The 71,838-nt window shown below is 45.2% G+C and overlaps 2 protein-coding genes and 1 long non-coding RNA gene across 15 annotated transcripts in view; 1 reads left to right on the top strand and 2 right to left on the bottom strand.

Moving 5' to 3' along the window:
- Positions 1-26,078, top strand: part of RAP1GAP2 (RAP1 GTPase activating protein 2) — a 201,174-nt gene extending 175,096 nt beyond the window's left edge. For all 13 annotated transcript variants that reach the window (XM_081172968.1, XM_081172976.1, XM_081172974.1 and 10 more), the window contains 13 exons: positions 1,110-1,239; positions 1,599-1,754; positions 3,548-3,619; positions 5,500-5,586; positions 8,409-8,543; positions 14,442-14,579; positions 14,941-15,059; positions 16,146-16,259; positions 16,766-16,883; positions 17,485-17,611; positions 20,807-20,883; positions 21,944-21,984; positions 23,489-26,078. In XM_081172968.1, the coding sequence (XP_081029094.1) occupies positions 1,110-1,239; positions 1,599-1,754; positions 3,548-3,619; positions 5,500-5,586; positions 8,409-8,543; positions 14,442-14,579; positions 14,941-15,059; positions 16,146-16,259; positions 16,766-16,883; positions 17,485-17,611; positions 20,807-20,883; positions 21,944-21,952 (1,282 nt within the window). In that variant the 3' untranslated portion in view covers positions 21,953-21,984; positions 23,489-26,078. The remainder of the gene's footprint in view (positions 1-1,109; positions 1,240-1,598; positions 1,755-3,547; positions 3,620-5,499; positions 5,587-8,408; positions 8,544-14,441; positions 14,580-14,940; positions 15,060-16,145; positions 16,260-16,765; positions 16,884-17,484; positions 17,612-20,806; positions 20,884-21,943; positions 21,985-23,488) is intronic.
- On the bottom strand, positions 13,459-16,139 carry LOC308574938. The gene is made up of 2 exons (XR_014002650.1): positions 15,920-16,139; positions 13,459-14,343 (listed from the first exon to the last, which is right to left on the bottom strand). It is a non-coding gene; the product is annotated as an uncharacterized lncRNA (long non-coding RNA).
- Positions 26,079-29,293: 3,215 nt separating the features above from the next.
- EXO5 (exonuclease 5) lies at positions 29,294-37,426 on the bottom strand (the record flags this gene model as incomplete). The annotated part of the gene is made up of 5 exons (XM_081173112.1): positions 29,294-31,768; positions 32,830-33,002; positions 33,702-33,806; positions 34,550-34,818; positions 37,185-37,426. 5 exons carry the CDS (start codon positions 37,424-37,426, stop codon positions 31,307-31,309), a joined length of 1,251 nt encoding a protein of 416 aa, XP_081029238.1. The 3' UTR covers positions 29,294-31,306.
- Between the last annotated feature and the right edge of the window lie 34,412 nt (positions 37,427-71,838).

Genomic DNA, 71,838 nt, shown 5'->3' with positions numbered 1-71,838 from the left:
CATATATGAACACTCACACAATGGAGCACCTTGTTCCAGCCCAATCAAATTTTATATGAAACATATTGTTGAATTTTAATTTAAAAATGTTTCAGCTCCAGATTCATCTACACACGCACACATGTCTGTTCATTCACTGACAGATTCAAGATGGCAGTAACTGTACCGTCAACCCAATGGCAATGTGACAATTTAGAGGGGAAAGCTTCACTTAAATTAATTGGTGATTTGGCTTAACCCCACCTTAACATCCTTCAATTTCTGTCTGCCGCCCTAAACACACCTACTTGGGAATCAGCCCAACTGAACACACAGTGGGGTTTATTTCTGAGTAAACTCACATGGGTTAAAAAAAAAATGGGGAAACAGATAAGAAACAGGGAAATCCCTGAATCCTGACCTCTAACTCTATGCTTTTCCATTTAAAGGCTATTAGTAGTAGTTGTGTTTTTTGAGGGGAGGAGGGATTGGATTGTGGATATGGCATTGGGGAGGGACAGAGTTGCCAGCCCCCACTCTGCTTTTTCTTGGATCAAATTTGGATCCATTCTCAACTTCCCCCAGACAGCAGGAGATGCAGTCATGGATCTCAGATATTTCTTCATTTTTAGCTGTCAATGACCCGGGCATGCAAGATTGCACTAACACACACACACCCTGCCCCTGCCACCCCTCATTGATGAAATCAGTATTATTGTAAAAGGTAAATGATAAAGGGACCCCTGACCATTAGGTCCAGTCATGACCAACTCTGGGGTTGCGGCACTCATCTCGCTTTATTGGCCGACAGAGCCGGCGTACAGCTTCCGGGACATGTGGCCAGCATGACTAAGCTGCTTCTGGTGAACCAGAGCAGTGCACGGAAACACCATTTACCTTCCTGCTGGAGTGATACCTATTCATCTACTTGCACTTTGTGCTTTCGAACTGCTAGGTTGGCAGGAGCAGGGACCGAGCAACGGGAACTCACCCCGTCTCGGGGATTCAAACTGCTGACCTTCTGATCAGCAAGTCCTAGGCTCTGTGGTTTAACCCACAGCGCCACCCACTTCCCTTCAGTATTATTGTACTTGGTGTCAAAGGTCTGTTTTATTCTTACTTCTTTCCAGCTTTCGCGGTGGTCTCGATGTCACTCACGGCCAGACAGGCACGGAGTCTGTGTACACGGTGTTCAGGGACAGAGAGATTATGTTTCACGTCTCTACCAAACTCCCTTTCACTGAGGGAGACACGCAGCAGGTAACAGAGCCTTGTTTCTTTGGGTATAACATCAAGTGGTGCTAAAAGCCCCATGGCAGAACTTGTGTCTCTCTCTGTGTCTGTGAGAGAGACTTGGCCTTCATTAAGTGCCCCAGGGGTTCGAGAAAAGGTGAGAATTGCTTTCCACCAGGGTACCAATGGGCTGATTGGCCAACTTCGCACAAGTCTCGTGGAAGACCGAAGCAAGCTTGTTTTCTACAGGAGAAACCCAAGAAAGGAAAACAAGTGTTCCACAGAGTTGCAAAGGGGGGCTAGACCTAGATACACCATTTGAAAATCTTTCCATCCACTCCTAAGGACCCTCATGTACACCCTTCTCTTTTTGTAAATCTTTTCAGCTTCAGAGAAAGCGACACATTGGCAACGACATTGTGGCAATTATATTTCAAGAAGAAAACACTCCCTTTGTTCCAGACATGATTGCCTCGAATTTCCTCCATGCCTACATTGTTGTGCAGGCAGAAAACCCTGAAGCAGACAGTGCATCTTACAAAGTAAGAGGACTGGGTGGTTTCTCTTCTCTCTCTCTCTCTCTCTCTCTCTCTCTCTCTCTCTCTCTCTCTCTCTCTGCATCTGTTTTTAGATCTGACAAATAACTGCTTTGGGAGCTTGTGTAAAGTGTACCTGCTTGGCCAGAGATAAAGAGTTCCTGCTAAGCCTCTTCGAAAACGGTTATTTGTTCTCTGAGAGGCAGCTGGCGCTCACCACGTTGCCGCCGCTCCAGAGGGCGAAGCTATTAGCCTATCTGCGAGTTTGCAGCAAAATTCATTAAGCGCACCGAGTCTGCGTGCGTCTCTCGTGTCTGTCCTTGAAGCGCGGGCGGATTCAATCCGAGCAAAGGTGGCCGAGCAGGTGGCCGGCAGGACGCTCGCTTCCTTGCGCTCCCAGCTTTGGCCGTGTTAATATTTGCAGTCAGCAAGAGATCAATTCTGTCTTCCGTGGGTTATTTATGGCCCCCTGTGTTTGCCCGGTGGATTAAGATGGCCCTCTGTGGAACACCAAGGGCACTTTCACGAAGTGCCTAACTAAACTATGGCGCTCACTCCCATGGGAGGAAGGGATGGTGGCCGAATTGGATGGCCTTAAAAGAAGATGGGACAAATTCAGGCAGGAGAGGGCTATTGATGGCTACCAGCCACAATGGCTGTGCTGTGCCCCCACTCTCAGAGGCATTACAGTGGTACCTCGGGTTACAGACGCTTCAGGTTACATACACTTCAGGTTACAGACTCTGCTAACCCAGAAATAGTACCTTGGGTTAAGAACTTTGCTTCAGGATGAGAACAGACATCGCATTGTGGCAGTGCAGCAGCAGCGGGAGGCAGTGGTGTAGCGTGGGTTGTCAGCACCCGGGGCAAGGCAAGTAATTTGCGCCCCCTAACCCGTGGATTTGCGCCCCCTAACCCGTGGATTTGCGCACCCTAACCCTAACCCCCAGATGTTGCGCCCGGTGCGGCCGGCACCCCCTGCACCCCCCACGCTACGCCACTGGCGGGAGGCCCCATTAGCTAAAGTGGTACCTCAGGTTAAGAACAGTTTCAGGTTAAGAACGGACCTCCAGAACGAATTAAGTTCTTAACCGGAGGTACCACTGAAAACAGCAGGAGGGGAGAGTTCTCTCGCACCCATGTCCTGTTTGCAGGATTCCCATAGGGGCATCTGGCTGACAACTGTGAGGTCAGGAAGCTGGACTAGATGGGACATTGGCCTGATCCAGTAGCCTCTTCTTACTTTCTTTCTTTCCCCCCTGCCATTCAGCTTCATTTACCTCTTTATTCAGGTTTCGGGACATTGTACCTCCTCCTCCATTGCCCTGTGCTGCTGATTTGTTATTGTGACGTTGATTGTTTTTCTCTTTTTAAAAATTTCTACTTATTTTAATTCTTACATTTTCGTAGCACTCCTTTAAGCCACAAACAGCTGGGATAGCTCAGTCGGTAGAGCATGAGACTCTTAATCTCAGGGTTGTGGGTTCGAGCCCCACACTGGGAAAAAGATCCCTGCATTGCAGGGGGTTGGACTAGATGACCCTCGTGGTCCCTTCAAACTCTATGATTCCATATATATTTAAAGCACTCTTATTCCACTTCAAGGCCCCAGCTGAGGTTGGTGGGGCAGTGCCCTATTTGTTGCAATGGACCAGCCTCTGATGAAGGCAGTACTTCTGTTTGTGCATTCTGGGTGCTCAATTTTTCTCTATCCGACTTTGTGCATTTATTCCCTGTGCTTTCCTATCCCCCCACCCCCATATAGGCTTTCAAATGTGTTTTTGCTTCATCCCGGATAGGTGGCTGTAACTGCACGAGAAGATGTCCCTGCGTTCGGTCCTCCGCTGCCAAACCCTTCTGTATTTCAAAAAGTAAGGAACGTTTACTAGCTTGCGGGCTAAATAGACCTCCTGCTTGTTTTCCCTGCAGGGACAATTGATGGCGATGATTTAGAGAATTTGTTTCCTGCTCTTCAGCCAAAACGGCTCCCAGAGTGGCTTACTTAAAATCAATTAAAGCAAGACAGTCTCTGCTTGCAGGCTTGTAATCCCAAAAAAACAACAACAACCCATGACACACAAGGGGAAGGGACAGGCGGAGAAGAAAGGGGGAAATCAAACTCAGGTACAAGTTTTTAACCTGGTGCATCCCATAATGACCAGCTGGTGCCTGGTGGAGCTGGTCTTCCAGTAAAGCTGGTGGGAGGAGCTCTGCTTTCTACGTCTCCCACTGAGGCAGTCTGATGGAATGACTGCTCTCAGTTACTTATTTCCCATGAAAGTGGTAGGGGGACATTTTCAGTGACTTGGCGGAGGTGGGGTACACTGGGCAAAATCTATCTCTATTCCCCCCCCCCATTGTAAGATGGCAGAGACTTAACATCCCCGCCCCCTTTAAGCTTCTGACACTGATGTCAGAAGGCGAAGATTGGGAGGAGAGGTGGGATGCTGAAGAGGCAACGGGGTTTTGTGAGCAGGGAGAGCGGGTGACAGAGAGCAGTTCAGCCTCCGAGGCTGAAGCAGAGGAGGGCAGGGCTAGAGGCTGCTGAAGAATTTGAGGAGTCTCCTTCTCCTGCAGCGACAAGCTCTGCTCTTTCTCCTGGTCTCCAAGAACCCACAGAGTAATGTGGAGGGTGGAACAGAGGTCAGAGGTGGGCAGACACAGTTTGAGACTGTTTAGGAAACATCCGGGAGAAGAGGAGCCTTAGAGAGGGAGGAAGGCAGGGGCCCTCAGTCCTGGAAACTGCTTCACAGGGGCAAGACCTGCTGGGAAAGCTTGTTGAGTTGTACGTTGCTTCCTCGAATAAGAGCCAGATTCATGACAGTGGAGCCCTGCGTCTTTTGTGCTTGACTCCAGCCCTGACACTATGCAATGTTTCTAAGATTCACTGCCAATCTAGTGTGCTGCTGCATGAGGGATGGGGTGTGTGTGCTGTCTTGTCCTTTGCCTCGGGCAGCAAAATTCCATAGGCTGGCTCCAGGGGCCAATAATATTACTGCAGCGGTGAATCCTTGGCTTTGGGACTCCGGAAGTGTGGTGTAGTGATTAGAATGTTGGACCTGCGAGACCATTGTTCAGATATTCCCCGCTTGGCCATGAAGCTGACTGGGTGACCCTGGGCCGCACTCAATGTCTCTCTGCCTAACCTCTACCTCACAGGATTTGCTGTGAGCCTAATATGGAAGGAGGGAGCAAACATGTACACCACTTTGAGCACTTTGGAGAAACGTCAGGGTATAAATGCAATAAAAGGGAACCCTGACCATTAGGTCCAGTCGTGACTGACTCTGGGGTTGCGTGCTCATCTCGCTCTATAGGCCGAGGGAGCCGTCGTTTGTCCGCAGACAGCTTCTGGGTCATGTGGCCAGCATGACTAAGCTGCTTTTGGTGAACCAGAGCAGTGCACGGAAACACCGTTTACCTTCCCGCCGGAGCGGTACCTATTTATCTACTTGTACTTTGATGTGCTTTCAAACTGCTAGGTGGGCAGGAGCAGGGACCGAGCAACGGGAGCTCACCCCGTCACGGGGATTCGAACCGCCGACCTTCTGATCGGCAAGTCCTAGGCTCTGTGGTTTAACCCACAGCGCCACCCGCGTCCCATAAATGCAATAAGAAACACAAATAAATAAGGATTTGGAAACTGTAGCCATGATCACTGGAGATTGCATCCAAAGAATATGAAACGGGCGTGGAGTTTCCAGCTTTCTTTCTGAGCCGTTCCTCTACTCCTTTATTTTCTCTCCTCCAGAACTCAGAATTTCGAGAGTTTCTCCTCACCAAGCTGATCAACGCAGAGAACGCCTGTTGCAAATCAGACAAGTTTGCAAAGCTTGAGGTAAGTTGGGTTGACCTGGAGCAGATTAGCAGGTGGAGGACCTCTTCACCTCAAATACTTCTTGCTTTGGAAACTCAGGTCATATCTGTTTATGAGGTGGTTATATGACCACAAGTTCTGCATTCATCCTGATTCCCTTGCAGAACATCTTCCCATTAGTCTTTCCTTCTTCCCACACTTTTCAAAACATTTCCTTTTCACTTTGCAAACCACAACAAAGTCTGGTTCTTTTTAAAAAGTAGATTTGTTGCACCCACGTAACCCAGCCAGATGGGTGGGGTATAAATAATATATTATTATTATTATTATTATTATTATTATTATTATTATTATTATTAGTGTTATGTACTGAAGTTCTCACCCTGGGCCAGCAGGGGGGTATTGTAGATAGTTATGCAAATGAAGGATCGAAAGTGACATTCAGTGATTGGATAGTTTTAGAAAGTTGTTACAGTAACATGGTACTGGAGCTCTATATAAGCAGGCTGACTGAGCCCTTCAGTTCAGTTCTGTCCTGGCCTGCGAATAAACAAGAGCTGTTTGAAGAATTGCTGTGTCGTCTGATATGTTCACCCACAACTTAACAATTATTATTATTATTATTATTATTATTATTATTATTATTATTATACCCTTTCATTCACCTTAAAGGAGCCAAGCTAAAGTTTTAGTATGTATTTGAATCCCACCTGAAAAATACTGGCAGTCTGGAGGCACGTTTATACAGCCTGTTTTTCAAGTAAATACCTTTAAGTTCTTCAGATAATTTTTTTTGAAATATTGTTGAGCTTCTTGCCTTTTACCCTACCAGTCCCAATGGCCACCAGCAACCACTGGAAATATTAATAAATTCCCCATGTAGCCTATCATTATTAGGGCTGTCACTTGCTCAAATAATTCCTAGCATATTAGTTATATGAGCCTTAGAGTGCAATCTTCTCAGGGAAGTGTGTATAGGTTTCCACTTTGTGTGTGCGTATACCCACCAATTAAACTTTGCCCTCCCTGATTAAAATTACCTCCCACTGATTAATCCACAAAGCTTTAGTTGATTAATCTTGCTTCATCTGCAGATTAAAGCTTGCAGCTCTATTAATTACATACTTATCGCCAATTAGCGGCTGAGCTGCATACAGGAGGGCTCAGTTTCCTGAAACAAATCTGATGGTTTCTCTTCATTCTGAAACCCCATGAGCTCTTGCTTTTTCACTGCTCTCTAGTTGTCCCAGGTGAAATTTCCACCAGTGGGGCGCTGGGTCATTACAATGAATAATAATAATAATAATAATAATAATAATAATAATAATAATAATAATAATTTATTTATTTATACAAACTCTGGGTGGCTCCCAACAGAATACTAAAAACACGATAAAAGATCAAACATTAAAAACTTCCCTAAACAGGGCTGCCTTCAGATGTCTTCTGAAAGTCAGATAGTTGTTTACTTCCTTGACATCTGATGGGAGGGCGTCACACAGGGTGGGCACCACTATCGAGAAGGCCCTCTGTGTGGTTCCCTGCAACCTCACTTCTCGCAGGGAGGGAAGCTCCAGAAGGCCCTCGGCGCTGGACCTCTGTGTCTGGGCTGGGGGTGGAGACACTCCCTCAGGTATGAAGCCTACTCAACCTACACATCTGCCAGTCTGCCAGCCCTCACCTGCTTAACTTCTAAATTACCACCAGCCCAGGGGGTTGGCATGGGCTGTCAGCTTCTTCCTCCTCCTTAATCTCAGCATTCCTCTTGTGGAACTCACCAGGGAGGAAGAGGACAGGGATGAAACTAGAATGAGCAGACCCTGCTGGCCATTGGCTTCTTCGCCACTTACTGGTGGTCTCCCTGCCTTCTCCTTCTAGTTTTGTCCCCATCCTCCTCCTTGCTGAGCTCTACAAGGGAAAACAGAGACTAAGGAGGAAGGTACTGAGATACCATCTCCTGGAATTGTTGTAAGTATGAAGGCAGGCAGGCAGGCAGGCAGGCAGGAGGCAGCTGAAGGGCAGGATGAGGCTGGGGGGACACCGTCCCAGCCACTCTTTTAAATATTTATACTTTTCAGGTTCATACATTTCACTGATTTTGAAATCATTTTGACATTTCAAAACTTGACTTCTTTCCCTCTCTTTCTGCAGTTCCTTAAATTTATTTTTAACATCTTCTGCATATCCTAATTAACTTATTTTGCTCATTTATTCATCTTCTCTCTCTCTCTCTCTCTCTCTCTATATATATATATATATATATATACACTCTTATAAGAGTATAACTGCAGGTTATTACAAAAATCTGCCAATTTTTTTTATCTGTTTACAGATTATCTGTAAATATTCAACGAACCATTTCCATTCTTTTATAAAAAAATTTTGTTATCTTTATTTCTTCTTCTTCCGATAAGTTTCGCCATTTCTGCATATTCCATAAGTTTTTTTCTCTGTTCTTCCTTTGCTGGGACTTCTTCTTTCCATTTCTGAGCAAGTAACATTCTTGCCACTGAAGTAGCATACATAAATAAGTTTCTACAAAGTTTAGGTAGGTCCGTTCCTATAATTCCCCAAAGAAAAGCTTCTGGTTTGCTTTTCTTTTTTTACAAACGCTATTTTAAACATCCTTTTCATTTCATTATATATCATTTCCCAGTAAGCCACCATCCCATTCACTCTAATGGAACCACTTCTAGGGGCTATGAGGCCACCCATAGCCTCTGGATTCCTCTTTGCCGAGGCTGTTGCAGCATCATGAGAACCCAACCTATCAATGCATTGCTACTATGCCCATGATCAGTTGTACCTTTAAAAGCCATTGTTGCCTCCCAACATGCTTTCAGGACCGGACGCGAGCTGCCCTCCTGGACAACCTCCATGACGATCTCCATATCCACACACAAATGATGTTGGGCTTGGGCTCTGAGGAGGACAAGCTGGAGAATGGGGCCCACGGAGGATTCTTGGAATCATTTAAGGTAACGGAGAAGCTTTGTTCTCAATTTCCGGTTTTCGTCAGGTCTGGGGCCTAGACTGCGGTGTGGGGGAAAGGGTTGAAGCTAGGACTGTGCACCAGATCTGGGCAAATCCAAGATCTTGAACCAAAATAGGCTGATATGGGATTTGGTCAAATTGGACTGAGGCAGCCTCATGTTGCCTGCAATTGGATCGGGTCCACTTGGAGCAGTCCAGTGCTGTAAAAAGGTGGCGGAGGGGTGTCTGGCGGCAAGGAGAGAATCATAGAATGTTTGGAATTGTGGTCCAAATTTGACCCAAATTTAGGGAACTCTGGTGTAAACTATACTGAACTAGATGGGCCAGTAATGTGATTCACAAAGGCAGCTTCCAAATAAGGCCATGGGGTGGGATCCTTTCTTCCTAGATCCCCGGCCTTTTCCTGCGCACCACACTATCTCCCCAGCTACAGCTGCTTGGAACATCTCCCAAAACCTTTGTCAGAAAGGACCATTTCGTTACAAGATACCCCCCTCCCCCCGAGACATGCTAACGCTTCTCTCTAATGCCTTCTCCGCGTTGATATGAAATTGGATTTCCTTGCTCTTTTGGCATTTCAGGGTGTCCCAGGGCTTGCGAGGAAAACAACTGTCGAAATAATTTTGCAGCTGCCTTTTTACCTCTGGACAGCTCTGCTGGTCTGCTTGATAGCTTATTTACTTCTCAGCGTGTTTCCCGTGTAGATATGTAATGGGACGAGAGACGGGGAAACAGACGGGTATCTCTCTCCCCTCCTCCTCCAGGACACAGCAAGGAATCACAGAAGTTCATTTTCACTTTGTTGCCACTTTCACAGACTGAGGCAATCAGATTTTTCTTTCCAGTTAGCTCTGAAGTCAGGCAGGTAGTGGTAAGTAGCTTGAAGTAACAACACAAAACTGTACGGATCTACTCAGAAGTAAGTCCCGCCTGCTTCAGGGGCTGTTGTTTCCTGCAAGGAGGTACTGGATTGTCCTCGGACTAGAAATGGGGGAGGAATTTGATTCAGTTCGCCCTTAAAGGCTCATCTACCTCATTCACGCTTTTTGAAACAATATGCAAACTGAAACGACCCTGGTTTTTTTGAAATTTTGCAAGGCCAGCCAGAAAAAAATGTCCAAGAATGCATATACCACTGTGAAAGTGTGCATGTAAGAAAATGCAGATATTGGTGAAAATAACAGAAGTGCATTACATAGGGGGAAATGGGATACAAGCAGAATTCCACACCAAAAGGCGAATCAGTTTTCACAAACTCTTTAAAAACAAACAAATCACAAACTGATGTGGAAATGTGGAGAAACGAACTTGAGATGTGGAAATTGAGGAACGCTTCCCAGTCTTTGTAACCTTCTTTCCTTGAATGCCCATCAAGGAGTACCTTCACTTGTGGATTCCTGGATTTTGTTTTCTGAAGCAGAGCAGACAACTTAAGAATGCTCTATTCTTTTATTGATTTCCGCCACTCCACCCAAAATAAATCTGCATGTGAACAGTTTCCAGTTCCTTCATTTACATCTCTTCTATGCATTTCCCCACTGCTCTATTGCCCATATAAAACATGGTTTAAAAAAGTAATATTGATATTATACTCATGGCTGCTTAGAGATTCTCAGTGGGCAGTACATTTTACTAATTCCTTTTGTGCTTTAATAAAACTCTATAAAGATGCAGTCTTGGCGTGATTGAATAGATACGGTTTTGTGAAGATATTTATTGAATGCTTTGACCTTGAAAACCCTTAATGGGTTGAGATGGAGGTGGTTTGGGGGCAGCATGACCAGTTTGACCAAACTGGACGCCATGCTGCAGGATCCTGTAGAATGGAGCACGAGAGGCAGGGGGAGCTGGATTCTAGCATTGCACAGGGCACCACTGAAATTTGTCCATCACTGCTCAGGACCACAATATTTGAAGGAGAGCCTCTTCCCATGTGCCTCTGCCTTGATATTGTCACCCCTCAGCTAGTGAGGCATGCTTGGCTGGCTGGAAGGAAAAGGGTGTTTTTCAACATAGGCCACTACAACCCATTGCCTACACACCCCAAAAGAAGCTTGCAGCAATTCTACCTGTGACCATGCAAGCTTCAAGACCAGCTTGCAATTGCATCATGCATCAGTGGCCGACTGAAGACATGGAAAATTGCTGGCTAATTGCAAACGCTTCTGTTCTGAAATTCAGAAACTTTATTCTAGAGAAGTTGGTATTCAGGAAGAGTGGAATTCAGGGCAGAGCAGGAACAATAAAAGCGTCTAATGTTGGGAGGTAGAGGGGGGAGGACTATTAAGAACATAAGAAAAGCCTGCTGGATCAGGAAAATGGCCCACCCAGTCCAGCATTCTGGGCGCACAGTGGCCAGCCAGATATGCTTGCCAGAAATGCAGAGAATCCCAACTCATGTGTTTGTGTTCAAGCATCGATTTCCCCTTCTCTCTCTGTTATATGTACAGAATACTAATAAACCGCAAACTGATCCTGTGTTCAGTGTTGATTTGTTTTGAAAACAATCAGACGTGTGTATTGTTGTCTCTGAAATGTGTGCAACTAGCTCTTGTTTTGATGTGAGCCATTCTGAAATAAGTAGCCCATCATTCACAGGGCTCATAAAACCCACAGAAGACAAGGGAGCTGATGCAAGAGAGCAGGAAAGTTTGGGTTCAGCAGGCTGATGAGGTCGCCACCAAGGGGCAATCCTGGATTACGAGGCAGAGGCAGAACCTGGTGTGATCTGGGAGAAGTCACAGAAGTATAGGGCTGAGGAAGCGACAGTCAACCTTGGCTGAAATCCTCCCAGTGAACGACAGCCCACCTCCTTCTGAGGCAGCACGTTGTATTGCCAATCAGATCCTACTGTTGGAAACTTTCTCCTAAAGTTGAGCTGAAATCTGCATCCCTCCAATTTCCATCCGTTTCTAACCTTGCCTTTTGGAGCGACAGAGGAAGGGTTACCACGATGTGACCTTGAAAGGCTGTGACCTTGGAAGATGGTGGACTCTCCTTCATTGAAGGTTTTTAAACAGAGGTTGGGTGGGCACTTGTCATGGATTCTTTAGCTGCAATCCTTGTGTTGCTGGGCTTGGACTAGATGAACCTTGGGGTCCCTCTGTGATTCTATGACTGCTCACCAACAGTCCTTTAATGGTCTCCCCTTTGAGGTCCAGAGATGACCAGGGACTGCTCCATCAACCTAGCTGCATCATGCATAGGGAATCCTCGTAAGATTCTCAATGTATGCTGCTTGAGGAGTAGGGCCAGAGGTATCTTTGCACATGTGCACACTCTCTCCCAATGCCAGTGTGGGGTTACCATCATCCACCCAGAGATTCTCATACCCACAGAAAGCTCTCCAGCTGCTACCAGTCAATGCAGAGATAATACTGAGCTAGATAGATCAAGGGTCTGACTGCCTTATACTAAGACAGCTTCCTGTTATGAAATGCTTGCCAACTTATGCCAGGAGATGAATGGAGGAAATGATCTGATAATGCTTCTTGAGCTATCAGCAAAACTATTGGCAACAATATCCTCTGGGAGCCACTCTGCAACTCATGGAGGGAGCATGGTGTGTCTCCAGTATACGGACAACACTTAGCTGTGCTGCCCCCTTGCATCTGGATCAGGTGCAGCACAGTTGTCTAGAGAAGGCAGAACCATAGAACTGTAGAGTTGGGAGGGACCCCCAGGGTAATCTAGTCCAACCCCTAGTGGTGCTTGAGGACCAACAAGCTGAAACTAAATCCTGACAAGATGGAGATGCTGTGGATTGGTAGATCTGGGGTCTAGGAACTGCACTCCCCCTGAAGGACCAGGCATATAGTCTGGGGGTCCTCCTGTCTCCTGCTTTGACCATTGAGGCCCAAGTGGCTTCACTGCCTGTTTCCATCTCCCCCTGGATTGCTAGCTGAGGCTGTTCCTGAGCTTGCAAAAACAACCCATCCTGTGGAAGCCTCCTAGTTAGATTACTGTTGAATCCTCTCTGTGGGGCTGCCCTCAAGGATGGTCTGCTGATTGCAGCTGGTGCAAAATACAGGTGCTGGACCATCAAGCAGTTTGGCTGCCTGGAACACATAACACTGGGTCCTAAAAGGTTTCCACTAGTTGCCCATATGCCCCAAGACCGTCTCTCTGAACTGAATGGCTTAGGAATCAGCTTTTATTTATTTAATTTTTTTGGAAGCACAACACTGTAACGTTAGCCAGATGTGGACTGGAATAAAAATCCCATTAAGGACCTCTCGAAGACTAGCAATGAGGGAGCCATTTCCCTAGGAAAGGAGTTCCAAAGTGCAGGGGCACCACCCAAAACGGTTTTTTGTTTTTTTTTTGCCTGTGGTACACTGTACACATCAGTTTAGAGCTGTCACTGGTAGCCCAGACGTCAGGGTATTTGATGCAGATCTTAGGTTGGACAGGCTCCTACAGGGGCAAGCATGTGCTCCTGTGCGCTGCTAAAGCATCACACAAAAATAATCTCAATGCAGTCATACTATGAGTATATCGAGAATGCACTCCTGCAAACCACCACACCAAAAGGATGGATATGCACAATGCTCTGTGCAAAGATACACTTACTGGGGACTTGAGCACTCTGTAACACCATACCAACTGTCTAGTTACAGTAAACAAACAATCTCTTTAACTATTGCAGTGAGCGCTCCTGTCAGAGGAGTCAAGTTGCGGGGGCGGGGCGGGGGGGGCGCCACACACATGTGATGTCTCAAGCATTGTGCAATGCATGATGCGCATCAGGAGGAGGTCGATAGTGGGAGGAGGCAAGGCCTAGCGAGGCCCAGCGAGGGTCACTGAGGCCACGAGGCTCGCCCCCCACTGCCACGAGACCCAGCCCCTCAAGCTTGGGGCGGGGGCAGGGCTCAGCCCAATCCCGACAGACTTCTTTAGGGGGGAGGGGAGGCTGAAGACACTTCAGCCCTATGGAGTTGGCGCCTATGGCTCCTGTTAACCTATTATGAACATAATTTGTACACTGCCTTTCATTTCATGAAGAAATTCCAAGGCAGCTCACAAACGAAAAATAACAAGAATCAAACTAATGATAAAAGAATACAGGTACCCTTCATTAATACAGATACTCAAGCAAGAACACCAGAGCATCTTAACTGTTAAAACAACAGCCAAAGGAAGAGCTTCAAGTCAGGGGATGCTTATCTAAACAGGTGTGTCTTAAAGAGTTGGTAGAATGTCAGTAAATATGAGGACTCCTGTATTTTGGGGGATCCAGCCAGCCAGCCACACCCTTTCCCACGCTACTCTATTCCTATTCAGTATTTCATGCCCACTGAGCATGCATGATCTACATTTGGCAGCTGCTCTTTTCACTCCTTAGTATTTCCCCCACAAATATTTTTGTACTGCTACAAACCTGTATTAACCACCCCTCCAAACCTCCCGATACCACCCTCTTATGTACTGATAATGTGGTTTCGGGTTGTTGTTTTTTTGGGTGACTTAAGATCCACAGTTTGCAATGTGTAGATTTGTTGTTGTTGTGTTGTTGTTTAGTTATTTAGTTGTGTCCGACTCTTCGTGACCCCATGGACCAGAGCACGCCAGGCACTCCTGTCTTCCACTGCCTCCCGCAGTTTGGTCAAACTCATGCTGGTAGCTTCGAGAAGACTGTTCCACCATCTCGTCCTCTGTCATCCCCTTCTCCTTGTGCCCTCCATTTTTCCCAACATCAGGGTCTTTTCCAGGGAGTCTTCTCTTCTCATGAGGTGGCCAAAGTATTGGAGCCTCAGCTTCACGATCTGTCCTTCCAGTGAGATACTATAGTACAAAATCGTGACGTTATTTCAAATGGTAAATTGTGGCAAATTTCTGATCAAGATCTTAACTTTCCACTTCTTCTTGTCACCCCTTGCCAGAGAGCCATCCGGGTCCGCAGTCACTCCATGGAAACCATGGTTGGGAGTCAGAAGAAGCATCAGAGTGGAGGAATCCCTGGTAGCTTGAGCGGAGGGATTGCGCACAACAGTGGCGAAATAACGAAGGCCACCTTTTCTGTAAGTGCAGTACAACTAGGGTGTGTCCACCCCTTGTTTGTGGCGGAACCTGGCTCTGCACAGCACTGACTGGCTGGCAGCCATGCTATCACAACCTCTTCTTCTCTGTGTGTTTCAAAACGTTCATTCCATTCCCCAGTCCAAAAAGGAGATGTACTCTTGATTGCATAAACCAAGTGTGTTTGTGTGTACAACAGTATCTTATGCAGTTATGGAAGATTTGGGGTATGTTTGGGATTATTTTATAGTCTTATATGCATTGCCAGTATGTAAAATAAAAAAAAATTAAGATTGCTGTGCAGTTCACAGGCAACTGTGAGCCTGGTAAAAGGGTTATAATTTTGTTTGCCTGTCTCCTCAGCCTCCGGTATCAGCAGCTACAGCCAAGAACCAGTCCAGGAGTCCTATAAAGAGGCGGTCAGGGCTGTTCCCTCGTCTGCACACTGGATCAGAGAGCCAGGCAGAGCCTCGGACTCGATGGTAACTTGCTCAGAACAGATGGATAGTTCTGGTGCAGTGCATTTCTGGAGCCATTGCAATACAGTGGTACCTCTGGTTATGAACTTAATTTGTTCCGGAGATCCGTTCTTAACCTGAAACCATTCTTAATCTGAGGTACCACTTTAGCTAATGGGGCCTCCCTCCGCCACGCCGCCGTTGTGCGATTTCTGTTCTCATCCTGGGGCTAACCTGAGGTTCTACTTCTGGGTTAGTAGAGTCTGTAACCCGAGGTGTTTGTAACCCGAGGTACCACTGTATGTTTTATTTTCGTTGTAGCCATAGCTTTCAAACTCTGCTGCCCCTGGAACAACATGAAAATTGTTGAGGGTTGAGGCAGACATCTTAACGATTTTCCCATTTGTTTAGTAGTTGTAATTAGTTGTGCTGGATGCTAGCGTGTTTACATTTATATATGTGTTTACTAGGAGCTGCACCCAGCTCCACCTGACCACCACCCCTCATCTCATGAAAGCCACTCTTCCTCTCACCCCATACTCTTTGCCAAAGCCACCCTTCTCTTGACACCTCACAAAAAACCCCCCTTCCCTTAGACTTTGCAATACTTCCACTCACTGGCCTGGGGCACCAGGCTGCTTATTCATATGACTTACTTGCTGGATTGCCTCCACCTCTGGTTCCCTTCTCCTCACCCTCCTATACTGCTGCTATGGCTCTGCAGCTCTGAGAGATCACTTTGTTGTCATGCTGTAGTGACACCTGTTGGCAGCCATGTGAACTGCAGCATGACAACATCATTAGCAAAACATTATTAGTAGAGATATTCCTGGCCTTCCTGCCAGCCACAAATTTATTCCTCTGAGGAAGGCAGAGATTCCTACCTCATCACTTCTGCTCTTCCTCACTTCAGGGACAGATCTTTGGGTTCAAAGAGTGATGGAGCAGTCACTGTACTGACAGCTCTGTACACACACACTTATTTATGCTGTACCTACCCAGCCTTACAGCCACATTTAAGACCTGCTGGAACAGAATGTTAACGGTATGAGAAGGCAAGATAGATTTGTTTGAAAGTTATGCTACTCTAGTGTTTTGCTCTTTTCATAGTGACAGTGGCTCAGGAACACCAAAGACCCCTGAAGGAGGACACACCTCTCAAGAAATTAGGTCCGAGGCCTCTTCGAACCCAAGCTCTCCAGAGATCTGTCCCAACAAAGAGAGGTAAGTAAACACAAGTCGCGTCCATACCATGTGTTGAAACTACATGGCTTCCCCCAAAGAATCCTGGGGGTTGTAGTTTGTAAAGGGTGCTGGGAACTATAGCTCTGTGAAGAGTAAACTACAGTTCCCAGGATTCGAGAGAGATTAATTGTTAAACCACTATAAAAACTATAGCTCTGGGAGGGGAATTGGAGTCTCCTAACAACTCTCAGCTACTCCTGAACAAACCACAGATCCCAGATCTGTGTCTGAGGGAGGTTCTGGCTGTTTAAAAGTGGTATCATTGTGCTTTAATTGTATAGTGTGAATTTGTGGATACAACCCAAAGTCTGAACCGGGGGGGGGGGGGGAGAGAACAAAAAAGAATGGCAGATGAGCTTTGGAAACAAGATGGGGTATTACAGAACACCAAATCCTGGGGGAGGAATTCAGAGATGGAGATTTTTCTAAGCTCCATCACCACCATCGAGCTTTAATTTTCTGCCTTCTTCTCCTTTGACTTCCAGGCCATTTATTAAACTCAAAGAAAACGGAAGGTCAAACATCTCCCGTTCCTCCTCAAGTACCAGCAGCTTCAGCAGCACGGCAGGGGAGAGTGAAAATATGGAAGAATACGAAAGCCTGGTAATAATGCAGTTTTCGCTTCCCAATATTGACTGGTCTCTCAGGGGGCCAATGTTCCTGAGCCGGTTGACATTTGCATAAACCAGGAGGCACACGGCTGCCCCCATCTTATCCTTGGGCACAATATCATTTCAGCCTCTTAGTCTCGCAGCCACATACATCTTTCCGACACGCCAATGAGCCAGGGGTCGCCAGCCTTCTTGGCCCAGGGGGCGCTTTTGTAATTGTGCCGTGTGTCACAAAATGGCTGCCATGGGGCAAATTACAAAATGGCCAGCGTGGTGCATGTGGAACATTCCAAAATGGCTGCCATGGTTTGTTTGGCATAATGAGTTTTGCATAGGAGAGGACCAGCCAGGCACGGATTAAGATAAACAAACATTCCCTTGCGTGTTGTGGTTTTTGAGGGGATAGTTCCTGAGACCTTTTGCGGATACCGTAGGAGGAACTGGCTGGCACATGGGCACTTGCAGGCGCCATGTTGGTGACCCCTGCCCCAATCACATAGTTCCCCCTCCTCAAAAATACTCCAGGAACAAAAGGTGTGTTGCACTTTGCCATCAAGCCTCCAACTCTCTTCCTTTCCCTCAATCTCCCTCAGGGCAGCCAGCCTTCCACAGCGTCACCATTCAAGCAAGACGTCTTTGTCTACAGCCCTTCCCAAAGTAACGAGAATCCGGCTCTGGCATCTGCCGCCACACCGGTAATAATGAGCAGGAGCCCAACAGGTGAGTTGGGCAAAAGTTACCCAGATGGTATTAGTAGGAGCCTGGTGGTAGTTATGGCCTGCGCTGGATTTCGGGCAGTGTGGGTGTTGAGCTGAGGGGGTGCAAAAATTGAGAAGATCCATAATTGAGAAGATCCATTTGGAGGTGCCAAGTTTGGGGCCCACTCACGTTACCAAAGTCCACCCCTAGTTATGGCAGTAGATGTCTTATGACTCAGCTACATTAGTTTTAAAAAAAAACACCCAGCATTTTGAATGCGTTATAAACATGCAACACCAGATGGTGCTGGAGAGCGAAGAAAAAATATTTGCGGTTTTCCATAGCGGGTTTTCTTTTGTTAAAATGATTTAGTTTCTGGCTTATTTATAGCACCCCCCCCCCGTGTAGATCCACCCTCAGTCAGACACGTTGGGTGGCAATTTTTTCCTTCTGTCCTCCACCTTTGAACTTGTACTTTTTTATATAGTTATCTGTCTGTGGGTGCTAAATGGTTGGGTTCAATAGATGTTTGAATTTAATTAGAGCTTGAGTGTGAAAAGGGAATGTCAGACGTGTGTGTGTGTGTGATAGGTTGTGTAGCCCCACTTCGAAGCCCCTGAAAGTAACATGCGACTAAGTCAGACCCTGTATACTGAGTAGGATGCTAACTATTGCAAATCCAATGAAATCATCACGTGTAAGACAAGTGTAAAAGTTGATTAACTCCGGCTAATTTCCTTCATGGTTGTGATGGCCTGGGGATAATGATACATTAGTGCACCAAAAGGAGTACAGTGGTGCCTCGCAAGACGAAAAGAATCTGTTCCGCGATCTCTTCGTCTTGCGGTTTTTTCGTCTTGCGAAGCAAGCCCATTAGCGGTTTAGCGGATTAGCGCTATTAGCGGCTTAGCGGGCTTAGCGGATCAGCTGTTAAGCGGCTTAGCAGCTTAGGATCAGCTGATAAGCGGCTTAGCGGATCAGCTGATAAGCGGCTTAGCGGATCAGCTGTTAAGCGGCTTAGCGGCTTAGGATCAGCTGATAAGCGGCTTAGCGGCTTGGGAAAAAGGGGGGGAAGGAAAAAACCCCCGCAGGAACTCGCAAGACATTTTCATCTTGCGAAGCAAGCCCATAGGAAATTCATTTTGCGAAGCACCTCCAAAACGGAAAACCCTTTCGTCTAGCGGGTTTTCCGTCTTGCGAGGCATTCGTCTTGCGGGGCACCACTGTAGGGCCTTTGCCACCTTGAACTATTTAGAAAAAAGGTGGGCTGTAAATAATAGAATTGTAGAGTTCGAAGGCACCCTGAGGATCATCTAGTCCACCCGCTGCAACGGAGGAATATGTAGCTGTCCCAAATGGACACCATGCTCTAACCAACTGAGCCATCTAAACTGACATGAAATGTACAGTAATAATAAGTAATAATAATTTTAAAAAATCAAGCAGAATCAGTGCACATGTAAGATCAGAATGTGCTGGGCTGCCTTGAAACCACCCTACTTATCTGTGACAAGTTTCCCTTAGCTCCCCATGAGGCTCTTACAGTGACAAAAATAGAAATTTGCTTCACCCGATTAACCAACTTGGATTGCTCTCGATGATTAGTAAGCACACCTGCATGGCTGTGGCGCTGTGGAGAAATCAGCATATATAAAAAAGGGTCTGTTTTGTCACATAGATCAACCTAGGAAAAAGAGGAAGAAGATCTTCAGGTCTCCTTTCCTTCTCTCTCACCCTCATTTTATTTGCACCCCCCTCCCACTCCTTTCATCAAAAATTTCAATAATTGGTTAAGCATTTCATTTTCGGTTGCTCTCCTCCTGACAATCAGATGTTCGCTTGTAAAAGATAATCACTGGAGAGTCCTACTTAGAAGTAAGCCCCAGTGAGGTTGAGCAGAACTTGCATTCAAGGAAGTGGGTTGAGACTGCAGCCGTATTGCCTCTTTTCCTGGGCAATTTATATTATTATTATTATTATTATTATTATTATTATTATTATTATTATTATTATTATCAATAATTTTTTTATTTATACTTTTCAAGTTTATACATTTCACTAATTTTACAATCAAACTTGACTTCCTTCCCCCTCTTTCTGCGGTTCCTTAAATTTGTTTTTAATATCTTCTGCATATCCACATTAACTTAATTTGCTCATTTATTCGTCTTCTTTAAATATATGCTCTTATAAAACCGCAGGTTGTTACAGTAATCTTGCCAGTGTTTTTATCTGTTTACAATTTATCTGTAAAGATTCAATAATCCATATTTTTTTATAAAAAAAATTGTTATCTTGATTTCTTCTTCTTCTGGTAAGTTTTGCCATTTCTGCATATTCCATAAATTTTTGTATCCATTCTTCCTTTGCTGGGACTTTTCCTGGGCAATTCTTAACTAATCTGAAATAATGAAAGACTCTAACCCTGCGTACATCACAATAAAGTCAAAGCACATGGCTCCCCCCTCCCCCCAAATCCTGGAAACTGTAGTTTGTTAAAGGTGCTAGGAATAGTAGTTCTGTAAGGGGTAAACTACAGTTCCCGGGTTGGCTTGGGGAAAGTCATGTGAGCAGGGGGCCCTCCTCCCACTTCCAGGCCACTGCAAAATTAATACATTGTTGTTTCCATTTTAACAGTGGTCTTCTGTTAAACTAAACCGGTTCCAGTCTGGTTTAGATTCATTCCATTAAATCTGGGGTAGCCAAACTGGTGCCCTCTAGACAGGGACGCGGACTTATAAAAAATATTGGGGGGCCCCGGGAAAGCTCATGAATAATAAATAAGCTCATGAATATGCAATTAAAGTGGCGCCGCCTCCTCGTGAGCGAATAGGGGAGAGCGTGCTGCGCCTATTAATCAGCTCCGAAGGAAATTGGGTGGAGCTTTTGCTCGGGAGGGAGGGCAGGAGGCATGCAGCCCGACCCTGTGCATTTTGGGCTGGGGGAGGGGCGGCGATGGCGCTCTGCTGGAGGGCCGCCGGAGATTATTGGGGGGGCGGGGCCCCCTCAAGCTCGGGCCCCCTCAAGCCCCATGGAGTCGGCGCCTATGCCTCTAGATGACATCAACTCCTATCATTCCCAGACAGGAATGATCAGGAATGACAGGGGTTGTGATCCAGCGACATTTAGAGAGCACCTCATTGGTGACTCTTGAGTTCAATCATTTGAAGCAAACACCTTTTTTTTTCACTGGGTTATTATTATTATTTCAAACAGATATGAAGAGCAGGAATTCTCCGAGGTCAAATCTTAAATTTCGTTTTGATAAACTTAGCCATTCAAGTTCTGGCCCGGTAAGTTTGAACGTATCAATCAAGCCTGAGACTTAAGACATTGGTCAATCTACAGCTGGGGAACCTTTGGCCTTCTGGATTTTACAGGAACTACAACTCCCATCATCCCCTGCCATTAGCCATGCCTGCTTGGGCTGATGGGAGTTGTAGTTCAGCAAACATAAGAATACAAGAAGAGCCTGTACATTGGCCCGTCTAGTCATAGAATGAGAAGGACCCTGAGGACCATCTAGTCCAAAGCCTTGCAACGCAGGAATACGCAGCTGTTCCATACAGGGATCAAACCTGCAACCTTGGTGTTACCAGCACCACGCTCTATCCAATTGAGCTATCCAGGCCCTGTTCTCACAGAGGCCAACCATATGTGTATGTCCCAAGGGGAGGCTCACAAGCATGACATGAGTGAAGCAGCAATCTCCCCATCTTCAGTTCCCAGCAACCAGGATACAGAAAAGTTGGGAAAGGTTCAGAAAAGGGCCGCCAAATTGATCAAAGGGAATGGAGCAACTCCCCTAGGAAGGAACATTCAGGACTTTTTTTTTTAGTTTAGAGAAAAGGCGGGTAAAAGGCAACAAGATTGAAGTTTAGGAAATTATGCATGGGCAGGAGAAACTGAATAGAGAAAAGGTCTCCCCTCCGCAGTCTCTCATAACGCCGGAAGGCGTCCAAAGAAGATTGTGGAAGATAAAGGAAAATTTCACGCATAGTTAAACAGTGGAACTCACTGCCACATGAGGCAGTGATGGCCACTAACTTGGACGGCTTTAAAATTCCTGGAGGCAAAGGCTATCAGTGGCTACTAACCATGATGGCAATGCTTCTAAGGACGTAATAGGAATAGCCCTCCTGGATCAGGCCTGCCTTCACAGTGGCCAACCAGAAGGCTGTGGGAAACTAGACAGCGGAATACAAGTTCCATGATCCCATACTTCTGGCCATGCATGGGGTGGGTGGGGGCCAATTGGAGGTGGAGTCCACACACCTGGAGGGCAACACATTGCTGCAATAGAGCAAATGAGGCATGAAGTGAAGTCAGCCGATCCTTTTCCTTTCCTTGCAGACACATTAGCTGATGGATAAGACTACAGACCTCCCAAAAAGGTGAGTCGGTTGGGCCAAGGTCTCACAAAGATGGTCTTCCTGTTCCTTCTGTTTTCTGTTTTTGCATCCAGCAGGAGGTAAGAGGCATGGGTGCTGAGGAGGGGGGTGGCAGGGGCTTCCCCACCCCAAATTTAAATGAAGGGGCCAGGTCCCCTCAAAGTTCTGTGGCAGCTGGGTACACGTGCTGCAGGGCGTGCTGATGTTGTGTGCACACATCACGCACATTGCAGGGCATGCTAACGTCACGTGGCCCAGGGCCCCCCAACCACAGGGGCAAGGCAGTTCATGTGGGGTGAGGGAAGGCTGATTCTGTCCAGAACCCAGACTTGAACCCAGATTGAAGTTGATCCACATAACCAGTTACCACCCAGGAACGCTTGCAGTTGTTCCACCACAAACTATTGCAACACATTCTATGTAGGGCTACCTTTGAAGGTGACTTGGAAACTACAACTAATCTAGAATGTGGCAGGTAGGCTGGTGACTGGGAGCGGTCGCCAGGACCATGTAGCACTGGCCCTAAAGGATCTCCATTGGCTCCCAGTATGTTTCCGAGCACAATTCAAGGTGTTGGTGCTGACCTTTAAAGCCCTAAACGGCCTCGGTCCTGTATACCTGAAGGAGCGTCTCCACCCCCATCGTTCTGCCCAGACACTGAGGTCCAGCTCTGAAGGCCTTCTGGCAGTTCCCTCACTGCGAGAAGTGAGGTTACAGGGAACCGGGCGGAGGGCCTTCTCGGTAGTGGCGCCCGCCCTGTGGAATGCCCTGCCACCAGATGTCAAGGAAATAAACAACTATCTTACTTTTAGAAGACATCTGAAGGCAGCCCTGGTGTAAAGGAGATAAAGAACTACACAACCTGAAGGCAGCTCTGTAAAGGGATTTTTAAAAAAATGTTTAATGTATTATTATGTTTTTATGTGTGTTGGAAGCCGCCCAGAGTGATTGGGGCAATGCATTCAGATGGGCAGGGTACAAATAATAATAATAACAATAATAATAATAATAATAATAATAATAATAATAATAATAATAATAATAATACTCCGCCGCCTTCCCCGCCAAAAGTGGTATTGGTAACTGGCAGGTAATTACTGAACAGCATTAAGTTCATGGTGGGCTTTTCAAGGATCAGGTGTACAACAACCTTTTTAAAAGCAGTGGGCCCCACTCCATCATGCAGTGATACATTTGACTCAGTTCCTGTGTGCAGTGGCTAGGCCTATCCTACAAGGAAACCATTGTACCACGCACCATGTGGCAGCCATTTAATGCCATGTGCACGCCTCACTTTCTCAACATTTCAAATGCACCCACTGCCCCACTAAAGCTTGATGATCTCTGGACTAAGGCTTCTAACCCTGTGGACATCTGATTGGGAGTAAGCCCCATTGCTATGCTGTGTGATGCCTTCTGCTGCAAAACAAATATACATTCAGTGTGAATATTAAGTGTACCCCTGCCTAGCTAAGGACCATCTAATTTCTTTCCTCCTCTTTTCCAGGGCATTTCTGTTCGGGTTTTTTCTTCCTTCCTTCCTGTTTTTCTTACGTGAAAACGCTCTTTTCGACTGACAACGTCCGCCCGCCACACTATGCGCCACTGCCACGTATGAAATGTGCTTCACCCAGGCAGATGTTCCCATACGACCCTGAGGGAGCTGCTACCTTGCCACGTCTCGGCTGGGATAGATGCCCCGGGAGATGAACCTGACAGGTTGTGGGACTCTCTTCCCTCGCCGACTCCTGTCTCTGCTCCGTCCCTCGTGATCCAAAGGACATCTGGGGAGAGGAGACGGGTTTGCTGCTGACATTATACTTGAACCCGCTTCTTACCCTGTTTCCGTTCGGTATTCTGAAATCTGCAAATCCAGTGTGCTCCTTGTCCTTAATCGTAGCTGTTTGACTGAAGGTCATGCTCGCTGCTCTCCTGGTGATTTGAGAAAGTTACTTTGGTTTTCTAAAAATAATCACTCATAGTGATATTATAGGCTAATTTCTCCCCTTCCCAGGGCCTAAAGTCAAGTGTCCTTTTTCTAATGCAAATGGACTTGTTCTGCAAGTGGGACATCTTCCCCTTGAAAGACAGGCCTCAGCCAATTCAGAATGTGGAATCTTTTCTCCTTACTTAAGTCCTGCTCTACTCCTTATCTCTCTTCCCTCCCCAAGCCCAGTTCTAGAATATAAGAAGGGACTTGCTGGACCAAAGGTGTGTGTGGCCCAGTCCTCACCCTTCGGCAGCACCCTGCCTGGGAACCTGGGAGCCTAATTCAGCTACCGGAGCTGAAAACCAACAGCAAATTTCTCCTCCCCCACTGAAAGTGTCTAATCTCCCCCTAAAGCTATTGTAGCGAATGGCCATCAGAACATCTTGTGGCTAGGAGTTCCATAGAGTGGGTTTTTGGAAGACGCTTTATGTGTGGAGATCAGTGCACACTGATCAACGCACAGTCTTCGCAGTAAGGCACTGTTCTGATGGCATGAGTAACACAACAACTGGTAGTTTCTTATCTGCTGCAGTCTTCATCTGCCTTCACAGTCGTTGTAACTTACCGCTTGCTATCTTCCACCTGTTCTGCTGTTGAGGACTTATTGGAGCATTCTTTGTCTTGCTTCTCTCCCTTGACCTTTCAGCTGTACTAATACGCCTATAAAGGGCAACTGAGCTCCTAAGTGAGCCTAATTTTTATTTCTGGGCTGACTTGAGAGGCTCTGACCACCCCCCATGTGGTCAAGCCATGGTCATCACTGTCCACGAATTTGGCACCGATGAGACTAGGCTGCTATTGAATATTTGATTGTGTGTGAGAAGAATCAAGGCTGCCTTCTCCTGTGGGCCATATTAACGCAACAAGATGGCGGCCATGCTAACTGGGCCCAATGGCAGTTGTAGTCCAAAAGAGCTAGAGGACTACTGTTTGGGGAAGATTGCCTTAAAGCAGGTGTAGGGAACCTTCACTGGCCCACTGGCCAGATTTAGCCCACCAAGTCTCCCCCATTTGGCCACTGAGGTGGTTTCCCCCAAACCACAGTCATATGTGGCATCGAGGGTGGGGCAGGCAGAAAGCAAGCTTGAACTTTATGACATCAGGTGATTGGCAGCTGGGTGGTCCTGCCCACGTCAGAGTTGACCTGCAGAGTAGGGGGTGAGGAAATAAAGATCTGGTACTCTGGGCCAAAATGGTTCACAAATCACCTTGAAATGCTTCCAGAATTCTGTAGGGCAGGGATGAGGAAACTGTAGCAGTGAAATTTCCTCAAAAAGGGCGTTTCTCCAGCTCTTTGCTCATTTTGGTTGCTCCTTTCTGCACCTCTTACCCCCCCCCACACCAGTGTTGTCCCCCCCAGGTCCAATGACCTACTGTGCCTGATATCTCCACCTTCTATGAATTTATCCTGATTCCCTACAAAAGTCAACTGTCATCATGTCTTCTTGGCAGCAAAATATGTGCTGCTGCAAAGAAATCCTTTTTTGTCTGCGCAGAACCTGCTGCTGGTAAATATCATTTGCCAATTCTGCATTCTAGAGTTTGGAAGAAGGGAGAAAAATGCACATTTTTCTTCCTTGAAACTCCACAATTCCATTTCTCCTTGAATTCTAAAATAATTTTGTTTTTGTTGGGTGAAAAAACAAAACATACAAAGCATGCATTTCACTTTTCTTCTTTCTCTTCTTCATGGTTGTAGCATGGTATTTAAAATGATCTCCCGCGAAGGAAAATGCTGGATTTTGTGGTTATCCAAAAGGTCTCATTCATTTCAACAGAGCAGGAAAATTTTCCTCTTAATTAGGCTCCTAATGAAAAGAAAAAATGATAGTTGCAGGGAGTGTGAGTGTGTGAGAGAAAAGCAGAATTCTTTTTCGAAAGGTCTCTGACAAAATGAAATATAATTCTTTTGTTTGTGAGGAGGCGACGCTTTGTAGCCGGTTGCTGATGTACGTTGTAAATAATGTATATTTAATTTATTGCTACGGTAGCCTCTTGTATTTGTTATTGTATAAAACAAATTCTACAGAAAGGTCAGAAATGTATATTTTGTTGCTTAAATGTGTCTTTGCAAAATTCACAATTAAAATAAAATATTTTGTGTCTATCGGTGTCTTAGGCTTTTTGTTCATGCAGGCGTCACAGGGGGGAGGATGAAGGAACATGAAGACAGGTGTGTGTCACAGTGTTTAGACCCACCCCCTGGCCCCCCTGCCCCCCCCTTTCCGGCCAACATGGGAAGATCTCACCAAAATCCCATTCAGGGCCAGATTTAGGTTTGATTAGGCCCTAAGCTACTGAAGGTAATGGGGCCCTTTATATGTCCAGCTGTCCATTGCCAACAACAAATTGTCACTGTTTTGTGTGTGTTGAATATATGCTGTATATGACACCTTTCTGCAGAGCCTGCAAGACGGAACTGTTCTGCCAGGCCTTTGGTTGGATCCCAGTATGACCCTCCTCTCTTTATAAGACCCTGCATGTAAGTGGTCTCCCTAACTCTTCCCACCGGCTCATATAAGACCAGCACAAATAGCTAAGACTCGCACAAATAACACAAATGGGAAGAGTTGGGGACTGGTGAGCACTTATTGCTCCTAACTCCTATAGTTATAATTCGTGGGTTGCCATCTGATGTTATTCTGATCTTAATTTAATTTTAAGCTGTATTTTAATCAATTGTTTGATTTTATGTTTTTAATGTATTATATATTTTGATGTTAGCCGCCCTGAGCCCGGTCCTGGCCGGGGAGGGCGGGGTATGTATAAATTAATTTTTATTTATCATAACCCGTTGCTGGAAACTTTCTCCCAAAGTTGAGCTGATATCGTTCCTGTGTCCAGTTCTGGGCACCACAGTTCAAGAAGGACACTGACAAACTAGAACGTGTCCAGAGGAGGGCAACCAAAATGGTCAAAGGCCTGGAAACGATGCCTTATGAGGAACGGCTAAGGGAGCTGGGCATGTTTAGCCTGGAGAAGAGGAGGTTAAGGGGTGATATGATAGCCATGTTCAAATATATAAAAGGATGTCACATAGAGGAGGGAGAAAGGTTGTTTTCTGCTGCTCCAGAGAAGCGGACACAGAGCGATGGATCCAAACTACAAGAAAGAAGATTCCACCTAAACATTAGGAAGAACTTCCTGACAGTAAGAGCTGTTTGACAGTGGAATTTGCTGCCAAGGAGTGTGGTGGAGTCTCCTCCTTTGGAGGTCTTTAAGCAGAGGCTTGACATCCATATGCCAGGAGTGCTCTGATGGTGTTTCCTGCTTGGCAGGGGGTTGGACTCGATGGCCCTTGTGGTCTCTTCCAATTCTATGATTCCCTCCAGTTTCCATCCATTTCTAATAATTGCCTTCTGGAGTAGTAGTAGTAATAATAATAGTAGTAATTATTATTATAGTAGTAGTAGTAATAATAATAATAATAATAATAATAATAATAATAATAATAATAATAATTTATTATACCCCACCCATCTGGCTGGGCCTTCCCAGCCTCTCTGGGCGGCTCCCAACAGAATATTAAAAACACAATCAAACATTAAAAACTTCCCTAAACAGGGCCGCCTTCAGATGTCTTCTAAAAGTTAGATAGTTGCTTATTTCCTTGACATCTGACAGGAGGGCATTCCACAGGACGGGCACCACTACCAAGAAGGCCCTCTGCCTGATTCCCTGTAACCTCACTTCTCGCAATGAGGAAACCGTCAGAAGGCCCTCGGCGCTGGACCTCAGTGTCCGGGCAGAACGATGGAGGTGGAGACGCTCCTTCAGGTATACAGGGCCGAGGCTGTTTAGGGCTTGAAAGGTCAGCACCAACACTTTGAATTGTGTTCAGAACAACAGAGCAACAAAGAACAGGTCCCATGATATGACATTGGAAGGTGGTGGATTCTTCGTCACTGACGGTTTTTAAACACAGGTTGGGGGGGGGGCTTGTGTCAGGATTCCTTTAGCTGTGATTCTTCCATTGCAGAGGGTTGGACTAGATGACCCTTGGAGTCCCTTGCAATTCTATGATTCTAAGAGGATAATTCAACAAACACAATCCCCCCCGAATGATTGGCCAATATTGATGTGGACTTTAACAGCAAAAGGAAATGGGGTAGAGGAATGAAAACATTGTCTCGTGCACTCCTATGAGTAGTACAATCAAAGAAAATACACACCACCTGAGTCCTTAGGATCAAGTTTGACACACAGATGATAGAGTGCAGCCCAGTTGGACATGTTTGCATGGCAACTTAAAGCACACATTGAATGTCTTATGCTGGGGAGAAAGACTTTACATTGTAGATGTTATTGGGCTCCTAACTCCCAGCAGCCCCAGAAAATTGCCAGCCAGTAAGAGTTGCCGCCGTCATTTCATCCTGCATCTGAATCTGTGGGGGAGTCTGAATTAGATTTCTCTCCCCCATCCCCATTCTCCACTTCCCATTTCATCTTCGCAAAGCTCCCGTTTGAATCGTGTTTGTCGATCCAATTTTGTTTCCATCAGAAGTGTCTCATACTGCCACCTGGTGGCCCCTCAAGGTCTTGTTCTCACTGGCAGCCAATGCGTTTTTCAGACTTAAATCCAGAGTTTGCATAAAATGGAATGCGATTCCTATACTTGGAAGGAGCAAAGGACCACCATACATACTGCAGAGACTTGCACCCCAGAGGGGTCACTTTGGTACTGTCGACACAGCAGAAGCAACGTAGGAGGCAGCAGTTATGAGTTACCAGTCTCTGCAGCCACAGCAGGCGCTGTGATTCTCCAGCGATTTAACTTCACCCCCAAAGGCATACTCCATTGTTTCTCAAGGCAAATGGATGCCAATAGCAGACTCTGTATTGATACAGATTGTAGCTCTGGGCTAATTAGGTGCCAGATCAAAGGGGAAGGGGGGCACTAACGTTTGGCGTGGTATAACATTCAGTAATGGGAGTGTAGCCAGAAGTAGTTCAGCCAAACCACACTGCTTTCCATTTGCAATTTCTGAGATTGGAACTTCTTATTTCATATCAGACGCAGATGGCAGAATTGTGTTTGTGTGTGTACACACAGCAGGAGTGGCACAGGGCTTAAGAATATGAACATCTGCTGAACTATGTAAAAGGCTTCAGAATGATAAATATTCACACCCACCCATGCTTTGTATATCATAACACTGGCTATGATTTTATATGCGAAATTAGGGGGCGGGAAGGGAGGGGGAACATCTGAAAACCCAACAAAAGGGACCTCTTCAGAAAACTCTGTGAGCGACTGAATACTGTTAAGATATCAGCTTTGTTGAGAGAGAGGGAGGGAGGAGTCATCAACGGCTGGAAAAAATTAATAATCAAATTTATTCCCAGTATAGCATTTTGTAAAAGAAATTAGAAAAGTGTTCTTGATAGCATATAAGTGTTCTTGATGTTTTTTTAGGGGGCGGGGCGGGAAACCTAAAGGAAAAATGCTACATATCAGTTATACAAATACAATATATATATATGTATATATAAGTAAATGGATATATAAATATCCAAGAAATACGTGCTGGATCAATATGAGAAAGGTTACAGAGCACCAGTTTGCATGTAAACAATCAAGGTTCAGCTCAAACATGGGGAGGATCTGAATTCTGCAGAGAAAATTCCATTTACAATTTCAGCGTAATCAGGTCATTTTCAGGCATCGACCTGCAGTGCTTCTCTTTTCCCTTCGGTGCAAATACAAGACAAAGTTTGCTCTCGCACCATGAAATGCAGTTGCTCAGGGCTCTTTCTGGAAATCCTAACCAGGCTTCTGCAGAAGCCTAGCCAACACAAAGCGCTGTAGCCAATTAAATTTTACTGACAGCAGACCCTTTAAAACGAATTGGCCCAAGTTCATCATGTCTACGCTTTTCAATAGGTCTACCAGGAGTATTATTGGCTGCAGCCCAGAATCACATTTGCAGAGAACAGGCTCATTTGAGACAGAAATCTGCCCCATTGAGAATCCTTGTTGCAAGCATTGGTTCCGAACAGGGTGGGGAATTTTCCATACCACTTCCAAGGCCAACTGCTCTCCAGGGGAATTGATTGTATAATTGTTTCATTTCACTGGAAAAGCGGGGTTTAAATTATTTTTTAAAACAGAGCATTTGTATCAACACATCCAAGCCAGAAAGGCTGAATATACACACAAACACACACAATGTCCTTTGGAACAGCCACAAGTACAGATTCCCCTCTTTTCTTGGCATGATGGTCTGGCTCATGAATGCACCGACAAGCAGTGGAAAGAAAATGGAATGCACCAATAACCAGAAAAGGGGTGAAAGAGGGAGATGGGTGTCTTAGAGGAGCGTGGGACTAAAGATGGCCTTTTGAACATGGCTGCCACAGGGGCACCAAACATGGGGCACCCTGAGACCTCAGTCCAACCTTCGCCAACCTGGTGCCCTCTAGATGTGCTGGACTACAGCTGCCATCAGTCCCACTGCACCAGATTGGTGCAGGCTGCCTTGTTCCGTTTTCCTGGTGGAGGATGTCATGTTGCAGAAGGAAGCCCTTCTAGGGGAAGACATTTTTAGAGCGTGTCAGGCCATTAAAACCTTATTGCTTCTGAGACACCGTCTTTCCCCTTTCTTCTTCTTCTTCCTGCATTAGGGCACATCAACCACCACAGCTGGCAGTTGCTGAATAGAAGGAAGAGCTTTTTGGAAGCTGATGTAGAAGAACTGGGGACCTGTTTAGAACTGCAAAAAATTCCCAATGGTCCTATACAAGAGGCTGATGTTGGGCCCCAGCCAATGAGTGAGGGATTGTGGGAGTTGTAGTCCAATATCATTTATAAACTTGGGATATGTAAAGTGTTGGGCTGGATCAGAGATTGGTCCAATAACAATATTATTATTATCCAGAGGTGATGGCCTACAGCTCAGTTCACCCCTAACCAGTGCCCATGCTGCCTGGGGCTGATGGAAACCAGTGTCCAAAAACATCTGGAAGGCCACAGGTTTCCCTCAGCCCTGACCCAGACCAGTGCAGGCTATTAAAACATCTGGCTGGGGGCAGTAGCAGTCGTGGTGGTGGGAAAAAAGATGCTCTCTTCAAACTGGTGAAGCAAAACTGTGAAGGTGGAAAACTTTGTACCATCAGGACCAGCTTATCCCAAACCTGGGCCTCCAGATGTTTTTGGGCTACAATTCCCATCAACCCTGACTGCTTGTCTCGATAGCTATGGATGATGGGAGTTGTAGTCCAAAACAGCTGGAGACCCAAGTTTGGGAAACCCTGATTTGCACAAAGGGATGGTCCTGTGGATCTCTGGAGACTGCGGCCTAGTCTTTTGTCCCCAAAGGTTGGGTCATACCAACGTCACTTGGACTTTTTCCACCGCTCTGCTGGGCTGCCGGCTTTCCCCATCCTCCATTCGCAAATGCCGGCGTAGGCACAATAGCGGCACTTCCAGGCGTCCTCAACATCCACCCCTCTGGAGTCCCGCTGCCCTTTCCAGTAGGCCAAGAAATACCGCACTGCGGCTCCAACCTCATCCTGGTCATAGGCCAAGACCTCAGTGCCAAGTGTGGCGCCGGAATCCTGGTGGATGTACTCAATTTGCAAACGGTCGATGGCGGGGATCTCACAGTGTGTCAGGTTGAGGGACAGCAGCTCCAGGAGGTCCTGGAAGCGGCTCACCGTGAAACCCGACTTCCGGGCCTGATCCTGGACGTGGGGGCCAAGCGGTTGCTCGGGCCTCAGGTAGAGTCGCTGGAGAAAACTGTCCGGCGCCAGGCACCCTCGCACCATGGCGTCAAAGAGATACTTATACAGAAAGACCTGGAAATAATACCAACGATGCGTATGTTAAGACAACAGACACCTGACACTTAATTCGGGTGAGTTATTTACAAAAGCATTTGCCTTCATCAGCCTCTCACAAAACATCAAAGCAGTGTATAGCAATAGAAAATCGTTTCAGATTTCCCTGTGAAAAGGGACTGGCTGTCACACCACTCTGCAAGTTCTGCGAGGGGGATAGGAGCTTTCTAGCAAGTGGATAGCTCAGCTGGTTAGAGCCTGGTGCCGATAACGCCAAGGTGGCAGGTTCAATCCCCGTATGGGACAGCTGCATATCCCTGCTTTGCAGGGGATAGGACTAGATGATCCCCAGCTCTACAATCTATGGTCTAACTCTCAGCACTCTAAACAAACTACAGCTCCCAGAATTCTCTGGGAGAAGCCAAGTTTGTTGAAAGGGGCATTATAGTGCTTTTAAATGTACAGCGGTACCTCGGGTTACAGACGCTTCAGGTTACAGATGCTTCAGTTTACAGACTCCGCTAACCCAGAAATAGTACCTTGGGTTAAGAATTTTGCTTCAGGATGAGAATAGAAATTGTGTGGTGGCGGTGCGGCGGCAGCAGGAGGCCCCATTAGCTAAAGTGGTACCTCAGGTTAAGAACAGTTTCAGGTTAAGAACGGAACTCCGGAACGAATTAAGTTCTTAACGAAGTACCACTGTACTGGAGGCCAGCCCATTGGCCAAATGGGGCACTGCCCTGCAAACCCCCACCTGCCTGCCTTCTCACTAATAACCAGTCCAGGGGTGGCCCTGCCTATCACCTTCCTCCTCCTCCTCTGTCTCTGTGTTGCCCTTGCGGAACTCAACAAAACTGGCATCAGTTGGCTCTGGCGCCACCTACTGTTGGGCTCCTTTCCTTCCACCCAACCAGTCCTAACGAGTGCCAGCCAACACTCTTCCTCATGAATTGAACCTGGGATGTCTTGTGTGCAAAGCAGGAGCTCTGCCACGTGCAGTCACGCGGCACAGCTGCACCTGGCTTAGCAACTCGCAAGCTAGGCAGATGCCTCCTGCAGCCAGCAGCTCGTTGACTCACCTGAAAACGGTCCCGCTTTTTCTGTGCTGCCGAGGGCATGGAGGCATTGTTCCGGGTCTTCAGCTCATTCAGCTCCAGCTCTCCTTTGGGTGTATAACCCAGCTGATCAATGACCCCAACCACAAAGATGTCTTCCAGCACTCCAAACACTGGAAATTCTCGCACACGGTGACCTTCAGTAAAAGAGGATGCAATATATTAGATCATCGTCATTTTATTTGTATGCCGCCTCTCCATTGTTGACAAGATTTACACAATTGCAAACATAATGTCATAAACAATAAATAAAACTCATCAAAAAGTACACAACCAAATGGTAACAATCTCCATATATTTGGAGAATGGAGAATGAAGATCATATTGTACCAACCACACCATATTAGCAGAACTTGAGTGATACTTGTAAACACGACAAATACTGTTTGTGGAGTAGACGGGAACAATATTAAAGAATATAAAACTGTGCGGAAAAAACAATGGCAGTATAAACAGTACAATGAGAATGATTGGAAGACTCGTTTTGTCAGAAGTCTTTTTTATTTAAGTGTTTATTTAAGTATTAATTAGGAAGATTAAGTTTTTTTATGCATGTAAATCTGCATTTTCTTCTTTCTTCTTTCTGTATTTTTTTCTTTTTTTCTTTTCTTAATTGTTTTTTCTTTAATTTTCTTTTTGGAGTATGAGATTGTAAATTCTTTGTGTATGTGAGTAATTTAAATTAATAAAGATTATTAAAAAAGGAAACAATCTCCATATAAATCACAAGACCCCAAACCAAAAATACAACATCAATATCAGTACCAGCATATCTATATCTAGTATAGCCCCAGAGTAATGTGGGCGGCTCATTGACTCAAGGGAAGCCCCCATACCTTCCTGCAGCACCAAAAGCATCCCCAGAAGATTCAGCACTTTTATCGCCCAGGAATCTTCTCGACTTGTGGTGCTGACCGTCACCAGGTCATGGTCTTCCAGCTCTGTGTTGAAAACAAGGACAGGGGAAGAGGAAAGATGAGCCCAGTGGATGCTGGTCCATGTGGGAAAGTGGGGTACTGCCCCATCAACCTCCATCTTTTTTCACTACACCGGACTCCTTACTAGTGGAGTAGGAGAGCTAAAAAGAATTCACCTGTGGCAAACAATGCCCCCCTTTGGTTTCAGACAGGACATGGGGAGACGAGTCTAAAAAGCCCAGGACACAAATTTCCACAGCCCTCTAGTGGCTCATTCACCAGAAGTAGTGTATTTAGACTTAAATCTTGAAATGTACACTCGATTTTGACCAAACTAAGCCTCTTGATGTGTATTGTGGTCTTCGTTCAGAATCAAGCGTACACTTCCAGAGTTAACACCCAGTTAACACACCACCCAGGCTTGCACCCTGGGGAGGTCACCTGGGTAAGGTTTGACTTTACCCCTGGAGGTGTACTCCATTGTCTCTTGAGACAGACGGATGCCAACAAGACCTCCGCTGTGAAGGGTCCTTTACCCTTTACCTGCCCCTGAACACCAATCGCTGGGAACCGCAGAAGGGGAGAATTATATTTTGCTTGGGTCCTGCTTGCAGGCTTTCCGCAAGCGTCTGGTCGGCCACTTTGAGAACAGGGTGCTAGACTAGATGGGCCATTGGCCTGATCCACTTTAAGTTCTAAATCAGAACTTTGTGCTGCAAAAAAACATGTTTTGAAGAAGCAGGGAATGGACTGCAAAGCACCCTTACCTCTGGCGAGGTGAATGCTCTTTCCTGTGTTCAACAGCACAATATTTTCAGGAGACATCAGGTCTGGACGCTCTCGCCTGTAAACCATTTGCTGTTCGCACCACACCTGCGCGGATATATCCGTGACTGAAAGGTAACGCAGGTGGAAGATTTCGAGCGGCACATGCGATCTCTTTCTTTTCGCTGTTTCAAGCACGTTCCCTTTCGCCACATCGCCACCCTCAGGTTCTGTAGGAGGGCCAAGGGAACAACTTGGCTTCTCAGAATGCCTGGTTGAACGAAAGGCAAGGTTATTTTCATAGAATCATAGAGTTGGAATAGACCACAAGGGCCATCGAGTCCAACCCCCTGCCAAGCAGGAAACACCATCAGAGCACTCCTGACATATGGTTGTCAAGCCTCTGCTTAAAGACCTCCAAAGAAGGAGACTCCACCACACTCCTTGGCAGCAAATTCCACTGTCGAACAGCTCTTACGGTCAGGAAGTTCTTCCTAATGTTTAGGTGGAATCTTCTTTCTTGTAGTTTGGATCCATTGCTCCGTGTCCGCTTCTCTGGAGCAGCAGAAAACAACCTTTCTCCCTCCTCTATGTGACATCCTTTTATATATTTGAACATGGCTATCATATCACCCCTTAACCTCCTCTTCTCCAGGCTAAACATGCCCAGCTCCCTTAGCCGTTCCTCATAAGGCATCGTTTCCAGGCCTTTGACCATTTTGGTTGCCCTCCTCTGGACACGTTCCAGTTTGTCAGTGTCCTTCTTGAACTGTGGTGCCCAGAACTGGACACAGTACTCCAGGTGAGGTCTGACCAGAGCAGAATACAGTGGCACTATTACTTCCCTTGATCTAGATGCTATACTCCTATTGATGCAGCCCAGAATTGCATTGGCTTTTTTAGCTGCCGCATCACACTGTTGACTCATGTCATTAAAAGTCATTACAGTGGTACCTAGGGTTAAGAACTCAATTCGTTAATGGGGCCTCCTCCTGCCGCCACGCCACCGGAGAACGATTTCTGAAGCGTCCGTAACCTGAGGTACCACTGTATTATGTTTACTTGCCAAGTTATATTTTGTTACATATCTAAGGAAACCAATAATACAGTGGTACCTCGGGTTACATACACTTCAGGTTACATACGCCTCAGGTTACAGACTCCGCTAACCCAGAAATAGTACCTTGGGTTAAGAACTTTGCTTCAGGATGAGAACAGAAATCGTGCTCTGGTGGCGCGGCGGCAGCAGGAGGCCCCATTGGCTAAAGTGGTGCTTCAGGTTAAGAACAGTTTCAGGTTAAGAACTGACCTCCAGAACGAATTAAGTTCTTAACCCGAGGTACCACTGTATCTGTCCCCACCCCTGCAAGCGTTATCTATTTATTTCATTTCCTCTGAGGAGTTCAGGGCGGCGTGCATACTTCTCCCTATTTTATCCTCACAATAACCCAGTGAGTTAAGGTTTGGCTGAGAGATAGTGACTGGCCCAAGGTCACCCCATAAGCTTTGTGGCTGAGTGAGGATTCGAACCCTGGTCTCCCAGAACTCTAACCACCATCCCACACTGGATTTCCCCCAGCTGCCAGCAACAAGGCAAGTCTTTATAATATCCATATTCAGCCCCTCCTAGGTTATTCTGCCATCACTGTGCGGAAGCATTCATCAACAACAAGGTCATCTTCTCCAGCTAAAGTAAGTATGCATGGTCACAAAATCCAGGTTTTAGTGATGTGTCTAACATCATATTTTGCCAATCCTTTTCACTAGTATATAAAATAAATAGACCCCTGATGGCATAAAAGGCATTTGTTCCCCCCCTTTCCTTTCCGCACCATTACATTGTGGGTTATCTTCTCAGTGACACCCAACCTCCATGCATTTTTATACCAAAGGTCTATTTCCAAACTCAACCGATAGTCTTGCTGCAGCAAGCAAAAGTATCAGCTTGCCTTACCAAACATAGACCTTTTGAAGGGTTATACACAAATTGTTCTTGTGTAATGGTCACTTCTTCAGATACGCGGCTCAATGTTCCTTCCATGGTTCTAGATTCAGGTAGGTAGCCGTGTTGGTCTGACGCAATAGAAATATATATTAAAAAATTTAAAAAGTCCAGTAGCACTTTAGAGACTAAGTTTGTTCTTGGTATGAGGTTTCGTGTGCATGCACACTTCTTCAGATACCTGAATACACGAAAGCTCATACCAAGAACAAACTTAGTTAGTCTCTAAGGTGCTACTGGACCTTTTTATACATACATACATACATACATTATATATATATATATATATATATATATATATATATATATATATATAGCTACTGTGTCAGACCAACACGGCTACCTACCTGATTCTTGTGTAATATTAGACATAGCTCAGTTGGTTAAAGAATGGTGCTGACGACGCCAAGGCTGAAGGTTCGATCCCCGTATGGCACAGCTGCATATTCCTGCCTTGCAGGGGGTTGGACTAGATGATCCTCGGGGAACCTTCCGACCCTACAATTTTATGAGTCTATGACACTAATCCCCCCAAGCAAACCTCGTGGAGACCCGGCGGGATCGGGTGGTACTTTTGGAAATGCGGATGCGGAGGTTGTCAGAAACAAAATGTAGGGAGGGAGGCGCCTGCTTACCCAGCCTCCGGCTCCTCGATTTGCAGGAATTCGGAGTCGCTCAGATCGGAGAAGCCAGACGCCGCTTCAGCTTCCTCCAATCCGGAGTCACGCCCGGACATGACTTTTTTCCCGGGCTTGCCGCTGCTGCTATTGCAAAACAGCCATTCTTCGCCGCGGAAGCACCTGGGAGGCGGAGTCGGTGACGTAGCTCGAGGAATCCCCTCCCTTCCATTCAGTAAGAAGCGGCGGCCCTTAGCCATAGATTTACGAAGGAAAATAGAGCAGTGTACTCTCCCCTTACTCCAGAGACTACTACAGCCTTTAAAATTTCTTAATAAGAATCTTTTTTGCTGTTGATCCAGTGCTTTTTTTCTGGAGGGGACGCAGGGGTACCCCCTTAAACACTTTGTGAATCTAAATAAAAAAATTCCTTCCAGTAGCACCTTAAAGACCAACTTTGTGAATCTAAGTTTGGCTTCATTGCGGGGCAGTATTTCAATATGAGTAGGGAAATGAGAGTACCCTTTTAAAAAAATTAAGGAAAAAAAGCAGTGTGTTGATCTATCGGGGTTGGAGAGATGCTGGGGAACAGATCCGGCAAGACTGAAGATTTTTAAGAGTTGCAGGAGAAAACAATCTTGTTCCCTCTTCCCATCTGACGGATCTTTAGGTCCGTATAGTTAAAGCTATCCCAGTAGTGATGTATGGAAGTAAGAGCTGGACCATAAAGAAGGCTGATCGCCGAAGAATTGATGCTTTTGAATTATGGTGCTGGAGGAGACTCTTGACCCAGCATGAGTGTGACCCAACTGCGGGAGGCAGTGGAAGACAGGAGTGCCTGGCGTGCTCTGGTCCAGGGGGTCACGAAGAGTCGGACACGACTAAACAACAACAATCCTATTTCCTCTCAGTCTCCTCTTCCCCAGACGAAAACCTACCCAACTCCTTCAACTGTTTCTCATAAGGTTTGGTTTCATAGCTAGTGTTGCTCATAAGGTTTGGTTTCATAGCTAGTGTAGCTTAAGGCAAGGGGGAAAAAATAATACCATCAAACGTCACCAAGAAGAAGTCCCACCTTTCAACGAAGGAATGTCAGTCTGTACTTTATCTCTGCGATCTTGGAGGCGGCGCACTTTGCTGGCTTGGAGGATTTGCATATGGTCCATTCCGCCAATGCGAACTGTTTTCGAGCCCCGCGAAAGAGAACTCCCGGTTCTCAGGGAACCAGAGTATCGATGCAGTTTTAAGAGAAGGTTATAAAATAAATGGAGGATTTCTCCACTGTTATTAGCGGGAAGCCATTCTCAGCCCAGTTGGTGGAGGAAAAGAAGAAGTGTATTTTACCTTTTACAGTAGGCTAGTTTCTACTAGGGCTGTGCACGCACGGACCCTTCCCCCCAAAAGCCCTCTGACCCCCAGATTGGGCCAGTTTAGCCCTGTGCCGTCCTGGGGTCCTTCCACGCCACCCCACATCCACCCCTGAAGGAATTCCAGGATGGGGCTGGGGATGTGTGTTTTTAAGCCCACTTTAACATAAAGTAAAAATAGGGATTAAAAAAAATGTTGGGCTTCATGCCCTGGCACTGCACAGGATCAGAACCTCCTTTTCGTTAGGTTATGATTTGATACCTGTTTATAAATATTAGAAGTAAGTTTTTTTAAGTATGGAGATAAGGTAAATAGGGTGATTTAGAAATGCTAAGATAAAAGTGATTATATATGGAAGTCAAGGGAGGGGGACGGGAGGAAGTAAAAGCTCAATTTGAGCAAAGATATATGTGATGAAGAAATTTTATTTGGTTGCTATAAAGGAAAAAAAGATTTTTTTAAAAAAATAAGTTGGTGGTTCAAATCCCTGTGGCGGGGTGTGCTTCCGTCGCTCTGTCCCAGCTCCTGCCAACTGAGCAGTTCGAAATCACACCAGTGCAAGTAGATAAATAGGTACCACTGCGGCGGGAAGGTAAACAGTGTTTCCGTGTGCACTGGTTTCTGTCACGGTGTCCCGTTGTGCCAGACGCGGTTTAGTCATGCTGGCCACATGACCCGGAAAGCTGTCTGTGGACCAACGCTGGCTCCTCAACACAGGAGCCAGATATATGGAGAAACGTGACTCAAAGAAGTAGGAGGCCCAGGGTTCACTCTGATTGTTTAGAAATACACAATCGCTTTGAGGTCCTCTCCCCTAGCATGGAAGACGAAGAGCAGACTCCATTTGAGGATCTCTCCCTCATTACAGTCGATCAGGTATATGAAGACGAGCAGCAAAGTCAGTCCTCAGGGAATGTGCAGGCGACCTTGTTACGGACAGCTCACGGAAGAACCCCGACCAAACCCAAGAGGAGGCGTGTAGTGGTGATAGGGGATTCCCTACTGAGGGGAACAGAAGCAGTGATCTGTGGGCCTGACAAGATGTCTCGGGAAGTGTGCTGTCTCCCCGGGGCTAAGATCCAAGATGTAACTGAACGACTGCAAGGAATCATAAAACCCACTGACAAATACCCCTTCCTCTTGGTTCATGTGGGAACCAATGACACTGCAAGCAATAGCCTCCAGAAGATCAAAAGAGACTACGAGGCTCTCGGCAGGAAATTGAAGCAACTAAATGCACAAATTGTCATCTCGTCTGTCCTCCCAGTTGAACGACGTGGCCCAGGGAGAGAGGGGAAAATAGTGGAAGTGAACAGCTGGCTTCGCAAATGGTGTAAACAGGAACGGTTTGGATTCTTAGATCACGGACTGCAGTTTCTTGAAGATGGACTTCTGGCAAGTGATGGGCTGCACCTCACAACGGTTGGGAGGAATGTTTTTGCCAAAAATCTCAGAAACCTCATCAGGAGGGCTTTAAACTGACTAATGTGGGGGAGGGAGACAGTGCTCCTGAAGGTAGGAGTCTATCAATTAATGAAGATGATCATCCAAATGTCATAGACCAAATGGAGCAAACAGCACGCGGACCTAGTGGTGGGAGGAAAAAATCCTTAAATAAGAGACATGGGGGAATGATTAATGGACTTCAATGTCTGTACACTAATGCGCAAAGCATGGGAAATAAACAAGATGAGCTTGAGCTCTTGGTACAGCAAACTAAATATGACATAATAGGCATCACTGAAACCTGGTGGGATAAGTCCCACGATTGGAATGTAATAATGGGGGGATACAATCTATTTCAGAGAAACAGACCAGACAAGAAAGGAGGAGGAGTGGCGTTATATGTCAGGGATGTGTATACCTGTGAAGAGATCCAAGATTTAGAACCTCAAAGCCAATGTGAGAGCATTTGGGTCAAAATTAAGGGAGAGAAGAATAACAGAGACCTCATTGTGGGAGTTTACTATAGACCCCCAAGCCAAACGGAGGACATAGATGATGCCTTCCTGGAACAGATGGCCAAGCATGCAAAAGGAAGGGAGATAGTAGTAATGGGGGACTTCAATTACCCGGATATTTGTTGGACGTCAAACTCAGCCAAGAGCATAAGGTCAAACAGATTCCTCACTGGCCTTGCAGACAACTTCATTGTCCAGAAAGTGGGAGAAGCAACAAGAGGAACAGCCATTTTAGATCTGGTCCTAACCAATGTTGATGACCTGGTTAGTGGGGTAGAAGTGGAAGGATCATTAGGCGCGAGTGATCATGCTCTTCTGAAGTTTACTATACAGCGGAAAGGAGCAGCCAAGCATACTAGGACTCAATTTCTTGACTTTAAGAAAGCCGACTTCATAAAACTTAGGGAAGTGCTGGGTGAGATCCCATGGACAGCAATACTAAAAGGAAAGGGAGTTCATGATGGCTGGGAGTTTGTTAAGAGGGAGATAGTAAAAGCACAACGTCAGGCAATACCAATGAGACGGAAACATGGAAGGTGCCTAAAGAAGCCAGGGTGGCTATCTAAAGAACTTTTAACTGAATTAAGATTAAAAAAGGATGTGTACAAAAAATGGAAAAGGGGGGAAACCACCAAAGAGGAATTCAAACAAATAGCCAGCACGTGTAGACACAAAGTCAGAAAAGCTAAAGCACAGAATGAACTCAGGCTTGCTAGAGAGGTTAAAAGCAACAAAAAAGGCTTTTATGGGTATATTTGTAGCAAAAGGAAGAACAAAGAAACAGTGGGGTCACTCAGAGGAGAAGATGGTGAAATGCAAACGGGACACAGAAAGGGCTGAACTCCTCAATGCCTTCTTTGCCTCAGTCTTCTCCGATAAAGAAAACAATGCCCGACCTGAAGAATTTGGAGCAAATGATTCAGCAAAGGAAACACAGCCCAGAATAACTAAAGAGACAGTACAAGAATATTTGGCTAGTTTAGATGTATTCAAGTCTCCAGGGCCAGATGAACTGCATCCAAGAGTATTAAAAGAACTGGCAGATGTGATCTCAGAACCACTGGCAGTCATCTTCGAGAAATCCTGGAGAACAGGCGAAGTCCCGGCAGACTGGAGGAGGGCAAATGTTGTCCCTATTTTCAAAAAGGGGAAAAGAGAGGACCCAAATAATTACCGCCCAGTCAGTCTGACATCAATAGCAGGGAAGATTCTGGAGCAGATCATTAAGCAAACAGTCTGTGAGCACCTAGAAAGGAATGCTGTGATCACCAATAGTCAGCATGGATTTCTGAAAAATAAGTCATGTCAGACTAACCTGATCTCATTTTTTGACAGAATTACAAGCCTGGTAGATGAAGGGAACTCAGTGGATATAGCCTACCTTGATTTCAGTAAGGCATTTGACAAGGTGCCCCATGATATTCTTGTAAAGAAGCTGGTAAAATGCGGTCTTGACTATGCTACCACTCAGTGGATTTGTAACTGGCTGACTGACCGAACCCAAAGGGTGCTCATCAATGGTTCCTCTTCATCCTGGAGAAGAGTGACTAGTGGGGTGCCACAGGGTTCTGTCTTGGGCCCGGTCTTATTTAACATCTTTATCAACGACTTGGATGATGGACTCAAGGGCATCCTGATCAAATTTGCAGATGACACCAAACTGGGAGGGGTGGCTAACACCCCAGAGGACAGGATCACACTTCAAAACGACCTTGACAGATTAGAGAACTGGGCAAAAAACAAACAAAATGAATTTTAACAGGGAGAAATGTAAAGTATTGCACTTGGGCAAAAAAAATGAGAGGCACAAATACAAGATGGGTGACACCTGGCTTGAGAGCAGTACATGTGAAAAGGATCTAGGAGTTTTGGTTGACCACAAACTTGACATGAGCCAACAGTGTGACGCGGCAGCTAAAAAAGCCAATGCAATTCTGGGCTGCATCAATAGGAGTATAGCATCTAGATCAAGGGAAGTAATAGTGCCACTGTATTCTGCTCTGGTCAGACCACACCTGGAGTACTGTGTCCAGTTCTGGGCACCACAATTCAAGAAGGACACTGACAAACTGGAACGTGTCCAGAGGAGGGCAACCAAAATGGTCAAAGGCCTGGAAACGATGCCTTATGAGGAACGGCTAAGGGAGCTGGGCATGTTTAGCCTGGAGAAGAGGAGGTTAAGGGGTGATATGATAGCCATGTTCAAATATATAAAAGGATGTCACATAGAGGAGGGAGAAAGGTTGTTTTCTGCTGCTCCAGAGAAGCGAACACGGAGCAATGGATCCAAACTACAAGAAAGAAGATTCCACCTAAACATTAGGAAGAACTTCCTGACAGTAAGAGCTGTTCGACAGTGGAATTTGCTGCCAAGGAGTGTGGTGGAGTCTCCTTCTTTGGAGGTCTTTAAGCAGAGGCTTGACAACCATATGTCAGGAGTGCTCTGATGGTGTTTCCTGCTTGGCAGGGGGTTGGACTCGATGGCCCTTGTGGTCTCTTCCAACTCTATGATTCTATGATTCTATGATTCTATGATTCCTTTGGCCTGAAAAGTGAGAGGAGCTCAGCAACCCCATAGTCGCCTTTGACTGGACTTAACCGTCCAGGGGTCCTTTAGCTTTTTTACCTTTATGACTGTCTATGTTGGATTTTTCCACTTTCAAATTCCTAAAACTAAGGAGTGTGCTATGTACTGAGTTGAATAGGATCCAAAAGGCAGCAGTCTGATCGGTCCTAGAACAACAGGACCCAGAATGCAGCAGTCTGATTGGTCCACAGGAGCCACCCAATCCAGCTCCAGGTGGAACTGAATCCACAACCTGATTGGCCTACAGGAGAATCCCGGAATTAGCCAATCACCTGTGGCCCTGGGGCATTTGCCCTCCTAGGTGTGTGACATCATACTGGGTCATAAGGAAAGGGTTAACTAAGTGTAAAATGATTAACCAATAGTAACCCAAGGGGAGGAGTTAGAGTTGTTAAAAAGAGTCTGGAGTTAGAGAAGGGAGAGGGAGGATAAGTCTGTGGGTTGGACTAGTTTTATGTGAGAGAGTGTTAAGAGGAGTCAGTTAAACAGTTGGGATAATCAGTTAGAAGGTATTAGGAAGGTATAGGCCGGTAAAGAAACTAAGGTTAAGAAACTGACAAGAAAAATTATCTTAAACCATAAGCTTGCTAATGCTTATAAAATAAACTTGTTTATTTGGTTTAACGCTAACAACTGTCTGGACTCAGTGTGTACCCGAGAGAAATGGGTTGGTGGCAGTGGGGAAGCGATCACAGTGGTGGCACAGGGATCAATAGACCGTCAAACATCCGGGGACCGTGTGTGATCGCCACAGGCCCATTGTGTAGATAATGTATATAAAGCAGACATTTTGGGGGAACTTCCATCCCTCCTCACCACTATGAGCTGAATAAAGAGCATGAAATCCACTCTCGACTCTGAGTATATTTCAGAGTGCTATGTATTCCAGCCAGTGCTGCAAACCAGGGCCAGTAAGTGGGGTGTCCTTGGGGGAAGGGGTGTGACATGGCAAGAGCACTGAGGGCTCGATACAAGCACTGCATCCGGCCCCCCAAGCCTGAAGTAACAGAAGATGGAGTGTGCTTGCGTTACACTGCTGTGTGACATGTGTTAAGAAGAGCGGAAGAACAAAGCATGCCAATTATGAACAGCAAAGCGGGGAGGGGATCGCACACGAAGCTTTTGTACCAGCGGAACTCAAAGTGAAAACAAATATTCCCGCAGATGTCGCTGCTGTCCCTGCTCACTTCCCTTAGGTATTAATCTTCCCAGCGGGGAACAAAGATGTGAAGTGTAATCATCCCCGTAATAGGAATTATTAGCTATTTATCTCTGTTGAAGCCCGCCAAGATGTATAAATGGTTTTCCTGTCACCATGGTTATTTATTAAACCACTTCACAGGAGGAAAGGCAGAGACAAATTAGAGCTGTCATATTTGGGGAAGTCTCTTTCTCACGCACACATACACACACACACACACACACACACACAGAGAGAGAGAGACACTCCCCAACGGTTGATTAAGTCCCAGAGAATCGGAGTTTGTCAAGTGAGCAGGTGTCAAAGCATCTTTCGCTGTGCAAATACAGCAGGTACGTTGCCCCAGCCTGGTGGGGGTAAAAGACAAAATGGCCGCAGCCAAAAGAGTTCCTCACAGTTAAAAACAAGGGAACACCCCAGCCATGCGTTTGAAAATACGTTATTCCAATGTATTTTCAATGCATTATTATAATCCAAATGGGGCTGGGGCTGGGGGAACCATGATCAATTACATAATATTTGTGCACTCAAAACAGCAATAATCATGAATACCGACTGAATTCGCTGGATTGATTTCCGTTCTGAACATGGGATGATTAAGCAAACGTTGGGCAATTTCCACTCCTTTTTTTCTGTTTCTGTCCAAATTCTCCAGCATGCCTACTCAGAGCCACAAGGCCTCTCCCCCAAGCTGTACATGATTTACGGTGCGTCAGTTTTCGCTCCATAAATCACGGGACTTGTAGTTTTTTGCCCCTTGAGGACTTGTTGAGTTTTTGTCTGGAACATGGCAGAAGCACAATTAATCTTGAGCGGAGGGTGTCTGTAGGGCCTCAGATATTCACACAGCAGATCCTGAGGAGGCTGCTAAGACCCTGGACATTTGTGGCACAGATCTAGAAACTTTTCTCTTATCCTATGTCCATGGGTTCGATGCCATCTGGAACCCACAGCATGTTGTATTGATATCGTTGATTCTGCCGTTGTCAGCGTGCACATCAAATTAATTGCTTAATTAATAACAGCAGAAGCCACCCCCCTCCCCATACTGCTGCCGTTCTATTTTAATTTTTCAAGCTTATCCATGTTGGCAGAGCAATTGCGCCACACTATCAGAGTTGCTGATAAGGCCCTTTGTGCCTTTAATGAGTGTCCCTAACCGGGTGAAGTTCAAAACCCAGCCAAATATGTTTGAAGGAGTTCAGCACTTGCGTCTAGCAGAACGAAACCTGGAAACTGTCAGGTTCTCTGTTAATTACAGGGAGAAATTGGGAGAGGGGAACTTGAAGTGCCTGTCTCATTGTCAGATGATTATCAGCAGGAAAATCTGCACATATTAATTTCCTGTGCCTTTTCTACAGAGACCTGCATCATAAAAGCAAACATCTATGCTCACCCAGCCATGAAACAAAGGCTGTGTAAATAGTAAGAATAAGAAGAATAAGAAGAATAAGAAGAATAAGAAGAATAAGAAGAATAATAATATTGTTTATACCTCACCATCTGGCTGGGTTTCCCCAGTCACTCTGGCTGGCTTACAGTATATATAAAACATAGTAAAATATCAAACATAAAAAGCTTCCCAATACAGGGCTGCCTTTAGATTTCTAAAAGTTATGTAGTTCTTTGTCTCCTTAACATCTCAATTTGTATTGTATTGTTTTATGCACTGTAGCTTGCCATGGTTTTATTGATTGTAGCTTATAAATTATTTATTGTAATTCTTAAGAGTAATTTTTATAAGCTGATACTTAGTATCATTCTATACTATTGTAATGATTGTTGAATGTTACTTGATTTGATGTAGGCTGCTTATTTTAAAGTTAAGTTTTATTATCACATTTTTGTGTTGCATTAGATTCTTATAAGGTGTACGTTCTTTGTTTCTTCAGCTTGTAAACCGCCTTGGGTATTGTAAGATAGAAAGACGGTATACAAATTAAAAGTGATGATGATGATGATGATGATGATGATGAGAAGGGGGGGGTGAGTCTTTTGCCACAACATCCTTTGAAGGAGAACAAGCCAGGAGGGCTATGTGTAAGAGACAGTTTTGTAGATAAAGAGACACAGAGAGGCATAACTTTCTTTTTGCAATGAATCCAAAGGGGTTTTTTTTTTGGGGGGGGGTGTCCCCAGGAACCTGCTGGGGAGGAAATATTTGTTGGAATGGTAATGGTAATGACAATAAAGATATTATTATTATTATTATTATTATTATTATTATTATTATTATTATTATTATTATTATTGTTTCGAGCCCTACTGAAGGAATGGGTTTCTGTGCAGTAAGTTTAAAACTGACTCAGCCCCCCTTTTGTTCTTTGTTATGCTTTTTGCTCAACTTGAGCTGTTGAGCAAAAAGCATAACAAGGTCACAGCTGCATAAACAAGCTCTCTCCTTTATCAGTCACGGCAAGGGATGACCCTGGCTCTCTAGGGGAACAGACAAAACACGTCAGTACCTTATCTTATGTGCTGACCACAAAATACGCGCAGACCGATGTCCGGGAAAAACGCCAGAAGCATGTTCCCGGAGATGATGACCTCTTTCCTCCCAGATAAGAGTGGGAAGGAAGATCCTTTTATGGTCAGAAGTACAGGAAGGAAGATCCTTTTATGGTTGAGAATACCAGAGCAGGAACATATGTGATGTCAACCTACGTACATAGGCCGACGTGGTTGGGTTCCTAGGGGAGGAGGGAGAGGGTGCCTGGAGGATATATATACTGCATGAAACTTCTCATTTCTTTGGACTTGCTGTGGACTCACTACGCAAGTGCCTTCTGCTATCCGGAGAGCAGAATAAACTCTTTCTTTGAACCAACCTCGGTGTCATTTGACTTCCTTCCTCCTGTCCCAGAGCAATGCAGACCCAGTCAGTGAACTCCAATAAGGCTACACTACAATCATTCTGCAGTCACTTCTACATGGGCAACATCCCTGGTACGACATAGATAAGAAAAATAAACATCCTTTCCCCAATTACTTTAATTATGGCCCTGTGATTTCATTGAACAGGCAGTTGTGAGGTTTATGGTGAGATTTATGTTTCCATTGCTTTCCTTCTTCATAATAATAAGACGTTTACTCTGCTCATCCCTTAAATGTCATCCCCGGGAGCTGTATGAATTTATTGAGCACTAAACAAATTTGACGAGCATTCTCTGCAAAATTAGAATTTTTTGATACAGCGAGGGTGTTTTAAATACACAGCTTTCAGCACCAAAGATCGATGGGACCCTGAAAATCTGTTGGTACTTAAATTTCTGGAGTATCGTGGAGTGTCGCCAGGCTCTCTGAGATTCAAGAGTTGTGATGATAAGTGGCCTGGGCAGCAGATGGCGACGGTAAACTAGAAATGAAATTGTAGGCTTTTCAGTGGTTGCTCATCCAAAAGCACTCACAACAACTATCTACCCAGCCTTTTGTTTGAGATCTCCCTAGGCAGACTTGTTAACTACTGCTCTAGTTAGAAAGCTCTCACTATTCTGTTTCTTTCAGACCCTGATGCCGCAAAACAGAGTTTCCCAAGCCTCTCTGTTCATTGACTCCTTGGTGATCTTATGAAGTTGCCATCAAACGCACAAATTCTATGGAATGCAAATGAAAAATCAAGAAATATTCACTATATAATCAGCACATATTAATCGTCAATCACCATTGCTAGTATTCATAAAATGTAAAAGATAAGGAATAATGTATTGTTTTTAATATTTAATGCTGTATTGTTTTTAATATTCAATTGGTAGCTGCCCAGAGTGGCTGGGGAAACTCAGCCAGATGGGCAGGGTATAAATAATAAATTATTATTATTATTATTATTATTATTATTATTATTATTATTATTATTATTACGGAATTGTCTTATTAAATACAGGTGTTTAGGTGCACTTTGTACATGCTCATGCTCTTTAATTTGAAGAGCATGGTTCATATTTTATCAAACTATACCTCATAAACCTCTTTTCTATCTCTAGGCCCTTTTGACCCCATTTTGACCCCTAGTTCTTTATTCACCCCCTACACATTCCCACTGACTGAAGGAGCGTCTCCACCCCCATCATCCAACCCGGACATTGAGATCCAGCACCGAGGGTCTTCTGGTGGTTCCTTCATTGTGAGAAGTGAGGTTACAGGGAACCAGGCAGAGGGCCTTTTTGGTAATGGTGCCCCCCCCCCCCCGTGGAATGCCCTTCCATCAGATGTCAAGCAACTATCCTATTTTTAAAAGACATCTGAAGGCAGCCCTGTTTAGGGAAGTTTTTAATAATTAATGCTGTATTGTTTTTAACACTTGATTGGGAGCCACCCAGAGTGGCTGGAGAAACTCAGCCAGAAGGGCGAGGTATAAATAATAAATTATTATTATTATTATTATTATTATTATTATTATTATTATTATTATTAACCAGGAGTGAATGGTTGACCACCTTGTTCCTTTTGAAATCGATGAAACTAACATTTCACATTGCTTTTGATGAGGATAAATGCGACTAGCTTAGTCCCCATTCAGCAGGTGATTCAAAACTCCAATGTCCAAGGAGTACATCCAGAATTTTGGAAGTGTCCCTAAACTGCCAAGGGCGCCGGCTAAACCCATCAAAGAGGCGAAGGCCTTTTCACAGGAAACCATCAAACAGCTTTCATAATCTCGGTAAAATGCACACAGGACTGTGAAATCAGTGAGGGTGGATCAAATTGCCCTGAAGTGCCTTTCCATTTATCTCGGCTGACCACTTCAACTGCGGCTGATTGTAGATCAGGAAAGGAAGTCTGAGAGAAGCAGGAGATAGAATCAGCCATTCAAGTCTTTGGACATCACATTTGCCTCTTTGGATGGAGCCAACACAACTCCTTTCTGGGAGACAAACTTTGAGCAATCTCCCCACTTCCATTGATTTGATTTTAATCCAGTAATTGAAAATGTGGCGGAAAAACACTGCTGCCACCACAACCTCCATCACAGGTAGGCTTCCATTTCTGTGTCTTGTTCGAAGCTTCTATACTCTCTGAGTGTTTTGTGCTGGAGGTGAAATGCAGTTTATGCTGCTGTTATTATCATTGCACTACCGCAGCCCACAATTTATTATTTATTGTATTGACTTCAAGTCTTTATACACCCCTTTTTTCACCGGAGAAGGTCACCCAGCAGTTTACAGTGGAAATCAGACAGGACTAAATTAATGCAAGGAAGAAAAATGAAGCAGTATATAAAAGATCAGAGAACTGTGGAGTTGGAAGGGACCATGAGAGTCATCGAGTCCAATTCCCTGCAATGCAGGAATCCTGTCCACAGCCGTCCCTGGATGGGCTCAAACAACCAGACTTCTGGTTAACCGCCAGATGCACTGAGCTGTTGCCGTCGCTCATCTCTAAAGTAACACTGAACCTCAAAAAAGGGATGGAAAGGTCTGTCAATTTCAGTTCAATAAGTTTCTTAAGTCTGAATTCGGCTCACCACATTTAAAACAACAACAACAACAACAATAATAGTAGCAATATAACTTTTTATTTTAACCTTATGTAAATCCACTTGCATTTCAATCAGAATTTCACCTAAAAAACACATTTTGTACAGTGCTACCTCTGGTTAAGTACTTAATTCGTTCTGGAGGTCCGTTCTTAACCTGAAACTGTTCTTAACCTGAAGCACCGCTTTAGCTAATGGGGCCTCCTGCTGCTGCCGTGCCGCCGGAGCACGATTTCTGTTCTCATCCTGAAGCAAAGTTCTTAACCTGAGGTACTATTTCTGGGTTAGCGGAGTCTGTAACCTGAAGTGTATGTAACCTGAAGCATATGTAACCCGAGGTACCACTGTAGATGTATTTTGGACTAATATTTACAAGCAATTTCCCCTAATAGAGTACCTTCTGGCATGTTTTATTTTCAGAGGCTGGATGGCCATCTGTCATGGATGCTTTAGCAGAGATTCCTGCATTGTGCAGGAGGTTGGACTAAATGACCCTCAGGGTCCCTTACAATTCCATGATTCTATAATTCTATGATTCATATCTTCATTTTAATGCACACTTTCCCCATATAAATGCATTTCTGGAAACATTGATTGGAGAACTGTGTCACAAAATTTGGATATGTGCAATTATCGAAGGACAGCTGTGTTTCAGTTTGCATATTGTTTCATAAAGTATGAGTTCGATGTGTACTTGATTCAGTTTTCCCCCTCCATCCCTACCTCAGAAAGAAAATGAGTTTTTCAAGGAATGAAAGAGGTGTGTGTGTTCTCTCTAGCTACGCAACAACTGCTCAGTGAGCAGCAAAGGTCACCATTTTTTAAATGGTGTGACTTTCCAAACATTCAAAAAGCATCTCAGAAAAGATGATGGGAAAACACCTAAAGGAATGGAAAATGGCTCAAACAGAGAACTGAGTGTGCTCAGACATCAAGGAATGCTGATTGATTTGAAGGTGGGTGGAAAACCGAATGGGGAAAAGAAATGATGACCCGGAAACTCCAACTAATCCAGAATACAGCAGCTAGACTGGTGACTGGGAGTGGCCGCCGAGACCATATAACACCAGTCCTGAAAGACCTACCTTGGCTCCTGGTACGTTTCCGAGCACAATTCAAAGTGTTGGTGCTGACCTTTCAAGCCCTAAACGGCCTCGGCCCAGTATACCTGAAATAGCATCTGCACCCACATTGTTCTGTCTGGACACTGAGGTCCAGCGCTTAGGGCCTTCTGCGAGAAGTGAGGTTACAGGGAACCAGGCGGAGGGCCTTCTCGGTAGTGGCACCTGCCCTGTGGAATGCCCTCCCACCAGATGTCAAGGAAATAAACAACTATCAGACGTTTAGAAGACATCTGAGGCAGCCCTGTTTAGGGAAGTTTTTTAATGACTGATGTTTTAATGTATTTTTGATCTTTTGTTGGAAACCGCCCAGAGTGGCTGGGGAAACCTAGCCAGATTGGTGGGGTATAAATGATTTATTATTATTATTATTATTATTATTATTATTATTATTATTATTAGTAGTAGTAGTATTATGCATCCTGATAAAGGGAAAAACTGGCTGGCTGAAAGCGTGAACATGCTGCAACATATTGTTGCAGGTCCTACTTGCATTTCTAATGAATATCCTGACACAGGATTGAACCTTGTAAGATCTAAAGCAGACCTAGTGTTTCGGGTTGTTCTAACATCATCTCTCTTTAGATAAGCTACATTAGGATATTTTATCAGCACTGATGAGCTGCTATGTTCAGAGTCGTGCAGAAAGAATGGTCCTTGTACCATTACATTTCTTTTATTAGTTTAATGAGCTTGGCTTTATTCCTAGAAATGACATTGCCTTTCCCCTCTCCTATTTTTTATTTTTTGTGTGCTGCCTCTACAGCTTCAGGAACATCATTAAAACAGGAATCTGCAGGAAAATGCCTCATCAGTTAATGAATGTACTTAGAAAATTGCATATTCTTGGAACTTCCATTCTGCTAGTGTCATCTTCAAGAAAACAATTAATTTGATAGGCTTTGAATTGGTGAAGATGGATCCCTGGCCTTTCTTTCTGACCACTTCTTAATGGGAGAAACTCCCACTGCAAAAGTGGGGTCAACCAGAGCTTCTGTGGCTGAGCAACTGGACTTAACACTGGAATGCCTATAGAAGCAGAAATCTAAGGTCGTTCTCCCACTTCTCAGACTTGATCATCCAGTATTTGTCTACCTTGCACTGTGCTTTGAAAGGGGCTTCTGAGATAGAGGAATCTCACCCTATTTTTATTTTACTAAACAAAATAAATCAAAGTGTATCTGGAGTGAAAAAATTCTCACATATCCTCAAGCATTTATTAACTAAGGAAGCAAACAACAGAAGCATGCTCTCTCTCTCTCCTATGCAAATAGCAAAGTCCTTTGCAAGGAGCTGGGAGAAACGATTCAGAAACATGTTACTTTATACCAGAATGATAGAGACCAGTGCTTTGTTGGCTGCTGAGATCTTGTTACACTCTGTGCTATTTTTTCTAGAAAAAAGAGGTGCCAGAACTCACCATGAACACCTCCCTTGTTCTCTTATAATGGCAATGGCTGGCGCCCACCTAAGAGGTGCCAGAACTGAGTTCCGGCTGAGAACAAACCCTGGTTACACTGTTAGTAAACTCTCCATCAGTTCTGAAAAGTCCTCACCTCTGATAAAGCCCTTCTTATCAGCAGAACTGGACGGAGGATCCCTTTCAGCTTAATCTGCAAGCTTGCAGAGCTGTTGTACAGATGGAAATCTGCAGCAGAGGGAGGAGAGTTAAGGCGGAAATAAAATAAAAACGATTCTGAGGAATTCTGAGGCATAAGATGGCAGGGTTGGCGCCCATCCCCGAGGTAACGCTGCTTCAGCCAACGAAGCCTGCCGCAGTGTTGAATTTGGCCTGGTGACAAAACTCACAACGTGAGCTGTTTCACAGAGTCTTTGTTCCTTGACGCCAGCGGATCCAATTTGGTGGATAATCAGGCCGGATAATAGCTTTTTTGCTTCTCCATTCTCAGGATGGTGGCAGCTCATTAAAAGTTTTGTTTGCTTTTCTCTTATCTCCAGCAAAACTTGTCAACTGCAGAGGGGAAGCGCCACAGAAGAGAGGTGTGTGGTGACATCCCCAGCTATGCTAGGCGCTGACGGAGAATTGGCATGGACAGCACCAGCGCTCAACGTGGGGCCCAGGTGTATGTGTGCATGCACTCAAACTAGGCGCAGGGGAGATTCAGTTCACATTTCAATTCACATCAAAAGGCAATCTTACCTGACTCACACTTTCCACAAGAATACACGAACTGAAACACAGCCATTCTTTGAAATCCACGCTTTGTCTGAACTTTGCAATGCAGCGAACTTTGCAATTGCGTACAGCAATCGCATATACTGGAGCATACATGAAAATGTGTATATTAGGGAAAGGAGCCTACAGCATGGCGTTATGTTCTGGGACACTTCTTTGGGGGGAAATGTGCAAAGATTTCATATAAAAACGTTTATCGTACGGATGAATTTTCACGAAGCGTTAAAAAAAATTCCGAATTGATGTGGAAATGTGGAGAGCTGAACTTCTGTAGAAGAAAGGGATTTTGTGTGTGTTGAAGTATGTTATTTTATAATACTATCTGAATAATGATGACATGTGGCAGCAGGCCAATCCGCCCCCTGATAAAAACCCAGCAACTATTCCATTATAAATGGTAAGTGGAGAAAGGTCCAAAGGAATAATTACTATGATTTAAATAAAAATCCGATACGTCTCATCCTAGTGGGGAGGATGCTGAGCAGCTAAACTGCATGCCTGCTCCATTGACAGGCCAGGTTGTTCTAACTGTTCATAGGCAACTTCATTGCTCTTCCTTGTCTCCCCTCATGGCTCTTTCTTTTTAAACCAGACGTGAGGTGCATTCAGATGTAGGGAATATTGTGTTACCTTTGCTTATTCTAATGCTAGTGCTTCTGTCCTGTCTTCTAACATTCTTTTCACACCACAGTCCCTGTTGCGTTGTGCAACTGTGACTTTTTGACCAATACATCGGCATGTCACGCTAAATTTCATTCACACTAGTGGATTCATTTCCCATGGGACAGTCCTTTGGGTATTTAAAGATGGCTATTATATCTCCTCTCAGTCTCCTCTGCCCCCCGGCTAAACATAACCGGCTCCTTCAACCGCTCCTCATAAGGCTTCCTTTCCAGACCCTTGATCATTTTGGTTGCCCTCCTCTACACATCTTCCAACTTGTCAACATCCCTTCCAAACTGTGGTACCCAGAAATGGGCACAGCATTCCAGTTGTCGCCTGACCAAGGCAGAATAGTGTAGTACTATTACTTCCCTTGATCTGGACATGATACTTCTGTGGATGTAGTGTGGCAAAATGATGGACACCATTAAACAGCATTACTGCTCCCAGACTCTTTCCACACACACTGGCTTTGTTTCCCCATGATTCACTCATGAAAAAGGCAGGAAAGAACTGTATACTGGTGTACAGATAGCTCCCACTTATGTGCAATTTACTTGTGCAAAACTGTGCACATGGGCAACACCGGGAACTAAGAAGTGCTGGGTGGCTTCTGAGGAGACCCTCTCTGGAGCCTGAAGAAGATGCTCTCCTCATGAGTCAGAGGCGCAGCAGGGCTTGGTTGAGGCTGCTCAGCTGACACACAGGGAAGCGGCTGCTGCGCTACCCCACGTGTCGCAGGGAGGCAATTGTGTTACAATCGTTACAACCGACACCGGGATGAAGGCTGGTCAATAATTTGTAAATAATAAGAAGTAACAACAAAGCTGAGCTTGGTTTTTATCTGTTTTCCATTATTTATTGAATACCATCTGTTCAGTTGCTACTGCTAGGCTGTCTCCCATGCAGAGGCGCAGACTTGGGACCTGGTCTGTGGACGCCCTGCAGCGTGTGTGTGACATGACATCATGACGTTGTGCTGCATGTTGTGTGCACGAGCAACCCCTGCTCTCTGGCTCCCATGGCAGAGGCCCTGGTCCAGTCACCACCATGGCACCAGAGAACCAGAGGTAAGGCAGCAAGCAGCAGCAGTGCTAGCATACAAAGGCTGGGCACCTCCAGTGAAATTTTTGTGGGTGCCCAGGCACCCAGGGCCCCCTGAAGTTGGCACCAGTGTTCCCATGGAATGAAGTTATTAGGGTTTTTAGCACTCACCTCAGAGCAAATTAGCGTACTTTTCCATGTATAATACTAGGGCATTTTATTCAAAAATAAGGTTTAAAAACTGGGGGCGTCTTATACATGGGTAGTGGGTAGGGGTGGCGGGTGATTGTTTGCAGCCGCAAGCTGCAGATTGTCATTGGCAATTTGTAGTGTGATTGGTGCTGCAGCAAGGGTTTCTTTGAATTGGCTGTGGGAAATGGGTGTGTGATTGGTTGCTGCCTCAAGGGCTGCTGAGGATTGGCTGCCACTGCAGCAATTGTGCTTGCTATTAACTTCTGCTGTTGGCGATTGGGCAGACGCTTGTAGCAGACGAGAGCGATATTTAGCGAGCGGTTGCAATCGTCGGGTTAATGCTTTACTGCATCACCCCCCCCAAAAAAGCTCAACAACTTTGGGCCATTTTCTGAAATTGGAGTCCCCCAAAATAGGGGGCATGTTATACAAGGGGGCGTGTTATACATGGAAAAGTACGGGACATGTATTCTTATACTTATTTTCTATAATGCTTTTATTTATTTTCATGTTACAGAAGATAGCTTTCGAGAAAACAATTGTTACAGCAATATTCTTATTCCTCTCTGTCTACACTTCCCAGGGTGCGTTACAAAAATGAAAACGCCTTAAAAACAGTTTAAAACAACCTGCAGTCACCATGGCACCAGCTTCTCATCTGTGTTTTATTATTATTATTTTCATTTCGCATCCAGTTTCCCTCATGCCCTAAAAGAATAAAAGAAAAAGAAAAAATCTGATCCAGACCTACCACCCGATTAGATCAGCCTGTGACATTATTATTGGGAAGTGTTGAAAACTCATCTCTGTTACCGAATGTAAATCTCCTCTGGAAAAACAGCTTCCCCTTGAAAAATATATTGTTTGATTTGCAACGTGATGTTTATGGTTGCCTTTTCACATTATCGTTTTGGCGATGTGGAGCGATGATGCATATGCGGGCTTTCCAGGCGCCGAGAAAATTAGTGCTTTGGAAAGATTCATCTTTCTCCCTCCCACCATCTACCCCGTCCTTGTTATTGATGTCCTGTCAGTAACCATGCTCTAATATTCTTTCCAGAGAAGCTAATGACACCAGCAGAATACACTGAACTGCTGTTTCCTTCAAGCTGTCTAGATAAAAGACAGCACTGTTGGATGTGGAAAAACGATCATCTGGTGCCTGGGGGAAAAAAAAAGACGACTGACTTTTTCTCCTCATGGATGTCGTGTGCATGTTAAGATAATCTGGGGTGGGCGTCAATGAGAATGGTTGTCTCCTGGCTGTAGAACGCTATCCCTGACAGGTTTGGCAAGTTCATGGAAGACCAAGAGAGAAAGAGACAGCATGGTAGAGGTGTGTAGAATTATTGTATTGTGTGGGGAAAGTGGCTTGAGAAAGTTTTCCTACATCTCTCATAGCACTCTAACTAGGGCAGAGCTTTCCAAACTGTGTGTCGCGACACATTAGTGTGTCACCTGCAGTGTGTAGGTGTGTCACGTGAATTCTCCCCACTTCTTTGACATTCTCTCATAGCCGAGTAAGATTGTCTTCCATAAACACGGTTTTAACAGTGAGTCTGTAAGTGACTGTGTGGAGGCCAATTCTGGATCCACACGTCCTTCCACAGTGGGGATGTTGGTTTCCGGGTGGGAGTTGATCATGGTGAGGGTTTGCCAAGCGTGCCTTCCTCCTAGCACGTTTCTCCCTTGTGTCCTGAGTTCGAGCGTCTTCAAAGCCCATGACACCTTTGGTAAGGCTGTTCTCCAACTGGAGCACTCACAGGCCAGTGTTTCCAGGTTGTCGGTGTTTATACTACATTTTTTTTAGATTTGCCTTGAGAGAGTCTTTAAGCCTCTTTTGTTGACCACCACCATTACGCTTTCCATTTTTAAGTTTGGAATACCGTAGTTGCTTTGGAAGATGAAAATCAGGCATCCACACAACATGACCAATCCAAGGAAGTTGATGTTGAAGTATCATTGCTTTGACGCTGGTGATCTTTGCTTTTTTCCAGTACACAGGTATTAGTTCCACTTTTCTTCCCAAGTGATGTGTAAAATTTTTTGGAGACACCGTTGATGGAATCTTTCGAGGAGTTGGCGATGGCGTTTATAAGTGGCCCATGTTTCACAAGCATACAGTAAGGTTGGTAGTACAATAACTTTGTAGGTGTGTCATGTGAATGCTCCCCACACTCCTCCTGAGGCTGGAAAAGGGTTAGCTTCACCTCCGGTTTGCTAGTAAAACTGAATGACTGTGTTGCAAAATGATGCATGTCTCAAAAGTGTGTCACCAACATGAAAAGTTTGGAAAGCTCTGAACTAGGGGGACATCTCATGAAGCTGAATGTGGGGAGATTCAGGACAGACCAAAGGAAGTACCAAAGATGGCAGAGGTACTGGTCCACCTCCACTCTCCAAGGCAGTATGACTCTGAAGATTAGTTGCTGGAAACCACAGGAGGGGAGAGCGTGGTTGTGCTCAGGTCATCTTTTGGGGCTTCCCAGTGGCATCAGGTTGGCCATTGTGAGATGAGGTTACTGGACTAGATGGGCCTTTGGTCTTGTTTGTGAGTGAGTTACAGAGCTAAATAACGTTGTGGCTCTACTTTCAAGGAGGGACATTCTGGGGCCCTTCAGTTGCTTTAAGGACCGCAACTCTCATCATCTCTGACCATTGCCTGTGGTGATTTGGACTGATGGGTTGGGGTTCAGCAACATCTGGAGGGTCACAGTTCCCCCCCATCCTTGCTCTTGTACAACCAATTACATTTTTCTCCCACCAGGCATGGGGGCAACAGAGGTGTATTCAAAACCCCAGTCTACCAAACCTCTGGGCAACATAGAGAACTGCCCAATGAGCAACTAGACCTGCAAGCTTTCTTGTCTCATAGACAAAACAGTTTGACTTGTGGATGAGGTCATCCACCTTTTGCAAATCCCTCATTTAACTGACACCAGAGCCAGACTGCCAGCTGCAGAAATAATGACACTTCTTTGCTTTAAACAAATGGAATCATCCAAATGATGAGAGGATTCTACCAAGGCGGAAAGTAATCTATGGAATTTTACATGTTTTTCAGGAGAAAGATACAGCGGCTAGAATTTTGCAACAGCAATGACAGTGCATGATCCAACAGAATGGCTTCATAGAGGTCATTTGTTGTTGAGATGTCTACACTTACCATTACAAGTTCCTGCCATACCATGGGAGGAAACTCACCAGGAGCACCCAGGACATTGGCCAGAAAAGCATCTTGTCATAGGGACCTGGAAGAAGACCATCACTGGTGGCAATGCCACCGTGTCCCACTTAATCAAAGTCGAGAAAAGAGACTGTAAGAACTTCTGCAAACAGATAAGCAATGGCCCAATAGTGACCAAGCACAAAACACCAAACGCTCCATGTAACTGGCTCAATGAACTGACCAGGTTTACTGTCCTGGTCCAGCTCAGAAGGAGACTAAATCAGAAACCATTGGAGCTGCATTTGGTGGGGGACACTTAGCTTGAACCACTGCAGATATGTCCAGTTTCTTTGCAACAGTAGCCCACTCTCTGGGTTGTATAGTGCAGATGAGACCCAAGTTATACTCAGAGCGGACCCACTGAAATTGACAAGCCTAAATTAGTAGTGCCTATTAATTTAAATGGGTCTACTGTGAATAGAGCTAACATTGGCTGAAACACACAATCAGAACAAAGTCAAAATAAGCACTTGGTTCCAAGGCCTGTGCTGAGTTCTGGCTGAACCCCATATATCCTTTCATAAGCACAATAAGATCACCTCAGTTGGCTGTCACTGTTGAAGGAAATGCACCCAGGACATGATCAGGGGTACTGGAAATGCTGAATGCATGTGTACGTACAGCATACACATATCAACTGAACAGGTTCCCTTCAAGGAAGCAAGAAGCACCCATCTGGGAAGAGAAGGGGCCAATGAAACTGGGTTTTTAACAGAGACGTGCAAATACTGTACACCCATGACTCACAGTTGACAGGGCAGGAATATTTCATATTCAAGTTTTGCAGGAGAGGCCACAGGATGCCAGGAATTATAATCACAGAACTGTAAAGTTGGAAGGAACCATGAAGGCCATCTAGTTTAACCCCCTGCAATGCAGGAACCTTTTGCCCAACGTAGGTCTCGAACCCATGACCTTGAGATTAAAAGTCTCATGCTCTACCAAGTGAGCTACCATGTTTGGTGTGCCTGTGGTCTTACCCAGAAGGGCATTTCCTAAATTTTCAATGTACTTGAGGATTATTTTTTTTAAGTGATAACCGGCCCCCCAAAATTTCTCACTTCAAATCTCATGACTGGATCACTCAGCTACGTTACCACAAGCACCCATATTTTTAAAAAATGACATGAAATGGGGGTGGAGAAAGAAATGGCTTGTCCTGTGGCGAGCTTCCTAATGAATGCAGTGGTGATCAATCAATCAATGCTTCCAGAACGCTTGGCTCTTGGCTCGCTGCATCTGTGAACGCAAATTGAATGGACAATAACGAACCCTCCCTAATTAGTCTCCACAGCTGCAAGTGTTACGGCCTCGTATAGGACATACCTTGTTAAATTTCATGGTATGTATAATAGAGTGTTGTAGTTAAAATGATTAAGATTGGCCGTGTGTATTGCTTAGTAAAACAAAATTAGCCAGACTCGGCAGCAATAAATGCGCTGCTTTCGGCAGATGGCCTTGGGATTAACTAATACTGAGATCCCTTTAGCGCTAAGACAGTTAAAGTACAAATTGCAACAGAGAGAGCATGATGGGCTGGCATGTTCTGCATTAACATTTTGGCCCAGGATCAGCGGTTGGTTGGAGCACTGTCATTTTGATATCGAAAGGTGAGCCAGAGTTCAAGCAGATTCGGGGATGGAGCTGTTTAAATAGTCATGTCCCCATGTTAGCTTTGTAGTCTTCAATTATATCATCTGCTGTTTCGGAGTCATAGCATCAAAGAGTTTGGATGGATCTTGGAAGTCAACTCCCGACCTGCCATGTAGGATGCAACTGCAGCATCTCTGATCGGTTGGCTCTCCAACCGTTGACTTCAATGTCTCTGGTAAAAAGGTAAAGGGGTCCTTGACCATTAGGTCCAGTCATGACCGACTCTGGGGTTGGGGTGCTCATCTCGCTTTACTGTCCGAGGGAGCCGGCGTACAGCTTCCGGGTCATGTGGCCAGCATGACTAAGCCATTTCTGGCGAACCAGAGCAGCGCACGGAAATGCCGTTTACCTTCCCACCAGAGCAGTACCTATTTATCTACTTGCACTTTGATGTGCTTTTGAACTGCTAGGTTGGCAGGAGCAGGGACCGAGCAACGAGAGCTCACCCCGTCGTGGGGATTTGAACCTCCAACCTTCTGATTGGCAAGTCCTAGGCTCTGTGGTTTAACCCACAGCGCCACCCACATCCCTAAAAATGTCTCTGGTGGGGATGAGCAAATCTAGCCATTTCACTTCTCCCTGTTTCTCATTTTCCCAGTCTTAAATCCAGTTCTCCATGCTCCCACAGAAATTTGCGATTTCTTTCTTCCCTTCATAAAAATATTGTCAGTGTTTCAGAGTGATTCCCCCCCCCCAATATCCACATTTCTGAATGCAGTTTTGCAAGCAATGATTGGTGGAGCCAATTAATTCCAGGTTACTCCCAGTGGCATAGCGTGGGTTGCCAGGACCCGAGGTGCAAAGTGGTGAAAGTTCCTAAATTGAATAAAATTTTATTTAATTTTTTTTTAAAAAGTTCCTAAATTATTGGTATAGGAACTCAAGAGTGGCTTATTAGAGCCATGCGGTTTGAGCTGAGACCTCACACGTTGAACTTCTCATGAGCTGGGCTGCTGAGTAGTCTCTCACCCTGGAACTTTTCCTTAACGTCAGGTAGCCTAGAGGGGAACAATAGGCTTGATTACCTATTGATTACCGATTGATTACCCCAAGGCCTCAAGAGTATTGTTATAAGCCACCCCAATCATTGCCTAGTGGTGCACAAGATTCATGGGGGTCTAAGCCCTCCACCTGGATCTGTGTTCCATTAGGGAGATTTGGCACAATGGAGGCTAGTGTCTTTATGATACATGGTTTATTTTACACACATATACAACTGTTAGCCTTCAATGGAGGGGTGCAGAGAGGCAGTACCCCAAAACACACCAGTTTATGCTTGCAGCAGCATAAACAGCATCCTTTTGCTCTGCAGTCTCTCTTGGTCTCCAGGGCTCCTCCAAGCATGGTTCCTTCTCTGCTTCCTGGTACCATCTCTCCCAATTCTGCTGTTCCTAAAAACTAAGCCCCCTCATTCATTTGCATTCTAATACCCAGCTCTTTTGATGCTTTGAAGTATTAATGGTTAATCCCACAAAGGCTTCACCTAACAAAGGAGTTTGCCTGACTTCCCCAACACTTGTTGACATTATTAAAGGTGGCGCTGTGGGTTAAACCACAGAGCCTAGGACTTGCCAATCAGAAGGTCAGCGGTTCGAATCCCTGCGACGGGGTGAGCTCCCGTTGCTCGGTCCCTGCTCCTGCCCACCTAGCAGTTCGAAAGCACATCAAAGTGCAAGTAGATAAATAGGTACCACTCTGGCGGGAAGGTAAACGGCGTTTCCGTGTGCTGCTCTGGTTTGCCAGAAGCGGCTTAGTCATGCTGGCCACATGACCCAGAAGCTGTACGCTGGCTCCCTCGGCCAATAAAGTGAGATGAGCACTGCAACCCCAGAGTCGGCCACGACTGGACCTAATGGTCAGGGGTCCCTTTACCTTACACTTAAGACATTTACCTAGCTGAATTAACTCTTCACATGCTAATTGCTGATGCTCAGAAGTAGGTCCATACACGTATTCCAACACACATGAATATTGACCACATTTGCAAAGTCTGACACACAGTCTTTATACATGAGTGCTAATTAAACACCTTGAAGCTCTTTCAATATAGTGAAGAGGCTAAGCTGATGTTAATGGGCAGGGAGTTCCAAAGTTCCCATCTCACCCCCAAAGATGTTGCCTTCTACCTATGGTCTTATACTCTTCCCCCCTGCCCCCCTCAGTTATCTGAAAATGGGTTCCTCACACCTCCTCCTTTCATTCTCTTTGCTTTCTTGTCCACAGGCTGTCTGATGATGGTCAGGTGGGCCAATCTGTCAATTTCAGTCTCCCCCCACTAACGTACACATCTGCATACACATTATTTTGCTGCAGAACTGCATTGCAACATCTGGAGAAGTGCAAATTTTGAAGGCTTAGCTGTATTGTGGTTCACTATAGTTTTGGAAGGTGTGGATTAGGTCACATTGAACATTTACATTCGGAAGCGGACTGAATCCTGTTTCTCTGCTGTTCCTGGCCTGCAACTCTGTTTTTAAAAACTCCTAAAAGTCTTCCTCTTCTTAGGGAAGGGCAATCCTGATTCAGTCCTATTTCAAGAGGGAATCCACCAACGCCTCAAGACGCAAACAGCATTCAGATTCCCACCCCTGCCATACTAGAAAAATAAAACCTGACTCCCACTCCCCCTTGCAGACGTTCTGTCCTGGTAATTTCAGATGTATTTCTGTTTCTTTGTTTTATCTGCATGAACAGCCTAAATGGGTTTATAATTTGCTCGTGCTTCCGTTTTTATGATATCTGCCTTCCATCTGTTATTTTTATGGTTTATGCAGCCGTTCTCCTCTCGCTTACGCCAGCGGCGCCAATGTAAAACTGATGCTGCCTCCATCAAACTTATCGCCCCCTCTCCAAAAATATATTCTGTGCACAGTGGCATAAGTGCAGCCTGGAGAGGGATTCATGGATCTTTCTTTAATAACGCAAAATCCGCTTCTCCATTGCTCAATGCACGGCTACATAATTATTGCAAATTAGGTAGATGTTATCAGATGGAGATGGAAGTTCCAGGCAAGTTAGCCTCTACTCCACACACCATATGCTTGCTTTAGAATAAAAATTGCCATCTCTCGGCTTGTAATGGGATGCTGGATGGGCTGGTGATGGTGGGGGAGGTGGTCTTCCAGTAAAACTTTAAAGGGTGGGTTTAAAATGTTCAGGGTTTGTTTGGCAAGTACATACGAGCTAAAAAGGTTTACTTGAGACACTCTTACTGTTATGTATTCAGCGGTCTGTGTTTGCCTGAGCTTGAGTCTGGACTAAGGATTCTGAGCCCCTGTGTTCTGATTCGATACATGATATCCAATCACAGAACAATTCAGGATTTGGGCCTCTGCCATTGGCCCTTAAGCTATGAGTTATGATTCACAGCTTGGAAGTTTAGACAGCCAATCACGTTGGGAGTGGGAGTGGCCCAGGCCTTCAGAAATGTATATAAGCAGTTGCTTTGCCCCCATTGTATAGTTCTGTTAGTTCAATAAAGGTTCTTGCTGTTATCACTGTGTCTTGCCTTGTGGGAACCCACCTACACTTCACTTACATTTCATATTCTCCTCCTCCTCCTCCTCCTCCTCCTCCTCCTCCTCCCCCTCCTCTTCCTCTTCTTCTTTTATTTGTACCCTGCCCATCTTACTGGGGGCTCATCTACACTTGTTGACTTACAATGTTATGATGTTATAAATGCATTATCACAATGTGATACCAGATGGCGCTGTAGAGCTGAAATCCAAAGTCAATGAGAATTTCCATTGTGAGCTTTTATAACATTTCTTTTTATAGCGTTTCATAGTGGATTTTTTTTTAAATAGCTGTATAGATCCAGCCCAGGTTGCCCTAGCCAATCTAGGCGGCTTCCAACGCATATAAAAACATAATAAAACGTTAAACATTCAAAGGTTTCCTTATACAGAGCTGCCTTCAGAGGTCTCTTAAAGGCTGTATAGTTACTCATCTCTGAGACATCTGATGGGAGGGCATTCCACAGAGTGGGTGCCACTACCGAGAAGGCCCTCTGCCTGGTTCCCTGTAACCTCACTTCTTGCAATGAGGGAACCACCAGAAGGCCCTCGGCGCTGGATCTCAATGTCCGGGCTGGATGGAGGCAGAGATGCTCCTTCAGGTATACAGGACCGAGGCCGTTTAGGGCTTTAAAGGTCAGCACCAACGCTTTGAATTGTGCTCGGAAACGTACTGGGAGCCAGTGTAGGTCTTTCAGGACCGGTGTTTTATGGTCTCGCCCTTGAGTCTTGGGGTACCTCCAATGTGCTATGGCAAATGTATTATGGTAAAGCTATGTAACAACAAAGAGGGCTTCCTCTGTCTATCCCAGCACCCAGGAAGGTCTGTAGGGAAGGAGGTGATTTTTCAGGCATGTGGGGCCTGAGTCGTTTGGGCCTTTAAATGCTAATGTGAGCACCTTGAATTGGGCCTTGAAAGGAACTAGCAACCAGTGCAGCTGTTTTGAAACTGGTTACATGAGATCTGAAGGGAACCCCAACCAGTAATGTGGCTGTTGCATTTGGGACCAACTCAAGTTTCCGAGTCGCCTTCAAGGGCAGCCCCATGCAGAGCACAATTACTATAAATCATTTGGTTGTTTTCTTTCACTTCAGCCCATGAAATTAAACATAAACACAAACCTATGCAGGAACCTTCTGAGGACTGGAACGGATTAAACGGCTGATGTCTCTATGGGACCAATAAATATGTGCAGCATTAATTTTTTTAACACACACACACACAGTAAAAGCACATGGTGCTAAAACATCAGTATTTAATTAACATCCTTTTGCCGCATTGCTACAAATTTGGCAGTCATGAAGAGCTGGGTGAAATATGAGAAGGCAAAAATCCTGGACACTTTCCTGACATGCCCTCAAACATTCCAGGTCTTCCTGTTTAGAAAGGATGGTTCCTGCTGCCTAAAGGTAAAGGTAAAGGGACCCCTGACCATTAGGTCCAGTTGTGGACGACTCTGGGGTTGTGGCACTCATCTCGCTTTATTGGGCGAGGTAGCTGGCATACAGCTTCCGGGTCAGCATGACTAAGCCGCTTCTGGTGAACCAGAACAGCACACGGAAATGCTGTTTACCTTCCCGCCGGAGTGGTACCTATTTATCTACTTGCACTTTGATGTGCTTTTGAACTGCTAGGTAAATCACTGTAATTTATTTCACCCATTTGGGGGACACCTTCTTAAAATGGCATTTGTCTGATCAGGGCTGAGTACCTTGGCTGGCCACCCTAGTAGAATCCTCCGTGCTACCCATCACCACACAGGTGGAACACCCCAGGCAGCACTGGCTCAAGATGTTTTGCCGGTGTAGGCAAGACACCCTGACACCCTAGTGCCTGATGCTGCCCCGATCTGGGTTCCCCCCTCCCTGCCTCCACCATTGTGCCTGCATGGCTGCCAACCCCATCACCACAACTGCACCCCAATTGCAGTAGCAGCATTTGTGGTGCAGGCAAAGCCCCAGTGGAACCGGAAATGGAACAATGGTAGGGGCAGGGTGGGGGTCAGCTCCGCTGCCTGAAGCAAATGCAGGCCCTCCAAGTGTCCCTATTTTCCAGGGACAGCCCCAGATTTACAGAAGCCGTCCTGGTTTCTGATCTGATCCCAGAATGTCCCGCTTTTCTTTAGGATGTCCCTATTTTCATCGCAATGACAGCATCTTAAAAAGCAGAGACATCACCTTGCCAACAAAGGTCCCTATAGTAAAAACTATGGTTTTCCCAGAAGTGATGTATGGAAGTGAGAAGTGAGAACTGGACCATAAAGAAGGCTGATCACCAAAGAATTGAGGCTTTTGAATTATGGTGCTGGAGGAGACTCTTGAGAGTCCCCTGGACTGCAAGAAGATCAAACCTATCCATTCTGAAGGAAATCAGCCCTGAGTGCTCACTGGAAGGACAGATCCTGAAGCTGAGGCTCCAATACTTTGGCCACCTCATGAGAAGAGAAGACTCCCAGTAAAAGACCCTGATGTTGGGAAAGATGGAGGGCACAAGGAGAAGGGGACGGCAGAGGACGAGATGGTTGGACAGTGTTCTCGAAGCTACCAGCATGAGTTTGACCAAACCGCGGGAGGCAGTATAAGACAGGAGTGCCTGGTGTCCATGGGGTCACAAAGAGTCGGACATGACTAAATGACTAAACAACAACAACAAGAACAATTTTCGTCGAGGAAATGTTTAATCATACAATGGTAGAGTTGGAAGGGACCCTGAGGATCATTTAGTTCAACCCCCTGCAATGCAGGAATATGCAGCTGTCCCATGCAGGGATCGAACCTGCAACCTTGGCGTTATCAGCACCACACCAACCAACTGAGCTATTCAGGCGTGGGTTAAAATGTTAGAGGGTATGGAGTTATGTGACCTCCCAAGGGCAAGAGTCATACAGAAGATAGAAGCCATGAACAAGCATCAACAAGAAGGAAGGAGGGGGAGAAAGCATCTCTTCCCTGGCACTCTTCCTCTCTGAAATAAGTACTCAGGTTGATTTGGTTAAACACAGATGCACTCACACACCAAGAACTCTTTGTATTGTGACATTTGGCCAAAGCCAAAGCAATCATTGTCCCCCTTACTTTGCTTTTCAATGTGCTTTTCTCCTGGCGTACCTCAGCACAATACCTTCTTTCTTAATATCCAGGGTTGCAATGCTTAAGATATGCAAATAGGTCTCTCTCTCCCCCTCTCCCCCAGTTAATGAGCCTACTCTGCAGCAATTGAATGCAATTCAAGAATTCAAAGTGACCTTATCACGACAAGGGAGACGATTCCCCATTTCGCTTTGAAAGGCAAACCGTGAAAAGTCATTTGTGTTTTGCTGAATCTGGATTATTATTATTATTATTATTTTTCCTTATTATTATGTGTGTCTATAGATGGGCGAAGGCTGCGGATTATGGGGATTATGCTTTATCGGAAACCCGTAGATTCCTGAAATTTTTCAAAAGCATTTTATATTTCAATAGAAAGGGGAGGAGGGAAGAGAGAGCATTCATTCTACTCTCCCGTGCATGTGATTAAATAACACAGTTCACACAATGCCCCGCTTCCCCCCTCCTCATTCTTAGCATTGTCTCATTAGACTGGCTTTTTTATTTTATTTTACTGCTTTTCCTATCCATCATGATTTGTGTCAGCTGAGCGGTTATGTAGATGGACAGCTTATTATCAGCTTTAAGCAAAGGAACAGAATTCAGGCCTGGCTGCAGAGCTGTGTGTGTAGGAAAGGCAATTAAAGTCAGCTCCAGAATATAAATGAGCCTTGGCCTTTTGATGGTGTACGTACAAATTAACCCCTGTTGTCGCAATATTCCATGCCACTGGAGGACAGAGAGAAAGAGAGAGAGAGAGACCCAAGCCTTAATTGTCTCCTGAATTAAGGACGGCCAGTTTCTATTGCTGTTTGGATCTACAGTATCCATTTCAGCTTCTCATTTTTCCCATCTTAAATTCCACTCTACATTTCCACACCAGTCTGCAATTTTTTTCATCTAAAATTCCTCTTGAAAAAAATTCAGCAGTTTAGGGGGAGGTTCCTATAGACATTTTCTAGTGCATTTTTGCTTAATAAACATGTATTTCGAAAGCAATTTCTCTTAATAGATATGCATTTTGTTGCATGTTCACTAACAGATGTTCACTGCTTGTAGGTTTTTCCCGCTGTAATTGATTGGGAAAGTTTTAACTGATTTAAAATGGTTTTTTGTTTGCTTCAAGCTATGAATCGGTTTGCCGCCCTGTGTTCCTTTGAGAGAAAGGGCAGGATCTAAACTCCAATTAATAATAATAATTGGGCAATAATATGGTGGACGTTCACCATAGCTCAGTCGGTAGAGGATGAGGCTCTTCATCTCAAAGTCGCGGGTTCAAGGCCCATGTTGGGCAAAAGATTCTTATATTGCAGGGGGTTGGACTAGATGACACTCGTGGTCCCTTCCAACTCCACCATTCTATGATTCCATCTCTAGCTATGCAAGTAATTAAACAACAGTATATATCCATATCTGTATCTATATTTGAATCTGTATCTGAACCTTTAATGATCTTTTGGGGAAAGAATATAGCTCAGTGGTAGAGCATTACCCTTGCATTTAGAAGCATTTCCCTTGCACTGAAACTCTCAGTTTCAACTGATTGGCTGCTGCCAATCAGTTTTGACAACATGCATCTCGATAATAATAATAATAATAATAATAATAATAATAATAATAATAATAATAATTTATTATTTATACCCCGCCCATCTGACTGGGCTTCCCCAGCCACTCTGGGCGGCTTCCAAAAGAATATTAAAATACTATAATACACCAAACATTAAAAGCTTCCCCCTGTCCTGTCGATGGACAGGGTTCTGACTCAGTACAGTGGTACCTCAGGTTACATACATTTCAGGTTACATATGCTTCAGGTTACAGACTCTGCTAACCCAGAAATAGTACCTTGGGTTAAGAACTTTGCTTCAGGATGAGAACAGAAATTGTGCTCCGGCGGCGCAGCAGCAGAGGGAGGCCCCATTGGCTAAAGTGGTGCTTCAGGTTAAGAACAGACCTCCGGAATGAATTAAATACTTAACCTGAGGTACCACTACTGTATAAGGCAACTTCCTGTGTTCCTAGAACTAGGAAGCAGGGGAGGTGAACAGTCTCTTAAGTTAATGGGGAAAGATTTGGGGAAAGGGATGTAGCTTGGTGGCTGAACATCTGCTTTGCATGCAGAAGGTCCCAGCTTCAACATTTGGCACCTCCAGGCACGGCTGAGAGAGACCCTGCCCCCAGTTTGAAACCCTGGAGAGCTGCTGCCTGTCAGTGTAAAGCAGCCTTTCCCAACCTTGGTTTTGCAGATGTTTCTGGACTACAACTCCCATCATTGCTAGCCAGGGGGGCCAGTAGCCAGGGGTGATCGGAGTTGTAGTTCAAGAACATCTGGGGTTCCAAGGTCGAGAAAGGATTATGTAGACAGTACTGAGCTAGTTGGACCAATAATCTGATTCAGCAGAAGGCAGTTTCCTATACAGTGGTACCTCAGGTTACATACGCTTCAGGTTACAGACTCTGCTAACCCAGAAATAGTGCTTCACGTTAAGAACTTTGCTTCAGGATGAGAACAGAAATCGTGCAGCTGCGGCGCAGCCACAGCACCAGGAGGCCCCATTAGCTAAAGTGGTCTTCAGGTTAAGAACAGTTTCAGGTTAAGTACAGACCTCCAGAACGAATTAAGTACTTAACCTGAGGTACCACTGTACTCTCCTATCTCCCTTCTCTTTCAACAATCTTCATTACACCGCAAACCGACCAAGGACATCAGCGTTGCAACTTCAGCGGACACAATTTAAGAAATTGACTGAAGGTACAGACATCTGGAAAAAGCAAAGCACCTGGCCAGACCTCAGATAATTTGGCAGTACTTTAGTATGAATCCCCCTGCCCCCGCCTGGCCTCCAAACCCCTGGAAGTTCTCTATTCATGAAGCAGAAACGTTTTCCTGAGTTGGCCCTTACTGAATTTCTTTATTAGTTGCAGGTGACCAGCAAGAAAAGAAGCGTATAAGCTCTCCTATGACGTAATTTCCAGCTGAACCCATTTCAACAGCCAAGTTGCTCTTGACTGGATTCAGCGGAGCCATTTAGTTATGATGGCTGCATTCATCTGACCTGAATGAGCCAGTGTGGTGTAGTGGTTAAGAGCGATAGACTCGTAATCTGGGGAACCGGGTTCGCGTCTCCGCTCCTCCACATGCAGCTGCTGGGTGACCTTGGGCCAGTCACACTTCTCTGAAGTCTCTCAGCCCCACTCACCTCACAGAGTGTTTGTTGTGGGGGAGGAAGGGAAAGGAGAATGATAGCTGCTTTGAGACTCCTTCGGGTAGTGATAAAGCGGGATATCAAATCCAAACTCTTCTTCTTCTTCTTCTTCTTCTTCTTCTTCTTCTTCTTCTTCTTCTTCTTCTTCTTCTTCTTCTTGAATGGCAGAAACCCAGATTGTGTTTTGTAAAAAAAAATCCACACTCTTGGAGAAGGATCAGCAGAAAGGAAGGCATAAGGCTGGCCTGTCCCTTCCTGCCCTAGAGCAAGAAGGAAATGCCAAAGGGGACAAGCAAAGATCTCTCCACCTCACAAGCCTGCAGGACATCCCCTTCAGTCAATCCCATGGCAACACTCAACAAGGTTGAGCAGTACACTTCATCTCCCCTCCCTTGGACAAATTAGTGAACCTCGGCTATTTCAACTGGCTAATAGTCTTTGTAAGGTGACATAGCTAGACCTCTTCAGCACCAAATTAGGGGACAGCTCTGGCTTTCCTGGGACCTAGCTTCCTCCCATATGGCGGACACTGGTTCCTGACCAGGTGATTGGTTGCCAGCCACTCTTACGATAGGGATTGTATTGTTACACACCACCCCAGTCTCCAAGCAGTGAGACTCCAGGCTTGGTTTCCTTGTAAGGAAAGTCTGTGGAAACTGTGGTGCCCTTAAGACATATGGTTTTATTTGCACAGATATGCAACTTGAGCATAAGGGGACACAGCATCAACACACCAACAGATGTTGGTTCTCTGTTAGTTACAGCTTTTGTTCCAGCACAGAGCAATCCATCCATCTATCTACCCTGCATCTCATTTTTATAGTCAGTTTTGGCCAGGGCTGATTTGTTGCATCTGGGAGAAAGACAGAACCCAGGTGAACAAATTCTCGACTTTTTTGTTTTGTTTAATTTACAGGCACAATCAGTAGCAATAACCTAGCTCAGACCTAGAAGTCTGTCAAGCTGAAATGCAATGCTGAAAAGCAAACCTTGATGATCTCTGGTGATTTCTTGACACCAAGAGATCTAGATTGAAATCATTTCCTATTGTTTAGGTTAGAAGCTGCCAGGAATTGATTAAGTGAAACCAAGAAAGGCTTTTCAACCTTCCAGAATGGTTTTGGTTTTTTTTAAGAACGAAGGCTTACATCAGCCAGCTGAAACAATGTAGACATTCACTAATTCTTTCCCAAATGGAAGGAACAATGGGCCTGTTCACAGGATGCATTAATTAAAGCTCTGCCTGCATCTTAATGATCCTTGGGAGCATGATAAACAAGGAGAACAGGGCCCATAACAATCTCTCTTGTCTCGACATATGCAGGGTTTGTAGGATTCCGTAAATGAAGAACAACTAAACCGAAATCAGTGTACACTGTTCAATTTGAGAAGCCTCTGAGAAATTGGCTTTCACAGGATCATCAACCTTTTTAGTCCCATGGACACATGGATTTTTGAGTGATCTCCTTTGCTCACTTCTTCAATGGATCACACACACACTCCCTCCTCCCCACAAGACAGAGAAAGTGTGCACACATCAAACCATTTGAATCCTGTGGAGTTAATCTGAGCTTCGAAAAGAACATAGAGTTAGAAGAGGAAGTAGGTAAGTGCATCCATATCCTTTTTGAGGCAACCAGTACTCCAAACGCAGTTGCAAAATAGATTTGTGCAACGGCATTACGATCTGGGCAGTTTTATTTTAAATTCCTTTCCTAAGGATCCCTTAAAGAAATGAGAGTGCCTGATAACCTCATTTGTCTCCTGAGAAATCTCTGTGTGGGACAAGAAGCTACAGTTAGAACTGGATATGGAACAACTGATTGGTTCAAAATTGGGAAAGGAGTACGACAAGGCTGTATATTGTCTCCCTGCTTATTTAACTTATATGCAGAATTCATCATGCGAAAGGCTGGACTGGATGAATCCCAAGCCAGAATTAAGATTGCCGGAAGAAATATCAACAACCTCAGATATGCAGATGACACAACCTTGATGGTAGAAAGTCATAGAATCATAGAATCATAGAATCATAGAGTTGGAATAGACCACAAGGGCCATTGAGTCCAACCCCCTGCCAAGCAGGAAACACCATCAGAGCACTCCTGACATATGGTTGTCAAGCCTCTGCTTAAAGACCTCCAAAGAAGGAGACTCCACCACACTCCT

The sequence above is a fragment of the Podarcis bocagei genome (genome assembly GCF_964188305.1).
Source record: "Podarcis bocagei genome assembly, chromosome: 15".
Classification (NCBI taxonomy): domain Eukaryota; kingdom Metazoa; phylum Chordata; class Lepidosauria; order Squamata; family Lacertidae; genus Podarcis; species Podarcis bocagei.
Note: the sequence above shows the minus strand (reverse complement) of the source record. Positions and strands in the feature narration are given on the sequence as shown.